This window comes from Orcinus orca, chromosome 18 (assembly GCF_937001465.1).
Source record: "Orcinus orca chromosome 18, mOrcOrc1.1, whole genome shotgun sequence".
In the NCBI taxonomy this organism is placed as follows: domain Eukaryota; kingdom Metazoa; phylum Chordata; class Mammalia; order Artiodactyla; family Delphinidae; genus Orcinus; species Orcinus orca.
In genome coordinates this window covers 18,231,792-18,303,880 of record NC_064576.1, presented here as the reverse complement: position 1 = coordinate 18,303,880, position 72,089 = coordinate 18,231,792, and positions in this window count along the sequence as shown.

The following is a 72,089-nucleotide window of genomic DNA, read 5'->3' as shown; positions in this document are numbered from 1 at the left end:
GGTTAAGCATGGGGTTTAAATTATCTGCAATTATTTAATATGGTCTGACATTATCAAAATGGTTTAAGGAACATATTTTAATCTACAATTTCTCTCCCTTTTTGAAAAAGTTCTTCTGGTTACTCAGGCAAATAAAAACATCTAATTTACTTAAGAAATGATTATCTCTTAGGGATAAGATTTGTAAATACAAACATTTTGAGATTACAGAAATTGTAGACATTTGTTTGTGAGAGAGGATTGTTGGGAGAATAGAAAAAGCATGAACTTTGGTTTGAGAACACTATTCAAATTTGAGTTCTGTCATTACTGGCAATTGATCTCCCTGAGTCTCAATGTTCTCACCCGTCAAATGGGACAATAATATAGACTTTGCAGATTTGATAGGCTTAAAAGAGCTGGGCAGTAAAGGAACAAGCACATGCTATACAATGAATAATGATTCCTTTTTTGTCAATACCCATACCAGGAAAATTTGACAAGAAATTACTTGGATCCGCATACTTTTATTGGAGAGAAAGATTTCTTCTGGTTTCTGACTTAAGTTCTTGGGAATACAATAATTTATCAGTAGGGCTGGGAACATTCTAACTTTGTTTCATTATTTTTGTTTAGACAAACTCCAATTACAAAATTCTGATGCATTCAAGTCCAGTCATCTTGTATTGCCTGACACTGGCAGGCATGGCCCAAGACAAATCCGCTTACCAAATAAATAATTCTAAGCAAATGAACCTGGCTGTGAGTCAACAGTCATCAGTTACTATACCAGCAAAAGCTAGAATTATAAGCTCACCTCTCACAACTTGCTACAACTATGGGTAGTAAAAAAAAGTCAAACAACCCTATGATTTGACATGCCAGAATTAATATACATAACCACATATCCCCAACTTCTCTGACATAAACAGTCACTAAGTTTAGTTGAGTTATAATTAGAGAGGCGTAGTGGTTAGCAGAGAAATCATTGTGCCAAGGCCAAAGACTGGGTTTTCAACCCACCCTCCAGCTCCTAGAGTCTGGATATGTCATTCAGTGTCTTTATTTTGCAATTTCTTTATACAATACCAACAACGCTACCTACCCTGTCTATCTTACACAGTTATTAAGAAGATAAATCATGAAAGCATTTTTAAAGTTCCAAATTGTTAAACAGAAATGCACAGCAGTTGATTTCAGTGAACTCAATGAAAATTTACTATAGAAAATATGTGCATCTATTTTCTTTCTACAAGAAAGAACAATATGATACTTGGCCTACATGGCCCAAATACCAGAAAGAACTCTATTTTGCCAAAAAGACAAATTTGCATAGGAATAAAATGAATATCTCCTTGTATGCACTGCCTAGTGAATTTATGCTTTAGAATAAACATGTTTAATCACAATGAAAGTAAGAATAAGGCAAAATAAACCTGTTTGAAAAAGAGTATAAGGTTTGCTACCAAAAAAGAATAAAAGTACAAAATGAACCAAAACTGAAACAAATTTGCCAGGGACTGACTGTGGTTATTAGCACATCAAATCAGGAATATTTGATTCGAAAAGTACTCACCACAGTTTGCCTTGCCAGCAGTATCCAGGCTTTGAGTATGATAATCCAGACCATTTTGCTAGCAGCAAAATCAAAGACTTGATGCTGACCAAAAAAAAAAAAAAAGCTTAAACTTCAAAATCTGAGAAGCATTATACCTCAGAGTGAATTTATAACAATGTATTCATCCCATAAATGTTGAAATTCTGTAAATATACTTCTCAAATTGAAGAATGGCACTGTTAAAGCAGAAAACCACAGACCTAAAATGGTGTCACTTGTGCTAAAGCCCATGATGCCGAACCCAGATTTAATACCTTACCCAACTGTAGTTTCGACCTTCACCAGAAATGCAATCTTTTTTTTTTTTTTTTTTTTGCGGTACGCGGGCCTCTCACTGTTGTGGCCTCTTCCGTTGCGGAGCTCAGGCTCTGGACACGCAGGCTCAGCGGCCATGGCTCACGGGCCCAGCCGCTCCGCGGCACGTGGGATCCTCCCGGACCGGGGCACGAACCCATGTTCCCTGCATCGGCAGGCGGACTCTCAACCACTGCGCCACCAGGGAAGCCCCTCAGAAATGCAATCTTAATTAACCAATCTGGAATTTTCTGGGCAGCACCAGTAAGGTAATCTGTCACATGGGCCCTCTCTATCTCCCCCCAGAGGAAGAAGAGGCAATCTGCATGATAAAACGCTTGCCCTTGGGTTCCCCCGAAAAGATTTCTTGCCCAAAATAACTTTGTTTTTTGTAATAGTGACTTCCTGCCCCACCCTCCTTTCTATAAATTCATTTTGTATAACCCCTCAGAGCTCGCTTCTAGTTGTTAGACGGAATGCTGCCTGATTCATAAATCATTGAATAAAGTTAATTAGAACTTCAAATTTATTCCGTAGAATTTTGTTTTTTAACATCACTAATAGCTGTCCAGGAATAAATTTGATTTATAGTTAGGGAACTTTAAAAAGACATCCATTTCTACCCAAATTTACACCCAGTAAATTATTTCTTAGTTTCTCATATAGGCTAAATATAATAAAAGTCATTTTCCATAATTGAGTCCTTAAATAAAGAGAATCTAAAAAAACAGAGTAGCCTTTAAATGTCTGTAAATAAAAGCCAGATCTCAGAGTATATTTAGGAAATTGAGAAAAAGGAAGAAGCTAACATTTTTTGATCATTTGCTATGTGCCTGGCGCACTGCTTTGGATTTGGTAAACATTTCATCATTTCATTTAACCCTACCCCACGCCCACCCCCCAAAAAACAAAACAAAAATAAAAAACTCTACAATCAACAAAGATCAGAGTTGCCAAGGTTATGGTTAGATGGAGGGATGAATAGGCAGAGCACAGAGGATTTTTAGGGCAATGAAAACACCCCATGTGATGCTACAGTAATAGATATATGTCATTACACATTTGTCCGATACCATAGATTGTACAACACCAAGAGCAAACCCTGAGGTAACCTATTGTCGACCAAGAAGAAACACAGAAGGCTACAAATAAGAAAAGAGTTTACTGTGGGGTCTTAGGAATCCCACTTCGGGAGACACAAATTCTGGTAAAACCAAAAGAGTGTTCCAGGGAAGAGAAAGAGTATTTTTTAAAAATAAGTATGGAACATATTAGAACTTACAAGATTCAGCAAAACCAATGTTTTACTCTGTGAAAATTCACAGCCTTAATAAATTTGTATTACTAAAAATGAAAATATTAATATGATAGTGGATATCCCCATCTTAGTAGAAATATTTTTGAAGTTTTACCACTAAACATGATGCTGTCTCCTGATTTGGTATATGTTTGTTCTGTTTCATTTCCATCACAACTGGATGTACTGCAATACAATTCTAACCCTAAGTACCAGGAGTTAGCATCAGACCCCACAAGTTTAAGGGCTTAACCCTTCTCAGGACTGTGCTTGCATCAGATGCCAGCTGCATTTTAGGGGGTTGCCAGGCAACCTGGACTTCCAACTAACTGACTGTAAGTTGGAGGGCTCCCATAACCCCCTCAGCTTTGATAATTCACTAGAATGACTCACAGAATTCAGGAGAGTTTGTACTTAGAATTACAGCTTTGTTACAAAGGATACTCATAGGGTGAAGTACTGGAAGGGAATGCAGAGTCCCATGCCACCTCCACATGGAGTCAGGGCATGTCACCCTCCAGGCACATTAATGTACTCTCCAGTCAGGAAGTTCCAGAGCTTCTAATCAGGGTTTCATAACTTAGGCATGAATGATTAAGTCATTGACCATGTGATTGAACTCAATCTCCAGCCCCTCTCTGCTTCCTACATTGTCAGGCTACCTCAAAGTCCCCAACCCTTTAATCATGTGCTTGGTCTTGGTCGTGGACCAGACCCCATCCTGAAGCTACCTAGGGACCCACCGTGAGTCACTCCATTAGCATAACAAAGACACTCCTATCACTCAGGCAATTCCAAGGGTTTTTGCAGCTCTGTGCCAGGAACCTCAGACAAAAGACCAGATATGTTCCTTCTTTGTCTGTTTACTTTATTGATATACCACAATGTTTGATCATGTTAAGGAAGTTTCCCATATGAACCGATCAAGGTCACACAAGGAAAATAGGTGGCATACTGAAATTAGGGTAATTTTATTTTAACAAAGGGACTATTTATTAAGGTGAGGTTGGAGTATCAAGGAACCTCAAAGCCTATTTCAATAAAACTGGGATTATTCCAAGGATAGAAGGGACAAGGAAATGAAGCACTGTCCAGAACACAGAGGGAGAAAGTCATATAGAAAAGCCAACTTCGGGGTCGCAGGGACATTTTTCTGAGGCACACAAGTAGCTGGACGCATTGCTTCAGAGAGGAAAACAGGCACTAAATACTCTGACCTCAGTCTCTTCTCACTGCATGAGCTCCTCCTGAACCCAGCTAGACCCCAGAGATTGAAACAGCCCTTTGATGGAATCCATACAGGCCAGCCTCCTGGGGCAGAGAGCAGAGTGAAGAACGATCTGGGAGAGCAAATATAATATATCCAGCACACCGTGAAGAACGGGTGTAGAGTTTTATATTAAAGCGATCTCAATATCCACGGACAATGATCTTTTGGATTCACATTTGGTCTATTAAATACCGTCCAAGCTGCCTAAAACTGAGCCATCCTTAGATTGCTGGAAAGAAGCCTACTTGATAATGATGTATTGTTTTCTCATGTGCTGCTGGATGCTACTAGGTAACTTTAAGATTTTTGCATCAATATGTGTGAACAAAAAAACCTTTGCATTTTTCTTATTGTTTCTAATACCTTCTATTTTCATAAATGAGGACTCATTAAAGTGTTTCCCAAACATGAATACAAAAAATATCAAAGAGAGGGGCTTCCCTGGTGACACAGTGGTTGAGAGTCCACCTGCTGATGCAGGGGACACAGGTTCGTGCCCTGGTCCGGGACGATCCCACATGCTGCGGAGCGGCTGGACCCGTGAGCCACGACTGCTGAGCCTGCGCGTCCAGAGCCTGTACTCCGCAACGGGAGAGGCCACAACAGTGATAGGCTCGTGTACCGCAAAAAAAAAAAAAATTAAAAAAAAAATATCAAAGAGGTGTAAACCCTAGTGTTCACCTTTAGCAATATAAAGAACCAAATCCTGGAAGCTTTTAAAACTCAGATTTTCCTTCCCCATCAACCATCCCTTTATGGGAAATAGTAAAGGGAGAGAGAGATTCTATAGGGACCACGGCTTTTTAAAATCACTCTCCTTACATTTATTCACTTAATAATAAGCACCATTTAATAAGTAAATGGACAATGACATGTATTGATATAAAACCAGTTAAAATAGTGCAGCCTATTTCTCACTTAAAACCACTGCCACGTATACTTCTTCATTCTCTTTAAATGTACTTGCCCACCCTTTACTCTGGTGTATTATCAGGAATGTTAAAAAATACAACTAGCTTATAGATGAACATCAACTCTCTTAAATGTTCTGAGACTCTTCTTCCAAAAGACATGCACACACAGCAAAAGCCTAGGTGCTTATAATTCACTATAGTTCAAATGCCAGGCTATATATTCTTGGTGTTAGTCAAACACCATGGAAATATTTAATGGTAAAGATAAACCAAGCATTTCTAGCCAGTCACTTTCAACTGAGATCAATACAGTGTAACGATGATTTAAGATGCTTCTGAGTTTACCTTAAGTAATTTTCCCTTCTCTCCTCTGAGATTGTAAATCTGACCAATTGCTTCACACTCTAGAACTGCTTCTTCTTGCTAAGTATAATTGCTATGTCTGGATTCTCCTACGCCCCAAGTAATTTTATGGAGGGCTTGCCTACTGATCTCATTACACTTCCAACTCTGATGCATCAGGCTCCATGCTGTTATTTACCTACGTCAGTATACTTGATACATTAAATCCAGGCCTTGTTAAATTTACCCCTTTAAGGCACAAATATCACAATTTAATATGGATTAAATTGACCCAATAGGCATTTTGCTTCCTCCACCATGGAATATACATTAGTTGATTTCACTCACCACTGAAACACCAATACCAATAATCAGGCTATTTGTGAAATAGACAATTGGGGAAAAAAGCATTCTACAATAATTTTTGAAGTGAAAAAGTAAAAATAGTCTACCATGGCTTAATCAGCTCCTAATTATAAAAGTGTAACGCATGGCAGATAAAAAGGAACACAAGAGGATCCGAGGAGTAAAGAAGTAAAGAATAATTGCCACGCAGAGCTAACATCCAATTGTAAAGCCAGTTATTTTGATACCAAAAAAGTCTGCGCTTTTAAATTCAGCCCTAACGAAGAAAGTCTATTTTTTCACTTAGACCAGATTATTTCAGTCCTGTTAAGAAAATCAATTCAATTTGATAAACTTGGGACTTCCCTGGTGGCGCAGTGGTTAAGAATCCGCCTGCCAATTCAGGGGACAGGGATTTGAGCCCTGGTCCAGGAAGATCCCACATGCCATGGAGCAACTAAGTCCGTGCGTCACAACTACTGGGCCTGCGCTCTAGAGGCCCTGAGCCACAACTACTGAGCCCACGAGCCACAACTACTGAAGCCCGTGTGCCTAGAGCCCGTGCTCTGCAACAAGGGAATCCACTGCAATGAGAAGCCCGTGCACCGCAACGAAGAGTAGCCCCAGCTCGCCACAACTAGAGAAATGCCCGCACGCAGCAACGAAGACCCAACACAGGCAAAAATAAATAAATAAAATAAATAAATTTTAGAAACTTTTTTGATAAACTTTTCTGTTGCTTTGTTCCTATGCTCACAGCTGGAGGGAGAGACAAGCCATTTCTTTTAAGTTTCTTAAGGTTATAACCCCCATGAAGGGTTGATCTTTTGACTGTTTTCTCTGAATAAAGCCTCCGAGCAAATTCACTTGAATCCACACTGAGGCTTCACTCACCTGGAAGAGTCTAAGAACAAGTGTCCTCATCTTTCTTACTTTATCTTTGGAACATTTCTCTGCAGAAAATGTGTTGATTTAGCTGCTGGAAACCCTCTAGAATATGGAGTGGAAAAGGGTTATGTCAGCTCTGAGATGTGAATGTTGACTACAGCACAGCCTTTTCCAGGGGAAATTACCCCTTCAATCAATGCTTTAGGACAGAGCATGGACATTTCGCTTTTTTCTGAAAAGAATTCTTAGATGCTAACAAAAGTGGACATTTATATCTTGGGTTGGTGTCCTGTTATAGGGGAAAATAAGCAGAAGATTTTGTAAGGATTTTCATAAATATAAAAACGTCTGTCAGAAACAGTCTCCCGTTATGCACAGTAGGGAGGTTCCTTGATTGATGTGAAATCAGACAGTAAAGCACTTCATATCTATATTAATTCTCTATTAACTGAGTAACAAGTTACCCCTAAACTTAGTAACTTAAAGTAAAAAAATTTATGGATCTTACAGTTTTGGTGGCTCAGGAATTCGGGAGAGGCTCCACTGAGTGGTCTGGCTCTGCTTCTCTCAGGAGGGTATACTGGCTGGGGCTGCAGAAATCTAACAGCTCGACTGGGGCTCAAGAATCCTCTTCTGAAACGGCTGACTCACGTGACTGTCAGCGGAGGGCTGGCTCTCATATAGCTGTTGGCAGAAACCTTTTTCTGGTTTTCGACAGGGTTACTCAGTTCCTTGCCACATGGACCACTCCTCCGGCCTGCTTTAATGTCCTTGTGACATAACAGCTGTTTTCCCCCAGAGTGAATCATCGAAGAAAGAGAGCAAAGAGAAGATCACAATGCCTTTTGTCTCAGAAGTCACACACCATCTCTTCCACCATCTTCTAGTTTATTAGAAATAAATTACCAAGTCCAGTCCAGATTCAAAGGAGTAGAGTAAAAGGAGAGAATACTTTTTTGAACATTAGACAGATTTTAAACCACTATAGTGTCCTTCTCACCTACTAATATTTTGGCAGCTAAAACAGTTATTGTACTGGTGGTGGACAGGTTTTAAGGTGGCTTCCATGACCCCACCTTCAGGTCTTCATGTCTTTGTATAATCCTCTTCCCTGAGTGTGGGCAAAACGGTGATTTGCTTCTAATCAGTTGAACGTGCGAAAGGCGATGGTAAATACATGATTACATAAGTGTAGCACCTCTCTTGCTAGGGTCTCTCACTGCCTATTACTGGTCAAAGAAGCAAGCTGACCTTTTACGGCCATAAAGAAGTGAATTTTGCCATAATCTGAGTGATCCTGAAAGTAGACCGTTCTCCAGTTGAGCCTCCAGATGAGAATGAAGCCTTGGACAACACCTTAATTGCAGACTTGCCGAGGACCCAGCTAAGCCATTCCCGAACTTCTGTCCCACAGACACTTTGAGATAATGTGCGTTGCTTTAAGCCACTAGGTCTGTGGCAATTTGTTGTATAGGAAACCTAATCGAGTACAGAAGCCAGGAATCCCAAGTCTAACCTACATGTTGGTAGTGTAGAAATAAGTCACTCCACATCTCAGGGCCTCATTTTCCTCATCTGTTAAAAAAAAAAAGAGAGAGAGAGAATAATTTTAGTAAAATCAAAGATGCTCCAACCATTTTATGTCATGAAACATTACATGAGAGGCCAATAGACAAAACAGCTAAAATAGATCTTTTCTTATCAAGTAGGAGAAGGGTCCTAAAATATCTACCCTCCCACTTTATAATCCAAGATTATATGGATTATATAATCCATATATATGAGGAACAGAGATTGAATATTTTTGGACTGGATCAGTTTTTTTTTGTTTTTGTTTTTTTTTTCAGTACACGGGCCTCTCACTTCTGTGGCCTCTCCCGCTGCGGAGCACAGGCTCCAGACGCGCAGGCTCATTGGCCATGGCTCACGGGCCCAGCCACTCCGTGGCATGTGGGATCTTCCCGGACTGGGGCACGAACCCACATCCCCTGCATCGGCAGGCGGACTCTCAACCACTGCGCCACCAGGGAAGCCCAAGGACTGGATCACTTTTAAAGTGTCTGGATTCTTCTAGCTTAATCATGCCATGATTTTATGACAGCCTCAAAAGAGAAAGAAAAGTGGGGAGGAATTATACACACTTATTGACCAAGTGGACAAGGGAAACTCCAGGCATATAGTATAAAATTTATTTTACCACTAGATGCATAGCCCCTACCACTGCCCACCCTTTCCTGATTATGCCTATCTCTCTGAAGTATGTAGCAAACAAAAATATGGGAGTTCAATGTCATCATCTTTCATGATTTTGAGTTTCATATTCATTTAAAAACAAGTTGGGACTTTCCTGGTGGCGCAGTGGTTAAGAACCTGCCTGCCAATGCAGGGGACATGGGTTGGAGCCCTGGTCCGGGAAGATCCCACATGCTGTGGAGCAACTAAGCCCGTGAGCCACAACTACTGAGCCCACAGGCCTAGAGTCCATGCTCCACAACAAAAGAAGCCACTGCAGTGAGAAGCCCACACACGGCAACTAGAGAAAAGCCCACGCACACCAATGAAGACCCAACGCAGCCAAAAAAATTAATTAATTAAAAATAAATAAATAAAATTTTAAAAATACAAAATAAAAACAAGTAAATCAAAAATCCACCCAAACTTAGCGGGAAGACATTGGTCAGGTGTGTGTGTGTGTGTGTGTGTGTGTGTGTGTGTGTGTGTGTGTGTGTGTGTGTGTGTGTGTGTGTGTGTGTGTGTGTGTGTGTCTATTGTTTGGCAAGCGGGATTGATAGCACAGTTAACAGTCTTACTAAATCTCACCACTGGCCCCAATTCTTCACACTTCCCTGTATTTACATCCTTTGCTTAGGGAGTTTGCAATTCTTCTAAAAGGGGTTTATATTCACCTGCCCCTTACGTTTGAGCTTGGCCACGTAACTTGCTTTACCTAATGCCGTATGAGCAGAAGGGACAGTGTGCCAGTTCCAAGACTAGACCTTATGATAACACATCTTTTCTCTTCTTCTCTTGTGCCTCTGCCATTTCCATGTGAAAAACATTCTCTAACTAGCCAACTGTTCCAAGGGAAATGAAAGACATGTGAGCAGAGCCACCCCGGACAACCTACAGACCAGTGTTTAGAAGCAAAATTACTCAAGCTGTTCCAGCCCAAAAAAGAGCTGCTCACCTGAGCCAGCCTAAATCAGCCAAGCCTACTGACCTACAGATCTCTGCCAATAGCTGATTGCTGTTTTAAGTCATCAAGTGTTGGGGTAGTTTGTTACATAGCATTATTGGTGTGTAACTCAGTATACACTGAGCAAAGTTGTTAGGGAAAAGTCTGTCTCTCTCATAAAGCTTCTCAAAATACACTATATACTTTCCCTTACATGTGCTAATTTAAACCTCTTAACAGATTTACTACTGAAAGTGTCTATCTGCCTAACTGGTGACTCTATACCAGAGAAGAAAGGGTTGATAAAGTTGTTCGGTAATGGAAAAATGTCAATTTTTAAAACCATGAAAGGCCAAAGAAAACATAAAATTGTTATTATAAATATACAGAATTATCAGTAAGATATTCTAAACAGCTATCTTTAATTGTACAAAAATACTGCTATCAAACAGGTTTTAAGGATATGAAACTTGTTGTTATGATACACATTTATCATTGTCATGCTTTCTTGGTGGATTGACCCTTTTATCATTATGTAAAGTTCCTCTCTGTCTCTGGAAATTTTCTTTGCTCTGAAGTCTATTTTATCTGATATTAATATAGCCACTCCTGCTTTCTTTTGATTAATGTTTGCATGATATATATTTTCCCATTGTTTAACATTCGATTTACCTATCTCATTATATTTGAAGAGAATTTCTTGTAGACAAAATATAGTTTGATAATTTTTTACTTGCTCTGTCAAATTCTGTTTTTTAACATGTATTTAGACCATTTATATTTAGTGAAATTATTGATACGTTAGGGTTTATGATTCCATTTTATTTTTTGATTTTCTGTTTATTTTCTCTCTTTTCTTTTTCCTGCCTTCCTGTGTCTTACCCGAACATATTTTAGAATTCCACGTTGATTTATCTATAGTGTTTTTAACGTATCTGCCACATTCTTTTTAACAGCTGCATAAAAATTCCATTGTATGGATGAACCTTAATTTATTTAATCAGCTCCTGGCTCATTCATTCTTCACAAACATAGCCTCTCCGAATTGATCTGATATTTCTAATTCTAGACCTTTTTCAACTATGATACTATATCAAGGAGTTTTTTTCTAAAATAGTATTTACAGCTTATTTTTACCAATAAGAGTAGTGATAGTATTGAAAAAGTTACCACCTCCTTGGGCCTCATTTTCTCGTGTGCAACATAACATGTACGAATACACGTGTATTTTCTCAGGCTATACTGGTTGTAAAATCAAAATAAAATAATACTAATAGAATACAGACTGTTTTGTCCCTGACAACAGCCTCTATAATGGGACTTCTGAAACACTCCCCACACATATTTTTCTCAGTGGCCCTGAGCATACCTCTTGTGTCCTTTAACACAGCCCTATCTACAATATTGTGACAGAACTATTTTTGTCTTGTATTTTAGCTCAAGTTTCCTGAATTGATGTGGCAGATATATCTGATGCCCATTGGGCGATCTGAAGGAGTCTTAATACTGCTAGTGCAATTTCTCCTGAAGAGATTTTTCTGTGCAATGTCATCACACTGTGTTGGAGATTTTTTGGTATTAGAAATACAATTACTATGTTCTGGTTGAGGAATTGGATTTATGTTTTTAAGGATGTCTACGGAGTACAAAATTCAGCAGACAATTTTTTGTTACCGAGCTCACTTGAAAAGTATAGACCTCAAATGGTTTATGATTCACCAATTAATCAATTTAACTATCATAGTTTCTATATCTTAAACTATGTGTTGGATGGTCACAATTAAAATTTCCCATACCGTTGTTTTTATTCAATATAGCAGGCCTATGAGAATCAGATACATAATTGGCCAAATCAATCAGTCAGCAATCATCAGCTAAGATATTTAGAAAATACTGACTCATTCAAATAGCAGTGGATTCAATGGTCCTGTATTACAGTTTGACTCTATCATCAAAAAAGCAGCAGATACATTATTACATTTCCTTTAAATTGGTGAGAAGTCAGAATTCAAACCGTTAAATAAGGTGTTAACACTCTAACTCAAAATTCTTCAGCTTTAGGGCATTGAATTGATTCTTCTAACAGTGTAAAAGATTTTTTCCAGTAATTTTCTATTCCATTACCACATGTGATGCACAAGAGTACAGCTACACATCAAGTTTCCGGCGGGCCGGAAGTTTTTTGCGGTCCGCGGGCCTCTCCCGTTGCGGAGCACAGGCTCCAGACGCGCAGGCTCAACGGCCATGGCTCACGGGCCCCCAGCCGCTCCGCGGCATGTGGGATCTTCCCGGACCGGGGCACGAACCCGTGTCCCCTGCATCGGCAGGCGGACTCTCAACCACTGCACCACCAGGGAAGCCCTGGGCTGACAGGTTTTTTACTGAGTATTTACAGAGACTATTATCCCAGGTTGTAAGGATCAGCACATCATGCAGATCTTTTCGAATTTATCATTATGACTTTTCCTGCAAGAGGCACAACCATTTTAACGATGAGAAAACCTGAGCAAATGGTGACCTTTCGACTCAGAGGATCAGCAGTCAAAGTCAGACTTCTTAACTAAGAACTCCATTGTGCCATGCATCGTCAAGCCTCGTCAGGTTGTCTTTACTGCTCCAGTCTGAGAGAACAAGGAATCTCCCAGAAACTTACGTTTTACAGCAATTTGCATTAACATAATGCCTGGCAGGAAGAAATAGCAGCTTTGTAGTGACATATTTTATTATTTATTGGTTTAAAACCAGTCGTACAATGTGCAGGTAACATTTCACTCTAGACATCATTCAGACTTTCTTATAATGGTTACATGTGTCAGCTCCAGGATGGAGTCAGGCAGTCTGGTTTAAAATTCTGCCTTGGTAAGTTTTAGGTGTTTGAATTTAGGCAAGTTCCTTATTTATTAGACCTCAGTTTCTTCACCTGTAAAATAGGGCTAGATTTTTCATTTGTTTGTTTGAGTTCATTTATTTTGGTCCCAGTCTTTTATATTAGAAGTTTTCCTTGGAAATCTGATGACTGCTACCTGAGTTCATGTTTGTGAGGTATGTTGGGTGGGGGTGGTTATTGAGTGGTGAACTTCTAAAGGGGGTGAAAAGACAGGGAGCTGAATTTTTCATTGAGGGAAACTCTAATGTCAGCACCTGTATTGTTTCTTGGGCTTAGTTCCCTAAAAAGGAATCCTCTGATTTTCTGCCTGGGAGGGTATAAATCTGGTTCTCAGAATCTGAGGAGTGCAGTCGGTGAAGGAACACCCTGATAAGCAGTTCACCAAGTCAGACTCAGTCCCCTTCTTTTTAGGACAGGACCTTATCCCCACAATCAGCTGTGCCGACCTCTACAGAAAGTCAGCTCTAGTTTTGATACCAACCCCCACATACTTGAGAAATGACTAAATAAGATAATTTGCATAAAGAATTTAGTACAATTCTTAGCACTTACTTGGGGCACAATAAAGTTAAATATTATTATTGTTATTATATCTATAAACTGATATACAGTCAGACTTGCTAGTACACTTGCATAATAATTGCACCAGAACATGTGCTTAAAGATTATTTGAAAAATGAGGAGAAGAGAAAAAGAAGACTATTCTAGTGCTAAAAGTTATGCAAGATCTCTTGTTTTATTTCCTTGGGTATTGACGTTATACAAATATAATACTCAAGAGTCCACATCATCTATGAAGGAATACAGAACAGTCATTCCAAAATAGACTGGTAATTCTAGGAAGTGAATCTGTACAATAAATACTAAAGGAAGCTTTAGAGACAAACATTTAAATCTTCATTCTCGAGTTAACAGTTTTTTCCAGAAGTGCTTCTTTTTATTTTAGTCTTTAAAATAGAATGTACCTTACTAAATGTGCTTTATTTCTACTCTCTACATGCCATTATATTTGCTTACTGAGACACTTCTTGGGTTTGAGAAATAAAACATACACATTGCTTTCCATAGTTCAAAACCACGTTGTCTCTTTAAATTAACACCCATTTCTCCAGCAGAGGGAGCAAATAAGTTTTTGCATTTTCATTTCTACCAAATAGAACTTCTGTGAATTCCAATGTGCTATCGGATAAAATGTGTTGAATAAGAGACTATATTGAAGAACAAAGTTGTAATGAAAATGTATCAACTAATCTCGATAGCATATATTAAATGCTTAAAAAACACTTGTGTGTAAATCCTAAGATTTCATTTTTCTAGAAGCACTACATCTGTGAAGATTTAATTCAAAACATTAGCCAAACAAAGAAAAAATGTTTTTAAGCTCTTCAAATACTAAAGTATACGTAGTGCATTTTTAACAGTAATCTGCTCTAGAGTTTTTTGGTTTTGTTGGGTTTTTTAAACCCGCCTTTTAGAAAGCTAGTAGTAGTACAAACATGCCACATAAACAATGGAAAAAAATCGTTACACATTCTGAGATAAGCTGTTTGTGAATTAATTGTGTAATATGAAATTCACATTGGAATATCATGATCTAATTATTTAGGCCTCAAAATCACAATTTTTACGTTGTGATTTCTCATATTTAATATCAAATCATTTGAATAATTTTAAATGGCTTAAAATTTTGATTTAATAAAATAAAAATTCTTTAGTGAGTTTTTAAAATCCTGTCTTACCTAGTTTTTCTTTCATAGTCTTAGAAATAATAAATTAATAGTCTTTCAAATTAATGACCATTCATTCTGAGCAATCCTAATAAGACCCAAAATTTTATTATAGACTTTGAGCAAGGAGAACATTTTTTATGCGTACCTATTGCATTTAGCATTTATGAATTCTTAATATGTGTCCTGGAACTAGGACTGATAGGTTGGATTTCTTGAGTCAACTGATCCATGTATTTTATATATATATATATAATCATTTACAAATCATTTTTAAGGATAATTTTCTAACTTGATTTTGTTTCTTTCATTGATGTGGAGGCACCCGGAAACCTTAAGAAAGTTGCGTACAGTTGCTAAGGTGTATATATTTAACCATAGCAACTCAGATGCAAGCAGCCTGGAACACTGGTAGTGCTTCTGACTTCAAGTTTAATTACAAAGATGGGGGACAGGTTAAATATTCCAGTCTGACACCATCCCTCAACATGACAGAATGTACTTGCTACAGTAGAAAATGGTTACCTTCGGTGAAAAGGTTGGTGTTTATTCACCAGGACCCTAGTTCCTGACAGCTCCTCAGAGATGACTTCCATTTGCTTTTACACTGCATATGAAAGACAATGCCTTCTTCCCCAATCCTAAATACCTATAGGAATCTGGTGATGATTTCAGTGATTTTACTGTAAAGTCCCTTGCCTCATAACTGCTGTCTCCAAAGTGCTGGAGAAAATATACAAGGCAAAAAAAAAAAATGATTTTTTGCTCACTGAGTGTCACCTGTGTGCCTCTAGTCGAAACTAGAATTCTCTCTCCTTCACCAACATGTCAATACAATCACCAAATACTTTGTTTCTACCTCCAAAAGTCCCCTGAATCTGTCTGCTGCTTTCTCCTTTCCTACTGCACTGCCCTTGCCAGGGATACTGTGTCTTAAACTTGGGCTCAATGGCCTCCAGACCTGCTCATTCCAGGTCAGTCTGCACACTGCAGCCAAATTTGTGTCATTAAAATCCAAATCCTATTATGGTAAGCCCCTTTTCACTCCCAGTTTCTATTTGTCCTTAGTACAAAGTCTAAACTTCTTCAGTGGCTTACAAGAATGTTAACTATTTGAACCTGCCTGATTTTCCAGTTCTTTCTGGTGTTACTCCATGTCATAGGCAAACTGATTGGTTATTTCAATCTTAGGTCTTCTTCTCAACTTTATCAACACTTTCCCTAAGTCAAGGTTTCTCAAACTTGGCACTATTGACATTTTGGGTTGGCCTTGTTCTTTGTTGTGGGAACTGTCCTGCGCATTGTAGGATGTGTACCAGCATCGTTGGCCTCAACCCATCTGATGGCAGTGGCACCCAGCCTCCAGACAACCAAAAATGTCTCCAGATCTTGCCAAATGTCCCCTGGGAGCCAACATCATCTCCTGTTGAGAATCATTGCCCTGGTGAACTAACCCAAGCCATGATTTTATATATCAAATACAACAAGAGTTTTATAAGCTAGATCTCTTTCCTCCTTCTTTTCCACTCCCTCTCATTTTCTGTCTTTCCCTTTCCCCCACCTCCCTTTCCCTCTCCCTTTTCTCCTCCTTCACCCTCTTTCTCTCTCATAGCAGTCCAGGGGTGAAGTTGTCCAACTCCAGTATTGTTGGGAACCCAGTTTTGGTTTTGTTTTCTGGCTTTATCAAATTAAGAATTTTTTCCTCATCCACAAGGCGTAAGATGACTCACTACCATCGTGTCCACATTCTAGCCAACAAGAAGATAAAAACCAGAAGTGAGTGAGCTTTTTCCTTTTAAGGGTGTAACCTAAATGCATACATCACTTCTACTAGCTTCAAAGAAGGCTGAGAAATGTAAAACTCAAGTTTCCATTGGAAAAATAATAATATTAATAAAAATAAACAAATAAATGAATAAAGAATCAAAGTGGGAAGAATGCATATCAGGGAACAACCAGCAGTTTTTGCCACCATGTGCCTCCTTGATCACCGAAATAGCAGATGTTCATCTTTCTTTTCTTAAAAAAATGCATTACTCAACTGAGTAAAATTTAACGATCTTGTTGGCTTTATTCAGTAATTCATGAACCAGGCAGTATCCAATCTAGCAAATAGAAAGGAGGTCTAAGGAGCTGTACAAAGTAAAGGACTTTATAGGCAGAGGGAGCTGGAACAAGGAAGTTATACTTGGCAGAAAAAGTGGGTTGATTATTGCAGGTTACTTTCCTGTAGGGGATGGCAGGGGTCTACCAGGCAGCTGACCTAACTAGTGCTGATAAGGTGATCCCCAACTGACGGCTTTAAGATTCCATTTCTGGGAGATCCAAAATTATAAAGTTAAGTCTTGGTTTGGTGACATGGGGCTTAGCATAAGTGACTCCATTTTGGTCCTACTGTCTTACACTTCCTACTGTTGCACAACTAGCAAGAGGCAGAGCTTGGTCAAACCCACTTCTTCCAAATTTCAAAATCTTTGCTCTTCTCATTCTCTAGAACTGCCTCTTGTGTGATTCTAGGCCAAGGAGAGGTGGGGAAGAGTATTCGAAACAGAGAGACAAGTCATGAGCAAATGGTGCCAAAGGAAGAAAAAAAAGAATGTTTAGAAAACAATTAGGTGTGTGTGTGTGTGTGTGTGTGTATATATATATATATATATATATATATATATATATATATATGCCTGGATTGGGGGAAAAGAGTGATTTTGTACAGAAAAGAAGAAACTAATGACAGATTAAACTGAAAAGACCCTGACAGGAAAAAGTATTGATATTTTGAGTATTTGATGACTAAGTCTCCTTGAATGAGACTCCATTTTGCTGAATTCCAAAACAAAGCAAGTTGTGCTATAACAAGTCTGCATTTTATGGGTAGATATTTTAATGCTTGCCTTCTTATTTTTATGAGATAATTATTGTTTGATTATGTGGAATAATGGTGTGTTATTGTTTTCACAATTTTGAAGGAAAAAAGTTGAAATTTCCTTTCTTTTACAAATTCATGCTGTTTAATATTTATCTCCTTCACTCATCTTATTGTCACTGCCACAAATAACAATGAAGTAAATAACGTTTTTCATTTTCCTTGAACAATTGTTTAGGAAAAGTTACTTTAATCTTAGAGGATGGAATGATGGCTTTTTTTCCTCTGAATGCTTTTATCTCACATAGGAAATACAAAAGATGCACAAATGAGCTGATTATCTTGGTACCCATTTTAGCAAGCTGGTTTCATGATCAGGAAATTCATTGTCAAAGAGGAGTTTCAAAAGAAAAATTAGGGCATTCGAGTGTCACTTAATTAGATAAATGGATCTCGGTAATTAGACTTTTTTTGGAAAGATAATGTATTTGTCAGACGTATTTAGGCACGTTTATTTAATAAATATCCCCAGGAGATGTTAGTCCCTCTTGTATTTAATCGTGATGCGTTTCTAAACATATCCTGAGGATATTAGGGAATTTCCTGCTCTGTTAGTGGGCTGCTCCAAAGTTTCTCTTAGTTTCAGAAATCACAGAGATCTCATCCCAGCCTTAAATGGCTATTTAAGGAATACTGACTAGAATAGGTGATTAGCAATGGGAAATAGTTTGTGTAATTGAAATTTATCTTGGGCCAAAGGAGACAGAGAAGGGAGAGAGGAAAGGCTGAAGGATCTAACAGTTTCTTACTTGATATTGGATATGTTTGCTCTTAAATCGGTACTATTATCTGGCTCAACTGAATCTCCCTTTTAACCTACAGACTTTTTTATACTAGCTCACGTAGGCAAGGCAATTTCATCATGCATTCAGAGTGAACCAGTCACCATAAACCAGTAGAAGTCCTGGAATTTATAAAATAGAATGTATTGATATCATCATCAATCAATCAGCACATAGGCACATGTGGCACTTTTCAGAGGAACATCAATTGTCTATCAACAACAACATATAAAACAAACAAATGTGTTTTGGTTTTTGTCTACACATATTTATAATTCCAATTACAGAGCTAAATTTTGACCACCGTAGTGATAATAAAGAATTTATATGTTCTAAAAATGGAAAAGAAAATACAAGAATCTAATAAAGTTTATTATAAGTGTGGATGGTTACTTTGTTGAGAATAAGTTGAGATTAGAAGCAAATAATATCAAATTCAGAACAAGACAATGTGTGCAAAATTACGTGAAGCAGTTTAAAGCCTTCACAAACGTGAATTAAATGTCTTAAATCTTGCTGAGGTCTGAACAGGCACATATGAATAGACAAAATAATATATCTGAAGAACTGTCATTACTTTTATTTCTCAAATTCAATCAGATTGGCCCTTCAATGATCATTCTGCTAAGCTGTGAGGTAGAACACAAAATTTCTCTAGCAACTGAAGTAATAAAAAGAGCAATTCAAAAGTTTTTCTTATGTGCTGCCATTGAGATAATCTGAAGGGAAAGTACAAGCTAAAAGGACTCGAGTTGGGATTCTCCCAGCAAAATGCAGGAATGGAGGTGGCAGATTGCAGACAACCTGGAGAAATGGAAAAAGTAGAAGCTCGGGCTTATGTCAGAGCTTTTTAAATCCACCTCCCCATATACAGGCCATGACTTTGGTTAAATTTTAATTTCTTACAGCCTCAGTTTCTTTTTTTGTTTGTTTTTAATATTTATCTATCTATCTATCTATCTATCTATTTTGGCTGCACCGGGTCTTGGTAGCGGCATGCGGTATCTTTTAGTTGCAGCACGCGGACTCTTAGTCGCGGCACGCGTGCGGGATCGAACGCAGGCCCCCTGCATTGGGAGCTCGGAGTCTTACCCACTGGACCACCAGGGAAGTCCCACAGCCTCAGTTTCATAATCTTTTAAGTAATGATGATAATGTCTCAGGAGAGATAATGAGACAAAGACGTGAACAGATTTGCATAAAAGTGCTTAACACAGTTCCTTACACATAATAGACATTTAAAAAATATATGATATTCCTTTTCCAAACAAATGAAACAGGAAGACCCTGTTCTTATAATACAATTGGAAAACTACAAAACCAAAGTGATGTTGTGGCCCAGAGAGAACAAAATTAGCATTTGTCCCCTTTGTTAGTAATGAAAGTGAAGACATTGTAACTCAGGGTTTATTTCTATATAATGGGGGCTCACCCTCTGGTTATCAGGTTAATATTACATATCATTATAAAAGTTGGTTAATGGGGCTTCCCTGGTGGCACAGTGGTTGAGAGTCCGCCTGCCGATGCAGGGGAGACGGGTTCGTGTCCCGGTCCGGGAAGATCCCACATGCCGCGGAGCGGCTGGGCCAGTGAGCCATGGCCGCTGAGCCTGCGCGTATGGAGCCTGTGCTCCGCAACGGGAGAGGCCACAACAGTGACAGGCCCACGTACCGCAAAAAGAAAAAAAAAATTGGTTAATGAAAATAGCCAAAATGCTTATCCAGCTTCTGTCTCCTGTTCTGGTTCAAAGGTCAGAATACTGGTTGTGCTTTTCAATAATGTGCATCTTAATCCCTTTTAACTCACCAGAAATGAATTTACTGGAAATTCTGCCTTAAATGACCTATACTTCTCACCTTTAATGTATCAATATTGTGGCACCATTTTTCATATTCTCACAAGTCTACATGTCTTATCAAGAACTCAGGAAGACGCATCAGGCACAAGTAATATGCTTCCATTTGGATGATAAATGTTTATTATAGGCATCTACGGCTGTAAATTTCCCTCTAAGCACTGCTTTAGCTACATGCCGTATATTTTGTATGTGTATCTTCATTTCTATTCATGTCAAAGTAATTTCTAATTTTCCTTGTGATTTCTTCTTTGATCCACTGTTTATTTAGAAGTGTGTTGCTTAATTTTTATAATACATACTTGTGAATTTCCCAAGTTTCTTTCTTGTTGATTTATTTCTAATTTTATTCCATTGTAGTCAGAGAACATACTTTGTATGATTTCAATTCTTTTAAATTTATTAAAGTTTGTTTTATGGCCTAGCATGTGGCCTATCTTGAACAGTGTTCCATGTATACTTGGGAAGAATGTGTATTCTACAGCTGTTGGCTAAAGTGTTCCAAAGGTATCTGTTAGGTCTAGTTGGTGCATAGTGAAGTTCAAGTCTTCTATTTCCTGTTAATCTTCTGCCTGGTTGTTCTATCCATTATTAGAAGTTAGTTATTGAAGTCTCCAATTATTACTTTTAACTTTTGCCTTGTCTGCCCATCCACCTTCATCTCAAGACTGTCTATCACACTGTCTACCACAATCCACATGGTTATGGCAGTGGAGCTTCTAGTGGCCATGTTTTAAATGTTATCAGATCCTACTCATCACTCATGGATTGAGAGAGATCAGGAGTGAGCATTCAAACCTGAACTACTCCAATCAACTAGGCACTTTCCTAAGGAAATTAAGGACTGGACCAGAGAATCACCAACACTATTTTTCAATGGAACAAATAATGGCTTATACAAGAAATGGAAAACTAAGGAAGACGGGCTTTAATCAGATTTATATACATACAGAAGGAGAGAATAAGTACATGCCCACAAAAGATTTCCCTTTTTTTTTTTTTTTTACCTCCATTCTCCAACTCAATCTGTTCTTAAGGCCCTACTATAACTCTGACCTTGGATCATAGGAAAAACCTCTGTAGCATCATAATACATGTCCCGTTTTTACATATACTAGCCTCAAGAAGTTTCTATTTATTTCTACCAGAAAAGAGCAATAAACATATAATGGAAATATTCTTGTTACATTAATGAACAGCTCAGTTGATAAAATAAAATGTGGGGCAAATTAAAAATATCACCTAGAACTGGCATTCCGAAAAGAATACCAGTTGTGGAAAATGGAAGAATTTCTTTACCAAAAAATTTCTAGCAAGAAATTTAAATCTAGAAAGTTAACCTAAGAAAATCAGGGATAAAAACAAAAACATATATGTACTAGTAGACCATAGTCACATTGTTTGTAATAGTGAAGAATGTCAAAAAATCAGAGATTATGTGTTTAATATTGTGGAATTTATTATATATTATAAATTACTTGGTATTCATAAAATAAAATATATATAAGATCATAAAATTTCTATGAAGATCTGTCTACCTAGATACGAAAGAATTTCTGTGAATTATTAAAGGAAGGAATCCAAATAATTTTGTAAACCATCCCACTTTGACAAATAAGTATCTGCTGGTGTGTTTGCGTGTGTGTGTGTAATGGAGAATATTGGATAGATATTCTTCAGCAATGTGTTAACAGTTATTATCCCCTGGTTTGTGGACTGAAGGAAAATTTTTGCTAAACTTAAAAAAAATTAATATTGTTTACATTATTTATAATAAGCATATATTATATAATTACAGGAAATAAGGCTATTTTTATTTTGATAAAAAAGAAAGAAATGTATGTGGCCAGAGAAGATTTTTCTGTTGAGAAGAAAACCACAGAAACTCAAATGTTAAAAGATAACATGAAATGAAGTCAAAGTCCAAATCCTGGGGCACTGAGAAAAGGCCTTGTGTCCAGGCAGTGTGAAAGAACTCCGGAGGACTGGGTTATTGCTCTTTTAGTAATTCTAGAAAGGTAAGTAGGGAAGTCTGGTAAGGGGTAGAAAAGAAGTTCAAGTTTAATGAATAGATTTGTATCCTAAAGATCCTGAAGAAAATTTTTGGAATATCTTCCAGGAATAATAATTTAAAAAAATGGTAGGAATGCCTTGGGTGTGGACTTAGGCCGTTTAATTCTACTAAGTTAATTTAACAATTTACCTTCCACCCTGTGCAGACCTTCCATTTGTCTTTCTGTGCCCTCCAGCCCTTGTCTCCACCCCCTCTGCTCTGTGAGTTCCAATCGGAATCAAAGCCAAGGCCTAAGCAGCCCTTGGGATTCTGGTTTGGCTGACGGGAGGGAGAACAGGCTAGACAGGAAAGGGGGTGGAGAGTGACACTAGTTAGATGGTTCGTTCCTCGGGCAGCGCCTTCCCACCCACTAAAGCGGACAGGGCTTCTCTTCTCAGCATTTCCTCCTCACCCCTCCAAGCCTAAGGATGGAAATACACCCCTCTGCCAGTGTTGCACTCAGCCCCTGGGGTTCCCTGCTCTCTGCCTTCACCTCTGAAAAGAGTTCCTTTATTAAATTCCTCCAATTACTCAGCATGATGCGCCAGCTGTTTCCTGCAGGAACCTCGCTAATACAAAAACCTATCTGTAAAACGGATTAGCAGGTTCTACCCTTCTGTTCTTTATAGGAAACTACTTCATTAGGTAATTGCTCCTGGAGCAATTACAAAGGATTCTGCAGCAGACCTGGTCAGCACTAGGTCCATATCGCCACATCTCTCCACTGGTTTCTTTCATTTTCATCCCCTAAGCTAACACCTGTTCTTCCTGATTGCCAAAACCCTTCCACCCATGCACAAGAAAAATGGAAGTACCCAGAAAAATGGAAGTGCCCAGAAATGTACATGCCCCACCGCTACCTCACGGCAGCCAATCAATGACACCAGGTGTGGTGTAGAAACACTTCGGCTCCCTCATCCTTGCCTAGGACAGATCTGAGTCTGACATAGCCTCTCTCTGGATACACGTTGCTGGATTCGGTCGCAGTTGCTCTCGGTGGGATTTAACTTGATATCACAAGCTTGCTTTGATTCTTCCCTTCCCCTCCCCACCCACCGCGTCCCTGTTTCAGGTCCCCACTCATCTATGTGTTTTTCCTGGATACATTTCCTAATAAATCACTTTCACTTAAAGCCTCATCCCAGGGTCTGCTTCCAGGCAACTTTCCTAATAAATCACTTTCACTTAAAGCCTCATCCCAGGGTCTGCTTCCAGGCAACCCAATCTAAGTCCGAACTGCATGATATGCATCAGAAAATAAATTTTAGAAAATATAAAATGATACAAAATAATAAGAATTCCTTTAAAACAGGCAAATAGACATATGTCTGAAAGAAATCTGTGTCAGGTAAATTTAGATTTTTTTTGACAAATGGTGATTTAATATAATTAATTTGGGGCATTGACAGAATTTCCTAAAAAGCAATGCTCAGGGGAGAACTGATTCACTTTCTCTGACATCATTTTAATGTTGAGATGTTAAATTCTAAGAGCATGAACTCTGATGAGCTCCAGTCATCTGTTACGTGTGGGTGTGGCACTTTGAAGGGTAAGGAGGAAGCATTCTGCTGTTTTTTCATAGAACAACAAGATTGGAAAAAAGCAGTGGGTGCTCATTGAACTAGCTCCACTTGGAGAGGTCTCCCAGCCCCATTTTTCCATACTCCAGGCCCCCCAGACCTGACTCATCATTAACTTCTCTAGAGAAGAACAACCATCTTTGTAAAATCAGAGTGAAGGATGGAGAAGAGACTAAAAATACACCGTTCATTATTTTCCTATTTCAGCCTTTACTTTGATAAATGAGGTGACCAAGCGCCAGGAGTTTAAGTGGTTTACACAAAACCATTCAGATCATTAGTGGAAGGGTAGGGATGTAGACCCAGGTACCCAAAGTTCTAGTTAAGAGCAGTTCCACTACTGATACTAGCTTTTCCACTTTTAAAACTACTGAAATATTCTTCCAGATTCTAAGAGAGATACAAATTTAATCTTTCACCACCTTTTGATTTTTTTTAATTGAGAAAATTATATCAGAAAATTAAATGATTTGCTTACTTTAATTACAAAAGTTGATGGAAGTTAATTATTTATAGTCATTAGAAAGTTTACCTTCTTTATTACGAGGCTGACTTAAAAGTGAGGGATGGAAGAGTGTGGGCCACCCTCTCTCCCTTCCCAGAAGGCAGGCAGTGTCACAGCCCCCCTCCAGGAAGGGAGCCAGGTGTCACCAACCACTCTGAGGAGAATGCTTAATGTAAAAAGACATGTTTCATAACCAAAATGGAAGACGTATATTCAAGTCAACAAAAGAAACATAAAATATTGAAATAATTTCCTCCCTAATCTTTTCTTTGTTTATTTATTGAGCTGAAAAGATTTCTAAGCAATTTGTCAATTTAGAATTTCTAAGCAATTTGTCAATTTAGAATGAAATACTGAAAGAATAATTACAATATTTCTATGCCTACAGAAGATAGTACTGATGTAAATAACTTTTTCAAAAAAGATAGCCTGATAAATTCAGGTACCTAAATTATTTCCATTGGTACATTTTTCAAAACCTAATAAGCAGGCATAAGATCTATGAGTGAGTTCTCCCTGCACACTGGTATCCCTGGTTTGGGTTTTGGTTTAGGCCTAGCCAGTTTGAATATACTTATAAAAGCCATTCTACAAAGTTTACATGCACATCAATGACTATAAGTTAAAAGTGAGAAGATATAGTACATGATAGACTCCGTAGGAACAAATCTTGATGAGAAAGTTAAAAACTATTTTACAAACACACTTACAGTTATCAAATTTTGCTTGTGCTTTTTGATCAGTCTGAATAGCATAGATAGTCTAAATGCAGGTTTTTAATTATTTTGTAAAGCTTCCTTTCCAAGAGAAAAGAGACCACTACTAAGTTGATTTTTAGTCATTTACAAATTAAAACTCAGAAGTGTTATACTGTCCTGTGATAAAACTACACATTCTATTTCTGTAAAGTTTGCTTCTGCCTACATGCAAAACTAACATTGTTAGAGGAAGTTATGGAAAGAATAATTAACTTTGAGAAAAAAAGAACTATAAATGTGAACAAAATAATACCCTTTAGAAAACAATCACCTCATAATTAGAGCCATTCTGGAGAAATTTAGTGCGTGTGTTGTTTTTGTTGTACGCAGACACAAAATTATCTTTGAAATGGAATCTTCATTAGTTTCCTCTAACATTAACCTCTACAGCAGAGACCTGAGCCTAACGTGAGAGTTCAAACTCAAATCAACGCTCACCAGCTGTGTGACGTTGGGCAGGTTACATAACCCTTCTGAGCCTGTTTCCTCATCGATCGAATGGAAATGTTAATAATAGGAATTATCTCATAGCATTACTGTGAGGATTAAAATGAATCAATACACAGAAATACTTAGAAGAAGGCCTGGCACAGAGTTACACTGTATATGTTTCATCATTATTGTTCCCATTGTATCATAGTTGCTCAATAAACATTTGCTGAATTAAATGCTCCTCCCAAATAAAACAATGTAGAGCAGTCCTAATCAGATAACACAAAGTATTCTCACATTTGATAAATATGCAAGTTTGAAGGCTGGTATTTGCAAAGCAAGGAGTGGCTTATGCAGTGCTATCTGAGGGGCTCTGAGAACCCCCCATCATTCCCATAAATTCTGCTCTAGTGCCTGAAGCCCACCCAATAAGACTTTGGTCAAACCACTGAAAGTCCATTTAAAAAACAGATGATAAAGAGTGGAAAGAGGTGATATTACATATTAAAACATAGTCAACCACTCAGAACAAGGTGGGGAATTTAAATAATACCTACTGATACTTTAGCCATATAGTTTATTAGATTAAGTCAACTAGTTACAGTCAGTGGGATTCTACCAGAGAAAACAAGGAAGCTTAACAGGAGACTGCTGGAAGGGCTCTGTGATAAGGTAGGAGGAATAAATTGCCTACTTAATCTTTTTTCAGAGGCTAGCATACCTCTGTCATCTCAGAATGCCATCAATACTATTTTAAAACAAGAATTTTCAACCTCAGGATGTAGGTGGTAGTGCATCTAGCTTTTGAAGTCACTGACAAAAAGATCTGATAATGTTCCATGTTATGACACTTCCATTATCCCACAAAATAAAGACTTTCTTGTTGTTGTTGTTTTTTTAAAGTGGTTCCATGCTTCAAAGGGAAAGCTTGTCTCCACCTAACACTGGTGGTTTCATCTATACTGCATGCAGAGTACAAATTGCAGTGCAGGAGTTAGTGTAGATCAGTTGGTGTCACAATTAGAGAGCCTGACATTGGGTTCCAACGGTAGACACTGCTGCTATATAACCTTGACCTGAAACATTTGAAGGCGGACAAAGAACTTAGAAACAACTGGTGTGCTGTGAGGCGCAAATGGCGCTAGTTTGTAATACACAGCTATTGAACTAATTCCAGAAAGTTCAGTGCCTTAGTATTACTTTGAGTTCCAAGGTCTGGGTTAATATGCTCAGTGTGTGTGTTATGATAGGAACTGAAGATTGGAAGCTATGTAGTAACCCTTCGATACTTCTAATGAATGTTACGTAAACTTGAGGCGGGGGCAGGGGGTCTCTATATAACATTCCTCTCCTTCCTTCCCAAACTCTCACAAGACAGATACAGCCATCAGACTGATGGACGCTGAAGTGTCAGTTCTCTCAAGGCTAAAAGCTAGCTCATAGGACACAAGGCAGGTGTGCTGGCAGATGACCTGCTAACACTCACGTGAATTTCCTTTTCACACTTCCTAATCCCAAGATGTGGCAGAAGCAAAGTCAATTCCACTACTCATGGAAGAGAGCAGACTAGAGTGTACTTTCTCTATAGGTAGGCAGTTCTCTCCCACAAAAAAGAAAGAGTGAGGCAAACATGCCAGCTCCCTCCTGCTCACTGATAAACTAGAGAACTACTCCTTTCTACATAGAGAGAGTCCAGAAAAAAACGTCCGGCATGTAGTTTTCAGCAGGGGTGCAGACATATTACCAGAGGACTTTGGGAAATGTACGTAGGTGCACCTGGCATTTAGCGGGTGAGTGCCAGAGCTGCCGAACATCCTACAGAGCACACTACACTCCCAGGCAATGAACAATCATCCTGCCTAAAATCCAGCAGCGCTCCAGTTGAGAAGCACTGCTGGGGACCCTTTCACAGGGAAACAGGAATGGCAAGGAACGAGTGACCCACAGCTTTGTGAGTGGATGTGTGTGTGCACATGCATAGCTGCACCTATGGGAATACAGCTAAGGTCATGTGAACTCTTACTTGCTTTTTTTAAAATTAAGGTACTTATCACCCTTTTTAGCGGACAGTTCTGAGACATCACTTTAGAAAATGAGTAGAAAAATAGTTTCTCTTTAATTTATAATGAGATATAATATAAATGAATATACTATAATAGCTAAAATTAAACTTACCTGTATCCTTTGAAAAATGTTTATGTGCAAGTATTGAAGTCCTAGATTCAACTTAGTAGAATAATTAAATAATAATCAAGCATCAAAGTCAGAAACAACCCATTTAACTATATATATCATGACTGAACTTTTTTAATGTACTCAATGAAATGGAAAGGCATATATACTGTTAAAGTGAATCTATCCCTGAGCTACTATATGATTTTAGACTTTGTCTGCAGATGGCAGAAAATATTAAATATTAGACGGTAAAATAAGATAAGGCTTAGCCATAATTGGAATAAATATTTCATAATATGACTTATTATGAATCTCAAAGAAATCATAACAAAATCTTAGCCTTAGACTTTTAGTCAATGAATCATGAACAAATTGGTAGCACTTGAAAATAGTTAGAATTTAAAAGGCATTGTCAATAATCTATGTTTGCTTTGGTTATTTGAAGGTAATTTTTAAAAATCTTCCCAAGGATGAATATTGAGAATAGTGGAAAAGAATGGTTTATTTTTACATACATGGGAAAAACATTTTTACTGTTCACTATTTCATACTGATATTTGTTTAGATGTGCTTTCCTGAGACTCTCCTGCTAAAGTAGTGCACTTTTCATAAGAGGACAGATGATGAAAATAAAAAGAAAACCTTTGAATAAATGTGGCCATTAATCCCACAGTGCAACGCTACCAAACATCTGAATTCAAAAGATTCCATGAAGATCCCATACAGAGCAAAATACCCTGCTTTCTAAATGCCATACTCTGTGCTTAAGAGAATATGTACAAGGAGGGAAAGATGGTAATCTCTGAGGGGTTTTGTGCTTTGTCCGTCCTTAAAGCTTTCACAGAAGTATCCAAAGGGGTCTAAAACTCTGTAGTAAGATTTGGGGTGAAGAGGGATGCTTTACTTAGATAAAATGGAAGAAGTATTATTGTGAAAGCAATCACAGACTAATTTAGGAAAGAGTTCATAGTAAAGTGGAAGATCTGAAAACTGTCCCTTAAAAACACCTGGGCTTGGTATTCCCTGGTGGCGCAGTGGTTAAGAGTCCGCCTGCCCATGCAGCGGACCCGGGTTCGTGCCCCGGTCCGGGAAGATCCCACATGCCGCGGAGCGGCTGGGCCCGTGAGCCATGGCCGCCGAGCCTGCGCGTCCGGAGCCTGTGCGCCGCAGCGGGACAGGCCGCGGCAGTGAGAGGCCCGCGTACCGCAAAAAGAAAAAAGAAAAAAAAAAACCGCTGGGCTTTCTTACCCCTCGGAAAGTTTTCTTTCACTCCCAGATTATATGTGTCCCAGTTTGAAGGCCACTGGTGACAAAAAGCGCTTTCCTAAATGTTCCAAGAATTCTTTCTATTGATAACTTAACTCCCACATCCAGTTGCAAGTAGGACTATATTGCTGACCTGACCTGCTGTGGATCACATAGGATAAACTTGGAAATTGAGACTTGTACTTAACTCATTTCCGGGGCTTTCTTTCTAATGGTTTCTGTGGTTCTTTGTAGACTCCACACCACTTCACTCCCAATGTGCTGACCTTTTTATTACTGTGTCTTGTCAGCATAGGTAGCAGCTCTATTAAACTACTAATGATAGTAATGTATTTTGTCCTGCCCGAGAAAAACAGTATTATCAGATATAAAATCTCCAGTGTCAAGAATATATACCCCCGACATTAATGCAGTGATTTACGTTGGTAGATCTTACTGTGAATGTCTTTGTAATGCAGGCAAATATATGCATTTCCAATGTGGAAATGAGCTTTTGTATTTCTTATGTTGAAACTTGGGTTCTTTTATAGAAGAACTCATGGGACGTAAAACATAAAAAGTGGAGAACTACTGGTTTAGGAAACAGAAAATCAACTGGGGCAATAACCATCCCTTTTCATATATCTCTGGTCAGCGATTGCAGAATTTTGAACCATGACTTCCTATAATTTAGTTAATAATTTCCCCAAACCAGAAATAACATGTATGATTCTCAATATATTTTTAATAAAGCTGTTTCTAAAAGTATAACATTAAGGTTATCCAATCATCCAGAATTAGCATAGTCATTCTCTAAAGTGGTTAAAGTAGTGAAATAAATTAAAGGAAACTAACTGAGGTGACACAGAGGTATATCTAGAAATAAAACTCAAGGCAATTTTTGGTTCAGTTATTTATCACCCCACCAAGCCATATCTTTTGTAGTTAATAATTACGCATTCCTTCTCTTACATTGTTTATGCCCTTTGTACCATCAGTCCTTCCAAATGATTATTTGGAATATGTTTTCAAATATTGGCCTTCACTTTCCTCCTCATCTGTGATATTTTCAACACACCCAATAGTGATAGAGGGGAGAGAGAGAGAGAGAGATGGAATGAAAGGCAAGAGGAAAAAATTTTTAAAAGATTATTTTGAAAATCTGGATACAGATGAATATCATGTTAGATAGATGGTTACATATGAAAATAACCCATTCTATCTGTTAAGAGAAAGAAAAATAGAATCATTATTGCTTATAACATCCTAGTATTGTCATAATATTTCTGCTATAGAAGGTTCAATACAGTAACAAAGTTATCCACATAAAACAAGGTTAGTAACAAGTAGAATTGAGAATAAATGAATCTCTGATTATTTTTAAAAATCTAGAAAAACAACTTTCTATTTAATTTATATTATAATTTGTTAGCAACCCAGTTCAGCCTATTCAAAAGAAATATGTTTCTAATGCATATCTATAATTCAAATATAAAGGAAAAGAAACCAGTATAAACTATGCATTCTGTTATTATATTTAATTTCTTTTGCTTTATTAAGTACATCGTTACTAGCTCTTTAGAAACCAATTTTTTATCCAAGATGGCAGTTTCAGGAATTATGTAAAAAGTTTCTGCACGGGCTTCCCTGGTGGCGCAGTGGTTGAGAGTCCGCCTGCCGATGGAGGGGACACGGGTTCGTGCCCTGGTCCGGGAAAATCCCACGTGCCGCGGAGCGGCTGGGCCCGTGAGCCATGGCCGCTGAGCCTGCGCGTCCGGAGCCTGTGCTCCGCAACGGGAGAGGCCACAGCAGTGAGAGGCCCGCGTACCGCAAAAAAAAAAAAAAAAAAAAAAAAAGTTTCTGCATATTTCTTACTTAAAATTTCAACTGGACTATTTTACAGTTTCTAAAACATAATTCAGACCAATCTCATACACAATAATGTGTATTTTTTTCAAGAGAAGTGATATTTATGCTTTGCCAATATCTCAGAAAGCACAGCTATCCCAATCGCTATAAAATGAATAGTAAAATGTTACGAAACCATCTATATTCTGTCTATAAGGGCAAATGAAAATATTAAAGAAACCTTCAGCTATGTGGAAAAAGGGAAATACGTAAAAAGAAAAGTTGGTCAATTTACTTGAACTTCTTTTCCTTCAAATATCCAAGAGTCAACACACAGTGATTACGCAGAAGTTAAATAAGCTGAGAAAACCTCCAAATATTTGAAATTCACATTTTTCCCTCAGTCTTAAATTCCTCTGAGAATTGCACTTAATTCGGAAACGCTTGGGAATGCAGCTCCTAATTCCCCCCGAAGAGAAGTTTCTTTCCATTTTGATTTCCTCAGCCACAAACTAATCAGTCTTAATTGCTCCCAGCTGTGATTTCTTCTCCCAGGGGTTGCTTCCCGCTGGTACCCAAATAGTACAAAATCATGCAGTTTTGTTAAAATCCAGTAAATACATGGGAGCTTTGTAGAACCTAATTTACTATACAGGAGCTCAAGCACTGTAACTAGCAAGTAAACTTTCACTCAACTTTGAAAGCTGACAACATAATGAAGATCACTTTTCTCCCAAGAGGTGACAAGATACTGGATAATTGAAAATTATATTTTCTACCATTACAGATTCAACAGAATATTATTTATATTTCTATTTGTAATGTGTGTGTATGCTTGTATGTATGTGGTAACATATATATACACATACATATATATTAAAGTTGTGTTATATGTAAAATATTTTCCTTGTATATTTGGAATTTTTACTGAAATAATTTTAGGAAAAAGAAAAAATAGTTCAGAACTACATGATGCTGTCTTGAAACAAAGTACTTTGTGATAACACCAAGAAAGTGAATTAAAATTTTAAACTTGCCACGTTAAGGTCTTCAGAAAATTAAATAATTGTCTCTCTTAAATTTTTACTATTTAACCTCAAAAACTGAAAAAAAAAAGATTATAAAAATCTTTTCAGGTTTTTTAAATCCTATTTATCAGATCATTTTGAAGTGATATCACCTGAAAAGAATATCAGGATATTATGTTTTCTATTTACTCATTGTACAAACTGAACCATTTAGTTATTTTTCATGAATCAATCTCTAGTAATTAGTTTTGCACAAAGATTGAAAAAGAAGCAACAACAACAAAAATGATTAGAATATATATTACCTGGTATGATGTCACTGTCCATGGATGTCCTCAAATTCCTGTTTGAAAATCACAGAAGGGGACAGGCGTTAAAAAGGCAGAATTAGAGGAAACCATAAACAAAACAAAAAGACAACCCTCAGAATGGGAGAAAATATTTGCAAATGAAGCAACTGACAAAGGATTAATCTCCAAAATTTACAAGCAGCTCATGCAGCTCAATATCAAAAAAACAAACAACCCAATCGAAAAATGGGCAGAGGACCTAAATAGACATTTCTCCAAAGAAGATATACAGATTGCCAACAAACACATGAAAGGATGCTCAACATCATTAATCATTAGAGAAATGCAAATCAAAACTACAAAGATGTATCACCTCACACCAGTCAGAATGGCCATCATCAAAAAATCTACAAACAGTAAATACTAGACAGGTGTGGAAAAAAAGGGACCCCCCCCCCTTGCATTGTTGGTAGGAATGTAAATTGGTACAGCCACTATGGAGAACAGTATGGAGATTCTTTAAAAACTAAAGACAGAATTGCCATAGGAACCAGCAATCCCACTACTGGGCATATGCCCTGAGAAAACCATAATTCAAAAAGAGTCATGTACCAAAATGTTCACTGCAACTCTATTTACAATAGCCAGGACATGGAAGCAACCTAAGTGTCTATTGACAGATGAATGGATAAAGAATATGTGGCACAAATATACAATGGAATATTACTCAGCTATAAAAAGAAACGAAATTGAGTTATTTGTAGTGAGGTGGATGGACCTAGTGAAGTCAGAAAGAGAAAAACAAATACTGTATGCTAACACATATATATAGAATCTAAAAAAAAAAAGTGGTTATGAAGAACCTAGGTTCAGGACAGGAATAAAGACACAGACGTAGAGAATGGACTTGAGGACACAGGGAGGGGAGGGGGAAGGGTAAATTGGACGAAGTGAGAGAGTGGCATGGACTTATATATATTACCAAATGAAAAATAGATAGCTAATGGGAAGCAGCTGCATAGCACAGGGAGATCAGCTCGGTGCTTTGTGACCACCTAGAAGGGTGGGATAGCGAGGGTGGGAGGGAGATGCAAGAGGGAGGAGATATGGAGATATACATACACGTGTAGCTGATTTACTTTGTTATAAAGCAGAAACTAACACACCATTGTAAAGCAATTATACTCCAATAAAGATGTTAAAAAAACAAGAGAGTATTCTAAAATTCTAGCATTATCAGGCAAGTGGTAAAAATAATAATTTAGGAGAGAGGGGGGAAGATGGCGGAAGAGAAAGACGCGGAGATCACCTTCCTCCCCACAGATACATCAGAAATACATCTACACGTGGAACAACTACAGAACACCTACTGAACACTGGCAGAAGACCTCAGACCTCCCAAAAGGCAAGAAACTCCCCACGTACCTTGGTAGGGCAAAAGAAAAAAGAATAAACAGAGACAAAAGAATAGGGACGGGACCTGCACCAGTGGGAAGGAGCTGTGAAGGAGGAAACGTTTCCACACACTAGGAGCCCCTTCGCGGGTGGAGACTGCGGGTGGCGGAGGGGGGAAGCTTCGGAGCCGCGGAGGAGAGCACAGTAACAAGGCTGCGGAGGGCAAAGCGGAGAGATTCCCGCACAGAGGGTCGGTGTCGACCAGCACTCACCAGTCCGCGAGGCTTGTCTCCTCACCTGCCGGGGCGGGCGGGGCTGGGAGCTGAGGCTTGGGCTTCGGAGGTTGGAGCACAGGGAGAGGACTGGCGGCGTGAACACAGCCTGCAGGGAGTTAGTGCACCACGGCTAACCGGGAAGAAGTCCGGGAAAAAGTCTGGAGCTGCCGAAGAGGCAAGAGACTTTTTCTTCCCTCTGTGTTTCCTGGTGCGCGAGGAGAGGGGATTAAGAGCGCTGCTTAAAGGAGCTCCAGAGACAGGCGCGAGCCGCGGCTAACAGCGCGAGCCCCAGAGACGGGCACGAGACGCTAAGGCTGCTGCTGCTGCTGCTGCCGCCAAGAAGGCTGTGTGCGAGCACAGGTCACTCTCCACACCTCCTTTCTGGGGAGCCTGTGCAGCCCGCCACTGCCAGGGTCCCGGGACCCAGAGACAACTTCCCCGGGAGAACGCTCGGTACGCCTCAGGCTGCTGAAACGTCACGCCGGCCTCTGGGAACGCAGGCCCCGCCCCGCCTACGTGTCCCTCCCTCCCCCCAGCCTGAGTGAGCCAGAGCCCCGGAGTCAGCGTCTCCTTTAATACCGTCCTGTCTGAGCGAAGAACAGACGCCCTCCAGTGACGTATACGCAGAGGCGGGGCCAAATCCAAAGCTGAGCCCCGGGAGCTGTGCAAACAGAGAAGAGAAAGGGAAATCCCTCCCAGCAGCCTCAGAAGAAGCGGATTAAATCTCCGCAGTCAGGGCTTTCCTGTTGGCGCAGTGGTTGAAAGTCCGCCTGCCGATGCAGCAACCACGGGTTCGTGCCCCAGTCCGGGAAAATCCCACATGCTGGCTCCCGTGAGCCATGGCCGCTGAGCCTGCGCATCCGGAGCCTGTGCTCCGCAGCGAGAGAAGCCACAACAGTGGGAGGTCCGCGTACTGCAAAAAAAAAAAAAAAAAATTCTCCACAGTCAACTTGATGTACCCTGTATCGGTGGAATACATGAATAGACAATGAATCATCCCAAATTGAGGAGCCGTGTGGATGAAAGTTTCTTGGTGCTGCAGCCAGGAGTCAGTGCTGTGCCTCTGAGGTGGGAGAGCCAACTTCAGAACACTGGTCCACAAGAGACCTCGCAGCTCCACGTAATATCAAACGGCAAAAATCTCCCAGAGATCTCCATCTCAACACCAACACCCAGCTTCACTCAACGACCAGCAAGCTACAGTGCTGGACACCCTATGCCAAACAACTAGCAAGACAGGAACACAACCCCACCCATTAGCAGAGAGGCTGCCTAAAATCATAATAAGGCCACAGACACCCCAAAACACACCACCAGACGTGGACCTGCCCACCAGAAAGACAAGATCCAGCCTCATCCACCAGAACACAAGCACTAGTCCCCTCCATGAGGATGCCTACACAACCCACTGAACCAACTTTAGCCACTGGGGACAGACACCAAAAACAACGGGAACTACGAACCTGCAGCCTGCAAAAAGGAGACCCCAAACACAGTAAGATAAACAAAATGAGAAGACAGAAAAACACACATCAGATGAAGGAGCAAGATAAAAACCCCCCAGACCTAACAAATGAGGAGGAAATAGGCAGTCTACCTGAAAAAGAATTCAGAATAATGATAGTAAAGATGATCCAAAATCTTGGAAATAGAATAGACAAAATGCAAGAAACATTTAACAAGGACCTAGAAGAACTAAAGATGAAACAAACAGCAATGAACAACACAATAAATGAAATTAAAAATACTCTAGATGGGATCAATAGCAGAATAACTGAGGCAGAAGAACAGATAAGTGACCTGGAAGATAAAATAGTGGAAATAACTACTTCAGAGCAGACTAAAGAAAAAAGAATGAAAAGAACTGAGGACAGTCTCAGAGACCTCTGGGACAACATTAAATGCACCAACATTCGAATTAAAGGGGTTCCAGAAGAAGAAGAGAAAAAGAAAGGGACTGAGAAAATATATGAAGAGATGATAGTTGAAAACTTCCCTAATATGGGAAAGGAAATAGTTAATCAAGTCCAGGAAGCACAGAGAGTCCCATACAGGATAAATCCAAGGAGAAACACGCCAAGACACATATGAAGCAAACTGTCAAAAATTAAATACAAAGAAAACATATTAAAAGCAGCAAGGGAAAAACAACAAATAACACACAAGGGAATCCCCATAAGGTTAACAGCTGATCTCTCAGCAGAAACTCTGCAAGCCAGAAGGGACTGGCAGGACATATTTAAAGTGATGAAGGAGAAAAACCTGCAACCAAGATTACTCTACCCAGCAAGGATCTCATTCAGATTTGATGGAGAAATTAAAACCTTAACAGACAAGCAAAAGCGGAGAGAGTTCAGTACCACCAAACCATCTTTACAACAAATGCTAAAAGAACTTCTCTAGGCAAGAAACACAAGGGAAGGAAAAGACCTACAATAAAAAACCCAAAACAATTAAGAAAATGGGAATAGGAACATACATATCAATAAAACGTAGGTAGAACACTCTATGACATAAATCACAGCAAGATCCTTTTTGACCCACCTCCTAGAGAAATGGAAATAAAAACAAAAATAAACAAATGGGACCTAATGAAACTTCAAAGCTTTTGCACAGCAAAGGAAACCGTAAACAAGACCAAAAGACAACCCTCAGAATGGGAGAAAATGTTTGCAAATGAAGCAACTGACAAAGGATTAATCTCCAAAATTTACAAGCAGCTCATGCAGCTCAATAAGAAAAAAACAAATAACCCAATCCAACAATGGGCAGAAGACCTAAACAGACATTTCTCCAAAGAAGATATACAGTTTGCCAACAAACACATGAAAGAATGCTCAACATCATTAATCATTAGAGAAATGCAAATGAAAACTACAATGAGATATCATCTCAGACTGGTCAGAATGGCCATCATCAAAAAATCTAGAAACAATAAATGCTGGAGAGGGTGTGGAGAAAAGGGAACACTCTTGCAGTGCTCGTGGTACAGCACTATGGAGAACAGTATGGAGGTTCCTTAAAAAACTGCAAATAGAACTGCCATATGACCCAGCAATCCCACTACTGGGCATATACCCTGAGAAAACCATAATTCAAAAAGAGTCATGTACCAAAATGTTCATTGCAGCTCTATTTACAATAGCCAGGAGATGGAAGCAGCCTAAGTGTCTATCATCAGATGAATGGATAAAGAAGATGTGGCACATATATACAATGGAATATTACTCAGCCATAAAAGGAAACGAAATTAAGTTATTTGTAGCGAGGTGGATGGACCTAGAGTCTGTCATACAGAGTGAAGTAAGTCAGAAAGAGAAAGACAAATACCATATGCTAACACATATATATGGAATCTAAGAAAAAAAAATGTCATGAAGAACCTAGGGGTAAGATGGGAATAAAGACAGACCTACTAGAGAATGGACTTGAGGATATGGGGAGGGGGAAGGGTAAGCTGTGACAATGGGAGAGAGAGGCATGGGCATATACACACTACCAAACGTAAAATAGCTAGCTAGTGGGAATCAGCTGCATAGCACAGGGAGATCAGCTCGGTGCTTTGTGACCACCTAGAGGGGTGGGATAGGGAGGGTGGGAGGGAGGGAGACGCAAGAGGGAAGAGATATGGGAACATATGTATATGTATAACTGATTCACTTTGTTATAAAGCAGAAATTAACACACCATTGTAAAGCAATTATACTCCAATAAAGATGTAAAAAAAATAATAATAAGGTAGACCCTAATAAAGATGCAGGTAGCACCCTCTAGAACCATACTGTATAATAGATTTTTCTGAAATGAGAGAAATGTCCTATATCTGTACCGACAATATCTTAACCATTAGCCATATGAGATGATTATCCTCTTGAAATGTGGCTAGTATGACTGAGGAACTAAAATTTTTATCTTATTTAAATAGCCACCTGCAGCTAGCAGCTACCACATTGTTCTTAGAAGAGAAAATTTAAATAATAAAAAATTATATTTTTTTATTCAAATTAAAAGCAAAGAAGTAAAGAAAACATAACAATACAGGTGGGCCAAAAAGATAACAAATAATACAATGATATCTATAAACTCAACTGCATCAATATTACATTAAATGAATTTGGACTAAATACTCCAAATAAAAGGCAAACTACAGGCTGCTTACATCCAACTATATAGTACTTATAAAAAGAAAAACACACTTTAAATACAAGGGCACAGAAAGTTTGAGAAAAGAAGGATAGGAAAACCTGTACCATGCTAATAATAATACTTGATAGATGATAGACACATGAGATAGTGCAGTTCTATCAGTAGAAGTTAAATTAGATGTTAAGGTAAGAAGGATTCCCACAGATAAAAAGGCATATTTCATAATGCTAAAGAGACCAATCAAGAGAAAGATATCACAATCCTAAATCTATGTGTATCCAAAAACATAGCTTCGAAAAATATAAGCAAAATTTGACAGAAATAAAGAAAATGCGCATCCCCAATCATATATGAAGATTTTAACGCAGGTCTCTAGATAGCTGGCAGATAAATCATACAAAAATAGTAAAGATATAAAATATCTAGAATTAACAAACTTTACCTAATTAGCATATGTAAAATGTGCTAGAGTGATAGAATTAACATTTGTTTCAAATATTTATGGGCTATTTACCAAAACTGACCATAATCTGGGCCATAATGAAAACAAACTTTAAAATGTTGAAATAATTCAGAATGTGTTCTGACATAAGAAATAATTATCAAAGACATATCAATGAGAAAAAGACAAACTAATAGGAAAAAAGCCACCAAAAAAATTGAACAGGAACCAGTTCATTAAAAATATATCAAGATGTCTAATAACATATGAAAAAGTGCTCAACATCATTAGTCATCAGTGAAATTCAATTTAAAACCACAGTGAGAGGCTATTATAATTACACAGGAATGGCTAAAATGAAAAAACAAAAGACGGTATCAAGTGTTAGTAATGACATGGAACAAGTGTAACTTTCATATACTGTCGATGGAAATGTAAATTGGTACAACCAGTACAACCAGTAAATTGGTACAACCAACAATTGGTACAACCAGTACAACCAGTACAACTGTTCATTACAGTAAGCTATAGATATGCATCCTCTTATGACCCTGTAATTTCATGCCTAGTTATACAAAGAACAGAAATTTGTACAAATGCTCATCAAAACACATATGCTAGAAGGTTCACATTAGCACTATTCCTAGTAAATTCAAACTGGAAAAAAATCCATCATCAGTAGAATGGATAAATAAATTGTGCTATATTCATGCTATGGATTACTATAGGGCAATAAGAAATTAACATATTAAAACTACATTCAACAGGAATAAATCTCAGACATAAAATGTTGAGTCAAAGAAGCCAGATACAAAAAGTGTCTACTGTGTGGTTCCATGTATATAAAGTTCAAGATCAAGCAAAACTACACTATGTCAGTCTTGAAGGTATATTGACTGGAAGGGTGAATGAAGAGGCTTCAGGGATGCTGGTAATATTCCGTTTCTTGATCTGGGTTCTGGGGTTACTGATCTGTTCATTTTGTGGAAGTTCCTTGAGTTCTACATTTATTATTAGTCCTCTTTTTGTATGTATGTATGTTTCACTAAAATGTTTGCCCTGAGGTTTAAATATGGAGGTATTGATTGGGAAGGTATCTTTACAGAAGTTGTCTACTCAGCCTTTGCTTTTATATCAAGCTAATCTTAAACTGAAATTGAAGATGTATATTTCATATAAAATTGAGATATATATTTCAGATTTATCATCTTCCAGAGATAGTTTCAGTTATATTCTAGGCACCCAAACCTTACCATTTTTACAGCTCCAAAAGTACACTCTTTCCTATTGGGAGTCCTGACACGAGGGGTGTGTCTCACATATGATCAGTTTCCAACAGTTGTTCTGCACTTTGAGTTCTCAGTTCTTGCTTTCTGTAAACTGGGATAGTTCATTGTTTCATATTTATGCTGAGGCTGACCGTCATGTTTCTGGTAATTTTTTTTTTTGTCTCAGGAAATAAGTAAGTGATTCCCACATCTTACCTTCAGGTCTCTGAGGGCTGGGGCAGTGGTTAGTCACAGGAGAACCATGCCTCCAGTTCCCTAGGCTTTTGTTTTTATCTCAGCCCTTTTCTTCTCAAAGCCCATGAGCACTGATAACCTTCTGGGCTTGAGAGTATTAAAGCACTGCTCCATTCTATACCTAGTACTTCTACCACACTTGACATCCATCCTTACCTGTTTATTCTGGCCTACGCTACCAGATTCCTTTCTCATTCATGGTAACTCTCCAACAGGAACTCTTCATATCCATCCTTGCTTCCAGGTCCATCAGTCTATCAGTCTGTTTCTATATATCTGAGCCCTAATTATATATAGTGTTCACGTTCTTTCTCAAGGGACTGGTTGGGTCCCTATGAATGAAGCAATGTTCCTGAACATTCTTAAGTAAAGAATGTCCCTAAATATTTTATGAATTAGGACACTTCTCTGCCAAATGTCAAAAAAATTATTACCTGTCTCTATCCACAAATATATCAAAGTCTCAACTTTGTACTTTCCAGGATACCGAAATAAGTGTCAAAAATCAATTTTGCAGGGCAGGCAAGAGATAAATCAATTCAGAGAGTTGTAAGAGCAGCGTCTTAAATTTCAGTCCAAGATTAGCCTGATGTAAAACAAAGGCTGAATAGACAACTTCTTCAAAGATACCTTCCCAATCAATACCCCCATATACAAACATCAGTTCAGTCAGGTGTGAGTGACAGCAGAAAAGGAAAGTTTGCTAAGGATACCCCCTTTGCTTGGTGTTTTTAAGCCTCTCCTTTTCTCACTTAGTTTTTTTTTGTTTTGTTTTGTTTAATTCTCTCCTACTTGGGTAGATATAGTGATCAGCATGAGAGCTCTTTCAAAGGCCATCAATCTGAGTTGCTACCCATAATAAGAAAACGAACTATTGAAAATCACTCACATTTGTCTGCTGAGGTCTTCTTTTCCTAGATCTCTATGATTATATTGTTCTTGTTCATCTAAAATTGTGAATTGGCTCCAGTGAATTGCATTCATTTATACATATCTTTATCTTCAGCTTCAGTTTTGGGAAAACACAGTTTGTTCACAGTAGGTTAAGTTTTGGGGTAACACAAAGTCCCAAAATCTCGGTGGCCTAAAAAAGTTTTATTCCTCACTTAAGCAAATAGGTGGTGAGCCTGGCTGATGCTTAAGGGGAATCTGTTTTCTATGTAACGACCCAGGGTCTCCAGATCAATATTTGCTTCCATGACCACATGGCAAGGGTAAAAGCACTGAAGAGTCTCAAAATTAAAGGATTCATCCTGGAAGAAACATGGGTCACTTCTCCTCACATTCCATTAGGAACGTAAGTCAATGGCCACACATTTGCCCTTAAGAGGGCAGAGAAGTGTCATCCCTCACTGCAGTCTTGTCCTAACAGAAGGCAAAAATGAACTATTTGTTAAATAAAAATATGTTGAGTAACTAATGCTTTATACTGGTCAGCCAATCTAGACCAAATTTTAATTAATATAAAGGAGAAAGAAACAATCAACATGAAGAAAGCAAACACTAGATAAGGAAGGGAAAAGAGTTCCTACTCTATTAGGGAATCAATTTTGCATAGCTTCATAGAACAATTCTGAGACCAATCTTAGCTCAATAGGAAAGACTGATTTAACAGGTAAATGACATCAGCCAAGAGCATAAGAATGAGAAGTATTGCTGTATCATGGATTGACTTATTGCCCCAATTCCAGCCCTCTTTCTGCATCCATAGTTTTGCATGACCTCAGGAAGGACAGAGTAGACTTTTCTATCCTCTGACTTGGGGTTGGCTCTGTAACTTGTTTCAGTCAATGGCATGTGGGTAGAAGTAAGCAATTTCTGAACCAAGACCTTAATGTCCTCCTGTGTTTCCACTTGCTCTCTGCCGTTTTCATGAGAAGAATATACCTCGGGCTTCCCTGGTGGCGCAGTGGTTAAGAATCCGCCTGCCAACGCAAGGGACACGGGTTCGAGCCCCGGTCCAGGAAGATCCCACATGCTGTGGAGCAACTGAGCCCATGCGCCACAACTACTGAAGCCCACGTACCACAACTACTGAAGCCCGCACACCCTAGGGCCCTTGGTCTGCAACAAGAGAAGCCACCGCAATAAGAAGCCCATGCTCGCCACAACTAGAGAAAGCCCAGGCGCAGCAATGAAGACCCAATGCAGCCAAAAATAAATAAAAATAAAATAGATTTATTAAAAAAAAACAAAAAACATACCTCAAGTGGTGCTGTGGTCATATCAGAAGGATGAGAGATACATGATAGGAAACCATCCTGGTCGCCACAGCCTGAAGAAGAGCTGCCCCAGGCATCCCATAAATCTGCACAGAGAAGCAAAGTCACAAAGCTGAGCCCAGCCTACATCAGCTGAACTTCTGCCAACCTTCAGAGAGACAAGAACAGTTACAAACGACTGTTGTTTTAAGCCATGGAACTTCTGGGTAATTTGTTTTGCAGCAAGAACTAATCAATATATGGTACATGTGCCAGACACTGGCCATTCATAAAGTACAACGGATGAAAAAAAACAAACAAAAAAAACAAATCCAGAATCTAGAAGACAAAAAGGATTGGAGATTGCCACACAAAGAAAAAGAAAAGCATTCTTGAGGATTAGGAAAGAAAAGTAAAAATGAATATATTTAATGTGACTTTTTTTTTAATAATCAACTAAGAGTGTATGTTCTGGTTTGTGACTATATTTACATGAAAAAGCTTCAAAGTTACAAAATTTGACATTTTTATATAAGATATGATTTTATTTAAAAATCAGGAAACAACGAAGTTGGAACACACCCAATAATATACATGAGTGCCATTAATAATCAGCCTATAAAATTATAAACTTGAACATGATGTTTATTACAAAATCCTTTTGTATTAGAATTAAAGGGATGTCTGAATTTTGAAGGCAGTGACTTTTGGAAAAACAAGAGAAAGCATTAGTTCAAAGAGTAAAACCATGGAATTCAGTGACTTAAAAAAATATATAAAAATGTAAACAAATTTTTACAGCATAAACTTCAGAATGACAGTTTTTCAAATGAGATCATGACATATTTAAGAAAGCTAATTTGAAATACCTTCTGAAATGGAGACTGATGTCAAGAGGGTAGCCAGGCCTTAGCTAATATATGCAAAGCAAATTTTGATTTGGCAGGATTATGACTCCAACCCAAACTTTTTATATTTTCATAAATAGGAAAGGGTTAAAGTGAACAAAGAGCAGTAAGAGGGTCAGGAGCATGTAGGAACAATAGTTGATGACCTGGTTAAAATGACCCCAAACCGTTTTGTTTTTTCATTGATATTACTAAGAGATTCAAACCCAAGGATTCTCAGGTTTGCTTGCATCAGAATCACTTAGGATGCTTTTTAAAATACAGGTGCCCAGGCCCCACCTCAGATTCCATTGGCGCGATGTTGGTATTTGTTAAAAGATCCCTAGGCCATTTAAATTGTAACCAAAGTTAATAATCATCACTACTTTGACCTATCCCAGGTATACATAAGTCAATTAATGATTAATTACAGTTGCCAACTCTCCAGTCCCAGGCTGTTCCCTGTCTGGTTGCATTCAACCTGATTGGGTCATGTGCTCTGATTACCTAAACTTGGAAGAACGGTCACGTTATTAAATATTTACAAAGTAACACAGTGATACTTTTGTAAGCTGTGTCTCACAGTCGTCAAGGTGGATTACATAACAGATAAAGGCAACAGATTACCAGTTAACCCTAAAAAGAATCTGCTATATCTATAGAAATGACTATGTATGCAAAAAATACTAGTTCCCAGTTATATGAAGCAGAGTACATGTTTAGTTTCAACATTATGCTGTGGAAGGGACTGAAAAACAGAAAACTCCAATGTCTTAGGTTCGACTTGTGTAAAATAGAAGACATTTAAAATATAGATTACATAATACTGAGCTATATTTACAGGTGATTTATAAAAGCGACACAGAAGAAATATTAGCTGAATATCGACTGAAGTCCAGGTGTAGGAGCTAGGTACGTGGAATACAATAGGGCACAGAGTAACTTACCAAAAAGAAAGAAGAAATTAAAGAAGATGGGAAGGAGGAAGGGAGAGAGGAAGAGAGAAAGAAAGGGAAAATCAATTTGGGGGGAAATCAAGCAAAATAAATACAATGGAACAATTTCAAGCTTACAATTTGCCAATCTTGCTACTTGATTGAAGTGATTACAATACAAAACTCCTTTTGGAGTTATTTTCTGTAAATAAAAATGATGTGCTTGCAACCGTAGAACATCTCTAATGCTCTTAGTTACGTGGAGCCTGCAAAACATCAGGTAAAAAAATAGGTGATAAGATCCTGAGCTGCTTTAGCAAGAAAAAAGCCTTTAACAGTAAGGACTGCGCTCACTGCCCATGTTTCTCTTCCAAAAGGCAATTTGACTGTAACTCTCCCAGATTTGGAAGTTACTCATCCGACTCACGGGGGGACGGGGGAAATTTATCAGCCTCCTCCCACCACGGCTGGGCAGAGGATAGAACAAAAGGGCAGTAGACAACATGAGCAAGAGTCAGCCAAGTTTCCTGCCCAGGCAAACAGAGAGGATAGGAGGAGAGGAAAGAAAATGGTAACAGAAGCTTTTTTTATGCCGGAAATGTAAGAGTGCCTTTCTTGTAAAACACAGGCGTTGATTTCCTGTTTCCATAACTTATGACTGGTGAGTTATTTTTACATTTATCTTAATGAGGTTACACCCTGCTCTGAGATTTCATAAGCCATTGCCCTGCCCATGAAACAAACAAAATATTCTTCTCTCTGATTCAGTTTCTTTGTTGACCTTGGGATAGCTGAACAAGAGAATGGTCTGGATTACACATTAACCTCTGTGTCTAAAAGTGTGTGGGGAGAAGGGGCACTCAGGCTTTGTTAAGGCTGAGGAATTCTTTACCTGTGAGACTCAAAAGTCAGTGTTATTTCCTGACTTTTATTTGTACCATGAAAAGTTACAAAGGACCAGAAAGTGTTTCCTAAATCATGGAGGAAAAGTTCTCAAAGAAAAAAGTGTAAATATATATTTGGCCTTGAACGATGCATCTTAAATCAATTCTGACAAAAATCTTGTGCAGGTGAATAAAAATTAATGGAACATGATTCATTGTGGGCATCAAACATTCAAATTAGTAAAGAGCATAGCCAAGGAGACGTACTTCTTTTATTCTTCAGTTATTACCTGCATGCTGCAGTGGACAGAGGAATTTGGAATGTGTCCTTTATTGCTGCCACGCTGCTTCGGGCGCTGGCTTGGGAATTAAGGATCCATGCCTCTACATAATGATATATGATTAGCACTGTGAAAGTAATTGAACTCTTTGTTCTAGACAATCCCTTGCAGTGTCAGCAAGAAGCTGGAACAAACTGTGTCATTTAACAGCGTTATGCTGTAAGTGAGAAAAACCTCTGATCCCTGCACAATTAACTTCCTAATAATTTTTAAATTCTCAAGATTAAATGAGAGAATTAATATAATAGACCATGTAAATGTGCATTAGAGAAATAAAGCAGTGCAAAGGCACTAAGAAGGATGGGAAAATTTAAAGAAATTAACAGTTGTTCTCAAATATAATAAGAGACAGGTGTCAGGCTGTTAAAAGGATGATTAATGTAACTGGGGCAGCTGAGAGTGGTAAATGCACAGCTGTTGCAAAGATTAGTTATGTAGTAACAGAGAATACTACTTGTTTTTTGCTGTGCACTCCACTAAACTAAATTATATTAAGAGCTTATAAAGTATCCTGGAAAGTGAAGTAATAATGATATTGACACCTGTTTTACATAGTAAACCCCTATAACTCAAATCAATGATATTGACGCATATTTTACATAATAAAACGCTGCAACTCAAATCATTCGCTCTTTGTGCCTTCAAAATCACAGCACACTAGCTTTATTATTTATGAAATTTCTCAATTTTCTTCATTAAATGTATGAAATATCTCAATAATCATTTTAAGACAATAATGCTTGCATTAGGTGGCATTAATTTCAAAATGATCAAATTTTGAAAGTAATATGTTCTCTTTGAAGTTCACTAGTTCCAAACTATCTTTTATTCTGATAGTTTCGTTTTATCAAAATGTTGCTGTATTCAGCGCAGAGTGATAAGTTGCATTTCTAGTAATTCTATAAAATATGATGAGTGTTCCTCTTGGATAAGGACTGGACTATATTTAGTTCAGTCTCAGGGTCACACTGACCTTTAGGAAACAAAGGAAAGAAGGAGACATTGCTTTGTAATTATTCTCAAACGAAATTTCTGTTTGTTTTCAATACCATCTAATTAAGATAATTAATATCCTCTTGTACAACATAAAACAGAAAGAAAAAGAAGTATCAAAACAGTGACATGGGGCTTCCCTGGTTGGGCGGTGGTTGAGAATCTGCCTGCCAACGCAGGGGACACGGGTTCGATCCATGGTCCGGGAAGATCCCACATGCTGCGGAGCAAATAAGTCTGTGTGCCACAACTACTGAGCCTGTGCTCCAGAGCCCGTAAGCCACAAGTACTGTGCCCGAGTGCCGCAACTACTGAACCCACGTGCCTATAGCCCGTGCTCCACAATGAGAGAAGCCACCGCAATGAGAAACCCGTGCACTGCAACAGAGAGTAACCCCCGCTCGCGGCAACTAGAGAAAGCCCACACGCAGTAATGAAGACCCAACACAGCCAAAAATAAATAAATAAATTTATTTTTTAAAAAAGTGACATGACTATATTTATGGCTGCCTACGATATTTCTTTTTTTAAAAGAGTCTATGAATGAAAATGATTTCAGTTACTCATTCACTATTTTCTGGAGAGTGTACACTCCTTGGTGGCAGGGACCTGGGTTTATTCAGTAAGGTTTTTGTTCATAATGTTTTGTTTTGATAAATTATAAAATTTCTTTTTCACACCTCTCTAAGTCCTTATCCTCTCCTGTGATTTCCCTTCACATTGGCAAGTGGCTGCTAGTTCTGCCTACTATGTGAATTGAAAATCAAAGTATCAATATATTTGAGCCGATAAATTACTATGAGAATTGATCTCAAACACCATTCTTATGCAACTTTGGAAACTTTTCTATGTGTTTATATATGTTTGATGGCTGACTAAACAATTAACAATGTTAAACTGAGACACCAGACACAAGATTCTAGTCATTAATTTCTTGTTAGTGATCAGAAAAGTATTGTTTCTACCTGGATAGACTTAAAGAAAGCATTAATCTTTCTTATTAAAGTTAGTTTGATACTGCAGGATTCAAATGCTTAGAATTTAATTCTGTGGGCCTTTTCTGCCTTGTTTTTGTTTGTGTGTTTTGGTTTTTGCTGGAGTGAGGTGGCTATGCAATTAAGCTTCCACTAGTTTTTAATAACAACTGGTCCGTTGCATTTGGATCCAAGGTTTGATCAACATGAACACTTTCTGGCTGGTTCCCTTGCAGATTAATATTTGAATAATCAAAGAGACCAATGTGAAGTAATAATGAATTTTTATACTGCTGAAGGCTCTCCTTATAAAGAAGGAAAAAGCAAAAGCATTATATTAACTGAGTAAAGGAAATAGGTTTGGTTTAACTTTTTCTAAACATTTCTTAAAGTTTGATTGAACTTTTTCCATACTTTCAAGCAGCTATCTCACTTGTAGACTCTAAAACCTTAGCGAAATTTTGCTTATAAGAGAGTGGGCATAATAATTTAATGAAAAATTCTATTGGTGCTGCTGATACGGATGACTGTCAAGGGTGTGTCTTCAGGGTGACATCAGTGTTTTGAGGTGGTGAATCTAGTCACAGTATATTTAATAATATACTGTAGTCAGTTGGCTTTTCCATTATCTGTGCCATTCAAAGTATAAATCAAGCTTCTCTAAATCTTTTGTTTGTCATTTAAGTAACTGCCTGTTGAATGAATGAGCTGAAATTCTTAGGTAAGTTTATAGAAATATAAAAATGTATGTGAGTGACAAAAAAAATATTATATTCAGTTTTAGAATTATGACAAATCCCAGAGCATAAACAAAAGCATGAAGCTGAGTCCTAGAAACCAGAAAATTTAGACTACGTAGTATGTCAGCAACAAAGAACATAGCGAGGCATTTTGAAATCCCTGTATTTCTTACCTTATTCGAATGTAGTAGTTGTTTGTTTAACTACCTTTCCTTCCTTGATCTCTGCCTCATGCCTATCTCCAAAAACGTGCCAATGGCATAAGAGTAGGCTTTTGTTTTTCTCATAGTTCTGTGGTCTGCAATGTCCAACCAATCGCCTTTCATTTAAAGGGTTCACAAATACGTTTACATGAGTTGATCAGATGAACACCCATGGATTCAAAACTGGAGCATCAAAGTCCAAGATAATGCACAGAAACCAACAGGAAGAAGGTACTTAGAAAGAAGTAAGGAAAATAAATGAGAAACAGCAGAGGTTCTAAAAAATAAAAAGAAGCAAACAGACAGGTTTCAGGATGGTTGCAGCAACTGGAGAATCAAGACAAAGTGAGAATCCATTTCATTCAATACCCAAAGATTAGGTAAGTGCCAGGCTGCATGGAGAACGCTGGGTGACAGCAATGAATAAGACAAACATCTTCTCTGACCTCCTGTAATTTGTTGCCTAGTGGAAAGCATAGTAAAGGAAATAAGCATTGTTCTTGGGTAGATAGTAATGTGTGGACAAGGGGTAGGGTCAGCCGGGACTTCTGAGAATAAATGACATCTACTCAGACCTAAAAGGTGAGAAAAAAAGAACCACCATTCAAAAAGTGGGAAGAAATACATTCCAAACAGAGTGAACACATGCCAGTTTCCTGAGGGAGAGAAAACAGAAAGTCCAAGAAACCAGAAATAAAAGCCAGTGAGGCCAGAGGAGTAAGTGAGAGGGGGTTTGGAAGAAGATGAAGTAGGAAGAAGAGGCAGTGGCCAGAGCCTTGAAATAATGCAGAGCCTTGAAAACCAAGGTAAAAATTTTATTCCAAGTGCAATGAGAGAGTTTCACACCTATTCCAAGTACAGCAGAGGTCATGATCTAATTTAACTTAAGAGAAACAAAAACAAAAAACCACTTTTCTGGTTGCCTTGTGAAGATTAGATTTTAAGGGAAACCAGAGTGGAAGTGGGAAAGCTAGTTAAAAGGCACAGAAGCATCTCTGATGCATGATGTTGGCAGCCTCAACTAGGGCAATCATGGTGATGACAGGGAAAAGTAGGGCTCTTTGATTGAATAGCATTTCCTGAAGGGTTAGATGGTGGAGATGGGATTGAGGAAAGTAGGGAACCAGGACTGACCCTTAGAGGAAATGGGTGAACGTTAATGCATGTATTGGTTTGGTCTCTCCCTCCCCAACAAAAGGGGCGGAAGACCAAGATTGGGTAGAAGTAGGAATCAGTAGCCCACGCTTAGTTATGTTCATGTGGAAATACTGATTAGTGGGCATGTCTGTATATGTGAGTTTGGAGATCAAAGGAGACATCCTGGCTGAGATATTAATTTTGAAATCATCAGCACAATATAGTATTTACAGAATGAAAATGTATGAGATCATCCAGAGAGAGAAGAGAGAAAAGTAGAGAAGAGATCCAAGTACCACCGGCAATCAGAAATGTCATGAGAATTCCTTCAAGTTATTTTGTTTCTACCCTTGGCAGACCTCCTAGACCTTTCCAACTAGAGTCAGCTACATGGAACAGGGCTCAGTCTTCATAAGATCTCCCTGTGAAAGCAGGAGACTTATCACTAACTGACTGGGGGACATATGTTACTGGAAAATAATACCAGGTATTAATAATTTGAAGCTTCTGTTTTAGTGCCACCAGCACAACTTTTGATTAAGAAAAAACATGTTCTAAGCCTAGTCTGCAACCTGGGCATGAGGAAACCTTTCTTCTATGTAAACATTCAAGTTATATGCCAATCCAATAAAAGCCTTAAGATTCCTGGCTGCAATCAATTAAAATTACTAATGAAATGTTGATCTTTGTGCCCTAAGTCATATCCTCTATCTTTTCCAATCTCCAGTACATGTGGTTTTCCTTCCTTGATCAACATCCAATCTCAGGAATGGAACCAAAGTTAATTCTGACATAGGTAAAAATGACTGATGACTTTTTTAAATATTTCCTTTCCCTGAAAAATTTTCTTTTCAACAAAGATTTGGAAAATTATGGTGGCATTGAAAACATCTAATGGCAGAAATAAAGCCTTCAGTGGTGGAATTTCAGGTGAATGCATTCAGGAGAGATTAGGGAAGATAGAGGAGGGAGAAGGGATTTTATGCTACTATTGGTAGCATTAACATATGCAGTGAAATGCCCATTTAGGAAGCAGAGAATATAGATTTAGCTAAAAATGCATATCTTAGATATCATATCCCCTTTATCGATTACAAAGCATTGGTACTCTGACCCAGCTGAATTCTGTGTAAAAATTAAAGAGTCAAAATTTTTCCCAACAAAAAATTTGTTTTCATAAAGAACTGAAAAGTATGTCTCTCATGGGGTAAAAATAATACTAACAATGGTTAAAGTTTGTTTTGTATTTATGTATTTACTTTTTAAAAAAATGCCTCTAGTGCCCTTCCTTTTAGGAGAAACAAAAGCAACACACACTAGAAAGTACTAGATTTAAAAGTAGAGCAGAGACCCTATTATTTGAAACACAGTTCAAGGCAACTCAGACAGTAAAGCCATTGGCTGGGGTAAAATTTAACTGACCCTTTCAAGGTTGAAAGAGATCTTCAAGCAAAATGCTTCTCTGTCAGTAGAAGAAGAGCTCTGTATTGAACCGATTTAATAGTCAAACCTACTGAAATCCCTCTCACTGGGGAAACATAAGCTAAAACAAAAACAACAACAATTAAAACCTGCCACAATTGTGGTAAGTAGACTTGTTGAGCTGTATTTCTCTACTTCAAAGGATACCACAGGTGAGAGGATTTTTTTTTTAAGTAAAACAAGTCCTATGGACAAAAGTTTTCTTTGGGAATAATATTATTCCTTACTCCTGTTGTATTAAGTTTACTCAGTCGTTGTAAACTCTTTTCAGCAGACTTTAGACATCTCTTACATGATATTTAAATAAAAGCCTCTATTTTTTTGGACACAAAAGGATACTTATGGTTTGCTGTAATGCATTTACTATCAATGTCACTGACCTACCTTCAGGACTGAATCCATGAGGAAATGTTCCCCTGCAGTAAATGAGTGACAGTAAATAGGATGTTAGCTGTGCTTCTTCGGAAATGGAAAACATTCTCTGGAAGTTGATTTTCATCCTAGTGAAGTATCTTCCAGGGACTCTATTTTGTTTTTCAGCTCTTGACCACTTTAGCCACAATCACGGAAGATGCACAGAGCTATCAAGTTGGACAAGTTCAGATCAGTGGGTGGTTTGAAATGACTTGACAAGGTGAGACTGGTGTGCCTTCTTAGGTTTGAAATGAAGAACAACAAATATTATTACTGTACTTCTTCTGATTCTCTCTGGGAGCAAATCTGATTGGTGTGCAAATCCCTCACAAAGAAATATTAGTAGGACCCATAATTCTGACACCTCCTCGAATTGTGGGAAGTGAGTCAGAGGCCACACAACAAACCAGCACCATTGTTAATTTCACACTTGAGTAGAACCACAGAGTTAAGCATTCATTGCATGTATTCAAACCACAGCAGACAACTGGATTCAGTGGTAACCAAAAAGGAAAGTTGAATTTTTTTAAAAAAAGATGAAAACTACAGAATACAAGGCTTTCTATCACAAAAAGTCACTTTTACTAATATATGTACTTCCTGGATTTGATCATAATTTATATGTATGTAGTATGAACTATAAATGAGGCCAAAGCTTATACTATTTGAATGAATTAAAGTATAAAAGTAATTTTCCAGATAGTTCTATAAATGACAATTCCTCTTGCCTGGAATCCGAATTAGGGTAAAAGTATTCTCCTCCCTTTCTTTTTCTGTCCCTAATTGTCACAGTTATTTTTACAGTTTGCTCAATTCTTCACTTTGATAATACAGATCTCTTCCAATTACCAAATTTCTCAAATAATTTTGTGATCCTTAGGAAGGCTATATAAAACATTGAATATACAGTCCAGGAGATCACTATTAAAACAGTGGCCTGCATTATGAATATGCATAAATACATTCATTGATTGAACTGTTAAATAGATCGATAATATCAGTTTGGAGTGGTACTGATTCAGAAAAATATATAGTGAAAGGAAGAAAAGGAGAGATTACCCAGGAAAAAATTTGCTTGCCAAATGATGGAAAACTGATATGTTTTTCAAAGTAACATCAAAGTAATTTTAATGTTAAGAGTTTCACCTAACTTTTAGCTTTTATCAACATAAAAGCTAACAATTTGCACACACACACACACACATTCCTGCATTTATCTTTTATTCCTGCCTTTGTCTTAAGCCCTGCATCTGTTTCAAACTCATCAATAAGATCTTCTGGTGACGTGAATTTAGACTTGAGTAATGGACTCATGTTCACTTAGCATTTCACTTTCTTTGTACAAGGAAACGTACATTCTAATCTAGATCAGCATCCTCTTTCCTGAGCTAATACCTACAGCTGTGCCCCATCCATCAGATGAGTGGATGTTAACACAGATGTTAACAACCAAAAAACAACTATAGAGTGAAAACATTGGTTAAAAAAAAAGTTGCATGTCCTTCAAAGCTAATTGTTACTGATTCGAGTATTTTTAAAGCTGATTTCAAGTGAAACTATTTTCCAAGTTATAATTGGAACCATGATAATTCAAATCCAAAGACTGATTTGCTGCAAGCAAAGGTTGAAAGCATTTGACTTAGAATTCTCAACTTTCTACTTCAACTTATGCGTATAAACATGGTCTCAGGGTATACAAGTTGTCCCCATGAGAAAATCACATTTTACTTGGAAAATGATTTCAAGACATTGAGCAATTAATAGGACAATTTTTGTAGCAGGCAAGGATAGCCACAAAGGAAAGTGTAACTGCTTGAAATGTAGATTAAAAACAAAATTCAGTGGATTGGTATTTTCTGACATGACTTTTTTGAACAGATTTACTGGTGGGCCCAATGCCTCCTTGCCTGGTATTGTGAAAAGTTGACTAGCCTACACCAAGTCTCATCCCAGAAAAGCATTTTTAAGATTTATGGGTGTATTTTGAGATTTTATGATTGCCGTTTGATTTATGATGTATGTAGTGAATTTTCTAATAATATGCAGGGTGCAGGCACTCAAACGCAAAAAACATATTACTTTCTAAACATTTTCCATCAAAATACAGAAAGATATGACGGTGGGATTGAAATAATGCTACATTTAGACCGTTCCCTGACTTGCCTCTCCTCCTTTTCACACCCCGCACCCCCCTCTGCCCATGGTGGTATGTCATAGCCCATTCTGAAGGCATATGATGCTTATACTACAGCTGTTGCTGCAACATCTTTGATTTATGTGCCCACTGTGTTTATGTTCCATATATTTTCATGAGAAATCAATGATACTGTTTGTTTTTTTTTTTAAGGGACCCAGGAGACCAAGGGTTTGAGGGAGGTTATAGTCCGACTTGACAGTATTTATAATTAGAGAAGTTTAAAATTTTTACAAGGGCTCTTTATATTCTCATGTCGTAGGCATACTCTCTTCATAGAGAAGACATTATCCAAAAACAGAGGATTGAACAGACAGCACTGATGAATTCTCTTCAGCATACATCCGTTCCACTCTTTTGGTGGTAAAGTCATAGAACCACCACTACAATCTTGTTTAAACTAACAGGAAGCCTCAGATGCTTTTCTGACAGTAGAAAGATCTTGGAAGACTTGGCCAAATAGTTGAAGCCATGAGAGATGTTCAAAATTTAATCATATATCATTATTATATTTGCAAAAGTTGTATGGCCCCAAACAGATAAAATGAATATGAAATGGATGTAGGATCTCCAAAATATTTAAGGTCTTTTTAACTTGCAAAGGAGGCATTTAAATATTAAGAGCCAAAGAAATGCAAAGACCCATCAATTAATATAGCATCATGGGTGGGAATTTCAGATTTCCATGAGTAGCCCTGGAAAACAGACCTCTGGGGCTATAGGGCTATGGCTCTAAATATGAGAGATTATAAATAGGGCTTATGATGTTCCATACATGTCATGAAAAAGAGGCCAGTGAATATTCTGTCAAATGCTTCTGGTCATTGCATAATCATAACCAGCTAAGAAGTTATCCTCCAAATTGCTTAGGATAATAAAATTGTTTATTTAACAAATAAGACTCTTTAAACCCAGGGAGGTTTTAAAATTAAGCATAGAAAAGCCTAAGAGAATCAAGCATGTGGTGTTAATATCTTTGTGTTAAGCTATCTGGGCTTTTAGTTTCTATAATTTGTAGTGTTCCAGAGAACTTGTCCTATAAGAAGAACAGCCTTGTGATTTCAAGTTAATGTGTTGCTGAATAATTGATTTCAACTTGTGATTTAAAGTTGAAAGTGCAAGTGAAATACTAATGAAAAGTACTGGATATTTAATGGAACTTACAAATAACCATTTTAATAATTTTAATAAGTAAATGTACTACTTGAGCATTTGAATGTTGATCAAAAAATCAAATTACTTTAAAAGTATATTTGACTAGTTAAATGAAAATTTAGTTTAAAATATTTACTAGTCTTTAAGTTTTAAATAGCACCAATCATTAATTATAAATCTCTTTATGGTATTATTAAATTCTTCTTGTTTTATAACTCTATAAATTGATTTACAACTTAACAAAGAACTAAATTTTAAACTTTGTGACTGTAACAAATTTATATTAATTTTTAAACAAAAATCCCTTAATAATTATTTTGTGTGCGCACACACACACACACACACACACACACACACCCCTTAGAAGCATCTATAAAGTCACATTCATGACAAAGACTTTTGTGATAAAGAGAATTTGGATTTTTTTCCCCTTAGAAGTACCTACTATGCCTGGACAACATAACAAAATGTAAACAAGAACTGTTAGGAGTTAGCAGATTGATTCTAAAATAAATAAATTGTGTAATAATTTCAACAAAAGAGGTGAACTAGCTACATTTTTTTTTTCTATTGAATTTAGTCAGATTTAAATGTATGGAGAGAAACATCTAAAGCTATTAATTATCTGGTTGGCTTACAACATTCTTAATCTCCATTTATAAATTTTGGAAATGATAAGTATAAATATAGTTGAAGCCATATTATTCACTGGGTTTGGAGAAGTAGTTTGTCAGTTAATGGCAAAAAAAGAAAAGCTTCAAGCAAGTAATCATTAGAAATAATTAAATTAAAATTTATTTTAACATAAAAACACATTTGTTTGCCTTTCTTTACATATGGATATTTGCTTTGATTAGAAATCAACAGATTAGTATTTTCCACATTCAGAAGTTCATTATCTAAAATTTCCAGTTTTATTTCTTTAAAGTGGTCCAACTTAAAGCAGCAGCTAGCAGTATAATCAGATACAGAAACTGTCAGCTGGTATGCCGTATCTCTGTCTTTCACAGCTCTTGATCATACCTAGAGAGCCCTTTTAGCGACTCGCCTTTCTTGATTCTTTCCATAGCATTCAACATGGTTTTCATAGAAACAAAGATAGATCTTCTACTGTATCTAGATACATTGGCAGATATGTACATATGTCCTGATATATAATGAAAGTGTATATTATAAAATTCTAAGGAAATATAACCTTGTTTCAGTCCCCATGTCAACACCATAAATGAGTAACTTGATCATTTGTCCAAATTGATTTCTGCCCATTTAAGTCCTTAACATGTGCAGCAAATCTGCAAAAACTGAAAGAAGGAAAGAAGGAAGGAGGGAAGAAAGGAAGGAAGGGAGGGAGGGAGGGAGGGACATCACATGAGATTAAGCTTCAATATTTTAACCTATGTTATTATGTCATAAGGGGCAACATCAAATAACATATATACAGAAGTACTGTGCTTAAAGCCAGCCCTTACAGGCTTATAAGCATCAATTCTTTAATTTTCAGGAAGTTTGAAAGTCAGTCACTAAACATAGCCATTATCAAAAATTTAATCACATAAACTTAAAATTAAATAAATTACATCAAAATCAAAGACAGTAAATACTTAAAACTCATCACTTCTTAGTTGCTTTAACGTATTTTCCTATTATCTGTGTTCTTAAGGTTACTTACATTTGTTATATATTTGTGGTGGAAACATCCTATAATGGTATCCTACTAATATCTCTTCCCAAATCTTCTCAATGATGTCACATTGGTACTTTGAAATTGGCCACAGTGGAAGTATTCATACCATGGAAACCAGAAAGTACGGCAAAACAGGTTGTTGCTTTTTTGGGTGGGGGAGAAGATGGGTGTAGGGGTGCAGCAGTGAAACATTTATCAGGACACCATTGTATATAGGGTATAGTATATTACCAGCACACCACTGTATACAGGGTATAGTATATTACTAAAATATATACTATAAATATTTTTGTCATGTTCTTAAAGTACTGAAATTAATTTTAGGGCAATGAACCTTCAAAGAGTTCCTGCAGGTCATTTCTAAATGTGTTACCCCACTGTACTCAAGAAGAAAAGAGTGTTTTGGCAGCCTCAGTGAGAAATCAATAACACACCCTGCCTTCCGGTCCAGACTTGACCCATTAAATTTCATTCCATCAATTGTTAAAAATAACTGTCAGCATATATTTTCCATTGTTGGCTGGGAAGCCAAATGACTTCATGTTCTGTTTTATATATTTATACAACTTTTACAAATAGAATTGAAAAAATTCCCACCAGAATGGACACAATATAAAATATAAGAAATAACAGTCTCCCCTCCTCGCAACCTCATACTCCTGTACCAGTCACTTTTCTTTCTTAGAAAGATACTTTATTTACCTTCTCCAGATTTTACTGGACTCCAGACTTTTATTAGGCTACCTGAAATAATGTGTGGAGAATTGTGCCTACAAAATCTAAGTTGGTTTATATAAGAAAGAACAGAGCTACATTTAGGAGAAAATAAGAGAACAAGTGACCTGGAAGAAAGTGTCATAATGAAGTAAGCTAGAGTTTTGAAAGACCCGAGGGAAAGAAATTTGAGAAATAACTGCCACTATGAGGGAAAGCAATATATAAAAGAGATTTTAAAAATTAATAGCAGTAATAAAAATTTATTGATTATTAATTATGTAACAGGCACCGTTCTAAGTGGCTTACATGTATGGCTTCAACTTGATCCTCACAACACCATAAAATAGTAATAGCATCTTAGCATCCTCCATTTTACACAAAAAAAACCCCTGGAACATTGAAAATAAGTACCTTGCTAAAATCAGTTAAAAAGTGGCAGAATCGGAATTCACACTCAGTCTGGCTCTTAGCTTATTCACTTAGCCATTAGACTGTAGATTGATTTTACTTACAAAATATGCTTTATAGCAACATCAAAAATACTTACAGAAAATACCCACAAAGACTTTACTTTCTAATATTTTCGGAATTAACATTTGTGTTTCTAAAAATAATGTCATGAAGAACCTAGGGGTAAGACAGGAATAAAGACACAGACCTACTAGAGAATGGACTTGAGGATATGGGGAGGGGGAAGGGTAAGCTGTGACAAAGCGAGAGAGAGGCATGGACATGTATACACTACCAAACGTAAGGTAGATAGCTAGTGGGAAGCAGCCGCATAGCACAGGGAGATCAGCTCGGTGCTTTGTGACCGCCTGGAGGGGTGGGATAGGGAGGGTAGGAGGGAGGGAGACGCAAGAGGGAAGAGATATGGGAACATATGTATATGTATAACTGATTCACTTTGTTATAAAGCAGAAACTAACACACCATTGTAAAGCAATTATACTCCAATAAAGATGTAAAAAAAAAAAAGATTTGTGTTTCTTTTAATCGTGTTAGCACATTTGAACTGGCCTCAATGGATACAGTTTTATTCAGACTAATACAAGTCAAGTTAAAAGAATCTGAAAACCAGTGTCCTAGTCACTGTGACATTCTAGGAAGATTAAATACAAAATGAATCATGACATTTAATGTGTTTTGGCTAAAAGCTGAAAATCTGACCCAATTTCTATTGCGTGTGCATTTTTTGCAACCTGTAGATATACAATTTTGCACATCAAAAACTTTTACAGATAAATGGTCTCATACTCTTCTTTAGTAATGAGAATTTAAGAGAAAAATCATGTAGGTTGGATAGACTCAAGGAATATAAATTCAAAGTTTATTTTGCATTAGGTTAGGATTCATGAAAATAAAGCCTAACCTTTCTAGGCATAAGCCATCATTGAGAAAAACATCCACCTAAGTTGCTTGTGGCCAAAAGTCCAGTCTTTGACCCGTACTGAAAGGTTTATGTGCTGGAAATGCTGGAAGTTAATGAAGTGGATACTCCATTTAAGCATTAGCAGCAGAGTACCAGGAAAAGGCCAAAGGGAAAGATCAACCTGGGCTCAGAAAAAAAGCAGGGTAGAAGAAGTATAATCTGAGATTGGAATCTTTGCCTTTTGCACAGTCATCCCTCTACCCCCAAGTCCTTTTAGCCTTTTTCTGTAAAGGAGAATAGTGTTTCATCAAATCTGAGATGTTATCAATTTTAAGATGCACCTGTGGTTCATGTAGAGTTTTTAATCAGCCAATTAAACTGACAATGCTTTCTTATAACTAGAATTTTTACTTTATACTTGTTGAAAAATATGCAAAATATTATATATGCATATAATGCTGTTCATATCTCACTATTTTGCACTCATAAAAAGGAAAAGAATAAAAAATGAAGTGGTAAAGGAATTCCAAAACTTCTTCACCAGATCTTACTCTTTTGGATCACTTCCCACAAACAGTCATAGAGAGCTCTGTTTTCTCATAAAATATCACCCTCTATGCCAACCAGAAAACTAGTGATACTTTTAAAATATGTCCCAATATTGTCTTTGGGGTCTTCTCGGAAGTTTCTGACATCCTGCAAGTTTTGATACTTGTGCTTTCTTGATCTTAACTGATACTGACAATGGAAGGTTTCAGGTAACATTTAAGACCTTCTTCTATATAGAGACTGAATGTTTGTGTCTGGTCAAAATTCATATATTGAAACCTAATCCCTAATGTGATGATATTTGGAGGTGGGGACTTTGGGATGTGAGTAGTTCATGAGGGTGACACCCTCATAGATACAATTAGTGCCCTTAGAATATAGGCCTCAGATAGCTCCCTTGCCTCTTCCACCTTGTGAAGACACGGCGAGAAGGCAGCCATCTGTGAATCAGGAATATGGTTTTCACCAAGCACCAAATCTACCCTTGCCTTGATCGTGGACTTCCCAGCCTCCAGAACTCTGAGGAGTAAGTTTCTGTTGCTTATAAGCCACCCAGCCTACGGTATTTTTGTTATAGCAGCCTGAGTGAACTAAGACACCATCTTATTAAGGTCCCTAGATAGTTTATGATTGAGACATTGAGGGTTTCAGTTTTCCCATCACGCTGTCAGAAACAACAGCCAAGGTCGAGCACACTCAAGCAATAACACATCATTCCTTCTACCTGATCAGAGTCCATTTTAAGATTACATCGATTGTAAGATATTTGCCAATTTCAGAAAAGCTAAAATGTGGAAAATGTACAGTTAGAATTAATGACATTAAGTGTTCAAGCTGTTCTTTGTTAACTGTGCAAAACAATTTAACAGTTTTGACATAATTCTATATTTACTAGAGTGAAACAACTGCTGATTAATTTAACCTGTCTGTATGACTTTTTCTTTTGTAAGAGTACTGACCTTCCTGCCCTCAAAATCCATTATTTTGGAGTCCCCTACATTGTTCTCCATGCTTGGATCTAAAGAGATTGTAATGTCAGCAAGGTTTGTTTTCCCAATTTCTCTTCCCCTGAGCAGAGTGTACTTTGTAAACCTTCTATCCTTCTACACTACTAATCCTTCTCTCACAGAAGGATTCAACATTTTTTAATACCAATTAGTAAAATACATAATTAAGTACTGTCCAATTTGAAGCTTAAGGGTACAAGCTGTATAATCCTTTCTCTAAGACCTTGAGACAGATGTTTCAGAATTCTCAATTTTCTTTTAATGTTATAAAGATAATATCATACATATACCATATCCTATGTAATCCAATAAGATCTAGGGTGGCACCCTGTAATCAGATGTGTTAATATTTCTGCACTGAAATGTGTGAATTGTGATACTAAGAGGAATGAAGGCTATAAATGGCCTCACTTAAATCCAAGTTGGATTTTGCCACCAAATGAGATCACATCAGATGAGTTTTGCCACCAAGTGAGTTATGCAAATCTTTTAGTTTTTCAACCTAAATGGATCTTAGAATTGCAGATATGGAGGTGTGGACATATGTTAAGCATAAAGATTCAAGTTTTTGCATAAAGTTTTAGGCATGAGCTAGAAGGTGAATGATATTTTAAAAGGTGGAAGGAAAAGACAGGTTTTCTCAGTTCCCAAGTCATCGCATCGCATTTGGAGAAATGGACAACATCCAACACTTGAGATTGGCCAGGTGGCTCTGAAAATTTTCCTCATGGCATCATCTTCTTCCTCCTTAAGTTTCCTCATCTCAGAAAATGGTATCACAAACTACCCAACTCCAAGCCAAAAACCTTAGAGTTGTTCTTGATTCCTTTCTCATTTCTCCTCATGTCAAGCAGTCTTACCAACTCTACTTCCAAAACATGCCCTTTTGGAGCATATATGTTATAGGGCCTATAACATCCACTCTCTCCATCTCCACAGCTACTACCTGAAGCCAAATCTCTTCATGTCTTCTCTGACAAAATAGCCTCTTAATCCATCTTCTATTTCTACTCTTAAATCCCCACATAGCTACTCTCCATACAGCGGGCAGAGCGATCTTTAAATTCCAAATCAGATATCTCGTTCACCTGCTTAAAAACCTCCAAACTCTTACCATGACCAGCAAGGCTCTCCATGACCCAGATCCCATCCGCCACTCCCCCTTCACTTACTGTGCTTTTCTTACCTTCATCTGTTTCTTCCTGTTTTCAAATAAGCAAGTTTCCTTCTTCTTTAGAGTCTTTTGCATTTTCTGCTTCCTTGCAGACGCAGCTGGGAACACTGATTTCCCAGACCTGTGCCTCGCTGGCTCCTTCTTCCTTACTTATGACCTTAGATGTCAATTCCTCATCCAGGACTTCCCTGGCTCCCAATTCAAAGTAGATCTAACCTCGTCACTCAACATATGACTCTTGTTGATTTTCTTCAAAGTACCTACCATCTTTTGAAGTTATCTTGGTGAATTGTTTGTTTACTTACTTACTGAGCTGTCTCTACCTTCTGGAATGCAAGCTCCATTTGGGCGAGTACTGTTTACCATTGTATCTACACTGCCCAGACCCTTGCCTGGCATATAGCATTTAATGAGCAGAAGCTCATTAAATATATTTCAAGTGAATGAATGAAAGCTAAGCAATTAATTATTTAACATATTCATCCTATTATTGCAGTCAAATTACTAGTGTTCCTGGTTCACCTAGGCTGTGCTCACACATTTGAAGTAAACTACGCACATTTTGGGGAAAACTATGCACATTTTGGAGAATGGTGGTATGACCAGAGCATTGGAATATGTTTAGTTAGCTTGATATCTTGGCTGCCTAAATCACTACTATATTTCTGTAATTTGTGTTATAGTTAATAAGTGCTTTCTGTGAGCCATGGTAGCCATAGGCATATATATGCACGTGTGTGTGTGTGTATTATGCTTCCATCAACTCTGAGAAATTTAAGTAACTTGTCCAACATCTCATATCTAAAATCCAGTGGCACTGGGGTTGATTCCCAGATTCCTCAGGGCACAAACCTGAGGAAATGAATGTAATCACTCAATTTATAATGAGATGAATTTAACCTTCTTTTAAAAATTCAAATGTCATTGTGAGAATATTGCTATTCTATAGCACAATGAAATAAATAATGGTTATTTGAGTCCTGTGAGTTTTTAAAAATATGAAGATAGAAGAGTTTACTGTGTCTTTATGTCGGAAAGATTATCTTCTCTGTGGAAAACCTGAGTTCAGGGCCTCCAGGTTTATTCCCTGATATGCATATAGAAGATATAAATAAATTAGGAAAACCCTCTCATGAAAATAACTGGGTTTGCAAGGCTATCATTTTAAGTAAGGAAACCAAACTCTATCTTCCCCTATATCCTTGACCTGAAGGGAAACATGTTTTCAGTAAGAAATTTAAATGTTGGTTTAATATTTATAAGAATATTAACCCTGTGTTATAGTGAAGAATATCCAGATTATTTATCAGGACAAAATCATTTTCATGTAATTCAATTAAAACTATAAGACGATATATTGCAATAAAATTGGGATAGGCAAGTCTCCTGAACAGACCAACAGGGTGACCAAGCTGAAGCTTCCAGCTGTCCCATGGGCTAGTTATGTGCCTATTTTAAGACTATCCTGCTACTTTAGCTAAATAGCATTTTCTTTGGCTTATTTTCTCATTTCTTTATTATGTTGCATAAAAATGTAATTGCCTCAAAAATGACATTCACACACAAAATTTAGAATTTTAAATCAAAAAAGTTGTCTTAAGGTTTTATTTTCAGTTCTTCTTGTCAACACTTCTCATTAATGCTCACTATATTTAGTGAAACTTCCTTTATGTGTGTAATGACCCTTTCAGCTATAACTATCCCTGTTAATATTAACAGCTAAAGTTTGAAGTGTGATTATAAATGACTTTTTTTCACATGCCAAAAATCTTTTATTTTTTGAAGTGTCAGATCCTTCTTTAATTGCTGGCTCCACACAATGGCTATAAACATCCTCAAAAGCAATTTTTAAAAAGCCATTTCAAAAAACATGATCTAAAGTAATTTTAAAATAAAGTGTTTTAAAATTATAAATACTCTAATACATTCTAAGTATAAAAAATTTAGGACTGCAAAATAGTTATTTTGAAATTGAAACATTTGAGTGTCTTTTTTCAGATTTCTTTAAGGAATCTCATAATGGCAAAAAAAAAAAAAAAAAGAGGTTAATTTCCTGAAAGACACAAAAGAAAGAAATCTAAACAATCCATATGTAAGTCTCATGGCCACATATAAATGATTGCACCCATGGTCAAAATGTTACCAAACTGGTCAACCAGACCTAGGCTGGGGTCATAGCCAGGGCTGAGACCCTGGAGATTCCTCTTCTGATCAGATTTCTGCACCAAAACCAATAGCAAAACCAATGCTGAGACTGGAACAGCACAAGCTTTATTCAATGATCAAGGAACGGAGAAGTGGGAGCCTAGTTCACAAACTAACTTCTTAACCCAATTTGGGTGGAGACACCAAATATATAGTAGGGTCCAGGTAAAAAGGGAGGGAATTGGAAAGAGCAGAAGGAATATTCATGAGTTATCCAAGAACAGGGGTGTGGTTTGAACCCGGAACTGATGCAACTCTCCTTTTCTGCAATTGTCTGGGCTTTTCCGGTTGTTGTCATGGCAATCATCAGCTGGTGGGCATGTCATTTAGCTAATACATTACAAGGAGTGTATAATGAGGCTCAAGGTCTACTGGAAGTTAAATTCTCCACCATCTTGGGCCTAGTTGGTCCTAACCGGTTCTTGTTTTTTCTCTTTGCAGCTTCCTCCTGAAACTGAGATAAGAGTAATTGGTTTCTATTAGAGGGAGGGGCAGGGGTATGATTCTGGGGCAACAGCCTTGTTAACAATAACCACAGAGAAAAAAATTTTGTATTTGAAAATTTTATACATACAGTGCCATCATGCGCTTTCCAACGTGATTTTTCAGTAACTTAATTTTCCTAGATCTCTGTTTCACTATTTCTCAATCTCCCTCAAGGCCACCGCACATTGGAGGAAAACCTGTCTTTGCTAGAGGTGCAGTTTATAACTGACACGGAACAGGCAGGTCAGCCTGAGTGGGGCTTATATTGAGTCCTAGCTTATTGACTCAGAGAGAAGGGCTGGAATTTAACCAGCACCTCCCAAAACGAGACTATGTCTTTTACCAGCACATCAGCAAACAGGCTGATTGAGAAGCCTCGAATCCTCAAGTTCCTCCATAGGGAGGGTACTATTGACATTCCTCACTGCATGTAATCCTCCCAATAACCCTGTCTTTTAGGTTCTGCTATGGTTCTCATGTTACGTATAGGAGATACTGAGGCGCAGCCAGTGAGGCTTGGGCAAGGCTTTGACTAAAAGCCTCTTTGGTTGCAGGTTATTCTACTGCTTATACTTCCTTTCCAAACACTGGAGAACTGAAAGATTTATAGACAAGTAAAGAGGGCCAGGGCAATGATTCTCAGTTGGTTTATGGATAAATAATGGAATACATATATTCCATTATTTGTATGTATAGAGAGAGAGAGAGAGAGAGAGAAAATATACCAGTGGTTTTGGTAGAAAATACCAAATATTAAGAATATAAAAAATGTAAATATAAAGATTAAAAAACCAGAAGGATTAATGCAATGACTGCTTATTCAGAGAAGAGGATTTTTTTTTCTGGTAAGTTTTCATACATGAAATCCCTTCTCTATAAGCATTTAGATCAAACTTCATTCACATTAAGAGAAATTAATTGCTTTCCATTTCAATTTATTTTCATTTAAAGCCAGCCAGTTTTTCCCCTAATATTACAGACTCATGCTTCACAGGCACTATTAACTAAAAAAAAAAAAAAAAGAAGTTTCAGTTCATGACAAGGAGGGAATGAAAGGCTTAAGAGCTTGAATTCGACCCTCAGATTGCCTGGATTCAACTCAACTGTACCTCAGTTTTCTCTCCTGTAAAATGGAAATTGTGAGGATTAAATGACAAGATACAAAAAAAAGCACAAGATATCTGATAAACATTAAATTATTACATCTATTTTGATGTTATTTTACATGCAGAAGTGATCATTGGAATGTCTTAGATAATAAAATGGCTTCAATTGTCAACAATTCATACTAGAAATGCATAGATTATGGAATCAATTCTGTAGTGACTACAGGGCTGATTGCCAGTTTCCCTAAATTTTCAAATAATGAGATTCCCTTAAAGGTGAGTGATATTCCATAGGTACAAATGCCCCAGGCCTCCTGATCTTAAAACTACACTCCAAGCCACTCATGAATCACTTCATTTTGGCATTTGGAAAACTCAAGTCAGCATAACACAGCCTTACAATGTCCCTAATGTGACCCTATAAAAGATTTACTTGTAAACAGACTACAGAATCATGACAAGCATTTTCCTTTATCTGCATCAGAAAGCATGGCTATTTTGAAAGCCTGAGAAGATTAATAGGCTTTATAGCTCAAGTATTTTCCCTCCAAAATTCCTGGTTTCATGCGGGCTAGATTAAGGATGATACGGTTGAACAATTAATGCCCAGGATTCCAAGAGTAAAACTGTATTGCCCCAAGCAGCAGCCTCAAAGCACAGCTAGCAATTAGCCATTCAGAGCAAAGGGCTGTTTGACTGTTTATCTATAACTCCTGGCTGTCCATTGCCTGCAGGGGCCCATGTCTGCTGCCAGTGGGGCATATCAAGGAATGAGGATGTGGCGGATTCCATTCCTGGGACCTGTGGAATCCGGGTGGAGCTTGGCATCGCTGCTGTTGCTCAGCTGGTCTTGCTTCATGTGCAGCTGGAACTCTGTCATGTAATGATGGAGACTTTCACTTACAGTTAAGGTATGCTGACATCTGCATGTGTTCAGCGTGCTGCGTGATTCACACAGACCTGAGCAAAGTTGAGTTTGTTCTTAGTTAAGTCAGTAATAAAGGAGCTACTTTAGGTGCCTATAGGAATTTCAGCGATCATAGGTATGGTGGTATAATACCTACACAATAGATATCTATAAAATATCTACATAATACCTATATAATATCATATATACCAGAGCAGGGAAAAATTCAGCAGATAAAATTCATGTTGTTAACTGGTTGACCTTAAAATAGAGCGAGTATCTTGGAATATCCAGGTGAGTCCCATGTAATCACAAGATTCCTTGAAAGTTGAAGAGGGAGGCAGGAGAGGTGGTCAGAGTGATGTGAGGTGAAAGGGACTGGACGCGTCTTCACGGGAGGGAGGGACCACCAGCCGAGGGCTGTAGGCAGGCTCTAGAAGCTGGGAAAGGATAGGCAGTGGCTTCTCCCCTAAAGCCTCCAGAAGGAACACAGCCCTGTCAATTGACCCCTTCCTTGTAGCCCGTGAGACCCAGGTCAGACTTCTGCCCGGTAGAACTGATAAAGAATACGTGTGTGTTGTTTTAAGCCACTGTTTGTGCTAATTTGTAACAGCAGCAAAAGGAAACCAATACACTTTCTCTGTGGCCCCAGAGACCTCCCCGTTCTGCCTCTTTTTGTTTCCAGGGTACTCCTCTTTCCTGGTTCCACATCTCTTACTGTTCCTTCGCAATTTCTTGTTAGCTTCTCTTGAATATCTCTAAAAATTGGTTCTTCCCCAGGTTACGCAGCTAGTTGTCTTTTCTTGCTCTACAGGAATCACAAATTTGCTGAACATGGCCCAGATTCAGCTTGCAGCTATGTTTTCATTGGCCTACACGGTGTTTTTACACAAACCAAATTGAAATGCACTTAGGTAAGACATGTGTCCTCTGGTTTTCCATAATTCACCCAACTCCATACTGTATTACTCGGCCTACTTCCCTGGCTTACACTGTTTGCTTTGTCCTTTAAGGTTTTGAGTTGAAGATCCCTCTCCTAAAACATAAATGGGTAATGAGATGTTAAGATGTTATATTAAAAAGAATTCTTGGGACTTCCCTGGCGGCCCAGTGGTTAAGACCTCACCTTCCAATGCAGGGGGTGTGGGTTCGATCCCTGGCCAGGGAGCTAAGATGCCACATACCTCGTGGCCACAAAAACAGAAAAACAGAAAACAGAAGTAGTATTGTAACAAATTCAATAAAGACTTAAAAAAAAAAAAAAGGTCCACATCAGGAGAAAAAAAAAAAAAGAATTCTTGAGTCAAACAGGTTTAGGAAATACCAAAATAGACAAAGGTAGGTTGCTATATGTCAGGAGTTGACAGCCTTGATTATGCTAGCTATCATATATCTATATAATATAGGATATAGCTGCATACAGCAAGGCTGCCTATAGCATGTAGCATCTCCCCAACTTATGTCCCCGTGGAACCTTAGCTAGGGGAGCATCTTACAGGTAGGGTGCTCCAAGTATACACACTGAGATGTGTTGTTCAGCACACTCTTTTCATTACTGCAGTCATCACCTGTATATTAATGATTTCCCAAAGCTATAAAATAATAAATCGGACACCTACAAAGCATGTACATACTGCATGTCACATACCATTCTAAGCACTTCCACACATATACGCTGATTCATGACCCTGAATGATAATAAGCACTGTTCTTATCCCAATTTTACAGGTAAAGAAACTAAGACCTGGGGAACTTACCATGTACTCAATGTCACACAACTAAAAAGTTACAAAGCTGGAATTTGAACCCACCTTGTTCCCGAGTCTGTGCATTGTACCACCTACATCTAGCACTTACCCTCTCTTGAACTGGAGGTGTGGGTCCAGTATAAGAAAGTACTGTGTACCAGGAGTAGCTGAAAATATAACAAGCCATTTCAGATAAGATTAAATTCATTGCCTCAGAAAGAGGTTGGAGGACTTCTTCAGTGGGAATTTTCTGGGAGGTGCTAGTATTAAAGACATCTAATCTAACCATAAGATCTTTCTAAATGTGAGATTCTAAAAGGGTAAGAGAATCTATGCTGACTGAAAAGGCAATATAAGCAAAGGTAAGGAATGTTGTCCAGAGCAGACCAGCCTGGCTGTTACGAAAAATTCACGGAGAATGGCTGCCGGAGTAGCGCTTCAAAGATAGACAGGAATCAGATTGCAAGAGGCTTTGAACGTCAGCAAAAGAGGGATTCGATCTCAGTCCTTAACTGACGGGGAGTGCTGAAAAGTACTGCATGAGGAAAGTGATAAAGTTTTAAAAATATATATACATAGTGATATGAAGGAAATTAAGACAGTCGTCTTGATCTCCTGAGGGATGACTAGGGTCAGTCCTCTTTTGCATCTTCTCTTCCTCCCTGCCCCACTAGGTGGCACCAGAACCCAAAATCAGGCCACTAGAAAAGGCTGTCTCTGTTCTTAGCCGTTCTTGGAGGATGACTTTGTATAAAGATATTTGATGCGATTTGAACATATCAAAAAATGTTTTTATTGCCAATTCCTAATTTGTCTCTTCATTCACCCTGGGGTATTTTTCCAGTAGTTAACAATTTTCAGCTTAACTAACTGTAACGTTCTGAAGAACAGTTTCTGGGGACCCTGCCAGGTTAGAGTACTGGTATAGACCAATGAAGTAATGCATCCGGCAGAAATTGCTAACAGCCAGCTGGAAGCTGACACGGTGGAAATTATTCGACTCTTTATGCAATAAGGGGGAACTCTTTTAATTCACAAGGCAGGATTTTCAGGTGGCTTGTTGAATTACCTCCTAGACACTGAACTCTACTTAGAGTATGGAAGGAGGTGAAAACCCGAGCTAACTAATTACCTAATTCTTCAGGAAAGAAATCTGAGAGCCCAGCACATTGTCCCTCCTTCCTTTCTGAATGCCTCTTCTAGGTACGCAGAAGAGGGCTCCTCCTTTACGTGTTTCTTAATTGAAGCTTTTTTTTCCTCAGTGCCACAGTTCTGTTCTTATTCTGCCTTTTTAAAAGATGAGAGGGCTTTCAATTTGTTGGAAAGTTAGTGTGCTCACAAATTTACATAGAAAGCAATCATTTCTGGTCACATGTAAATATGTATGTAGTGACAAAAGTACCCATAAATCAAGATTCCTATTTTAAACATCTAAGACCAGTTCACATGGTTCAAAGAATCAACAGGCAAATGGCATATTGCTCAAATCACAGGTAAGTGGGCACATGGAATTTTTCCCTAAATCCTTCAAACTGAAATTTGAGGAGGAAATGCAAAGTTAGAGTTCGTGTCACAAAGGAGGTATTGTTTAAAGATAAACAGGCTTTTGTCTAAATACCATGGTCTCAATTTTTCCCTGATTTTAAAGAAAAAGAAAAAAAAATGTATGTACTCTACTTAATTTTGTTTATTTGAAATTTTTACACTTCCATTTTTCTAAACCTGTCTTTTCTAAAATGGGCAGTAGAAGACAGAGGCTAAACTAGATGATAGACTTATGGACTTGGATAAATAATTAATGGCCTGGAGTAATTAGCTGGAAGATGTTTAATCATTAATCTGTCTGAGTCATCACAAGCATTTGCGCCTACCCACAAAGTATTGCACTAATTATGTGTATATATATTTTGTCAAGATGGAAATAAATATATGATGAGAATCAGCACTTTGAAAAATTAAAATATGAAACAAGTCTGTTTGGTCTACTCTTTGTTTGTTAAAGATAAATGAAATTTCACTTTTCCTTATTTTACCTAATAAGAAAAAAGTTGTAGAAATTCCACCTGCATTTCTAAGCAAGAAGTAAAACTCTTTGGTTAGGGAGGCAAAATAATTGGCTAATTTTGTCTTTCTTTAGGGACTTTTTCCAGGAAAAAAAAAAAAAAGCCAAACCCAAAACACCTCATTATTAAAGTATCTGGTGAACAATTAGGGTTCTTTCAGAGGACTTAACGGAAAAAAAATGTCCTTTAACATAATGCTGTTTTGCAATTTATGGCTGTGTTCTTCAATGTGGTGTTTTCCAATACAATTTTATTACAGGCTTTAAATTATACTTTCACAGGAAAGGTCTGCCTTTAAACTTTTAGGTCAGAATTGTTCAGATCTTTTCACACTGAATCAATCAGGTTTAAAGCTGGCAAAATCCTTGGCAGCCTTGTAAATCTTTCAAAAGATGTTATCCAATTACCCTTCATGGGCCACAGGATTCTACAGCGTGACTATTTCCTTCTCTGTGTGGAATTAAGTGCTCGTGAGAGGTTAGAAACCAATGGAGTTGAAAAATAAGGTTTTGCATTTTTCTTCCCGTTTACATGGTATAGATATAGCTCCAGCTACTAATATATTATGAGATGGGCCACAGACATTCTGACCTAAACAGTGGCCCTGGTATTTACTTGTTTTAAATTAGCAAAAAAAAGAAAGAAAAAACACATTAAAATAGTACCAGAATGGTGCCCATTACAAAAACTTTATTTGGGACCTGTATTCAGAATTTAGCGTAAAGATATATGTCAAATAGAAAGCGTAAGAGATCACTGTTGCTGTTAGCTTTTCAAGAAAAACAGATTTTTAGGTACACTCAATAAACACACATGGATTGGAAAAAATAACAAAAAAGATAAATGTACTTCTTTGGTTTGGGTTTTGATCTTCTAAAAAAATGCGCTTATTTTCCATTTATAAAGCACATATTAATCTTTGTTAGTTCTTCCTCCTCTAGGTTGCCAATATAGAATACTAATAAAAGACTAAGGAGACATTCAATTTATATAAAAGCTTATTTCATGCCACTTGGTTTCAAGAGGAAAAATAATCATGGGCAGAATCATTTAGAAATCATTTTTCAAGGAAAAATGTGAACATGCCTATGGATTCCTTCACAGAAGCTAGAAAAGCTCTGTTCTCCTTTGTGATGTAAAAAACCTAGTGGAGGTTATGGGATTGTAGTTGCACCTTTGACCTCAAGGCCTCTGGAGTCATTCACTTGTCATGACCTTTGACCTTTGGCAAATCACAACCCTGACTCTCTGTTTCGCTTGATTTTTACTACCTATAACAAAAGGTCTTTCCCCCTCTGGAATGCATAAGAAGAAGTCATATAAATGTTTAAAAATAGTGTGTCAGCCAACAGTCTGGCCAAGAGAAGATAAGCATCAACAACAAAAACAAAAAAACACAAAGCCCGAAGGAAAATGGCTAACATTTAAAGTGTCCTCCGGTGGAGCGGATTGATTTCAGGGACTACAGTGTGAACAGTTGACCACATGTTCCCTCTCTTAAAATCTTTGTTTTCTTTGATTTAAAATGTGATGTAGCAAGCGGTGGGAAGGTTGGTGCTGTTATAAATTGTGCTTCTGATTCTTTGCAGGCGGGTCATTAAAACTTGCAGACATCACCCCCGCAGCTATGTGTTCATCAACACTTCCTTTTAACCACTATCTAAATTGCTTCCATCTCCAAAGAAATGCAATTCCCCTTATCAGGATTGTGAGTGAAAGGTGAATATGTGTAAACACTGGGAGTAAAATGTAGAATTGGAACCAGCTCGAGTGCAGCTGAGGAACCAAGGCAGTTCATAGCTGTAAAAATGTATACAGGAGCCCTCTGGATTGAATAGTCAGTTACTGAATATACACAGTATTAAGTCCCAAATATTACTTAGTCTTTTTTTTTTACAGTGATTTTTAAATTTTTATTATTTACTTATTTATTACAGAAGGTCCTTATTGGTTATCTGTTTTAAATATAGCAGTGTGTACATGTCAATCCCAAACTTAGTCTTTAGGATATCAACTGTTAAGGATCTAATAGACACTACTGATTGGTTAACTATCAAGTAATTCGAGTTTTCACTAGTTTTCCTTTCTAATACTCAAGTTTATTTCCTTGCTTATTTATTTTAAACGAATAGTGGGGAAGGGGACGCTTGAAGATACAGATTAAAGAAGTGTCTAGAAGGCTCAATACAGCAAAGAGTGATGTATGCTTTTCCACCAGGATGAGAAGAAATGGAATCTCTTGAATTTTAATACTGTAGGATTTGTCTACTTAAGGAATACTCTTGTGGTTACTTATTTCCCAGCCCGCATGGAGATTTTTTTTTTTTTTTTGCATTAAGATAGAATATTTTAATATTTATTTTGGGGACGGTTTAATTTTTAGCTGTTTTCACTGGCTGTATAGTGGAAATCCACCAATTTCTTTTTTTTCCTGATAGTTTCTCATTCCCTAAGGATCAAAAGAAGTGCTTGCTACTTTGAAAATACAGTGAAAACTGGCACATTGATGAAGTTAGCTCTAGATAAGCAATGACCTGGTT